This window comes from Diplotaxodon limnothrissa, linkage group LG7 (assembly GCF_057381915.1).
Source record: "Diplotaxodon limnothrissa isolate DT_005_m linkage group LG7, D_limnothrissa_male_GT1.1, whole genome shotgun sequence".
Taxonomy (NCBI): domain Eukaryota; kingdom Metazoa; phylum Chordata; class Actinopteri; order Cichliformes; family Cichlidae; genus Diplotaxodon; species Diplotaxodon limnothrissa.
Window position 1 is genome coordinate 58,466,919 of NC_140602.1, and position 55,083 is coordinate 58,522,001.

At 40.6% G+C, this 55,083-nt stretch overlaps 1 protein-coding gene across 3 annotated transcripts; it reads left to right on the forward strand.

Annotated features, from left to right (window-relative positions):
* The first annotated feature begins 6,567 nt into the window (after positions 1 to 6,567).
* Positions 6,568 to 54,722, forward strand: rasgrf2a (Ras protein-specific guanine nucleotide-releasing factor 2a). Of its 3 annotated transcripts, XM_085358549.1 has the most exons (30): positions 6,568 to 6,858; positions 15,299 to 15,405; positions 21,930 to 22,077; positions 22,323 to 22,412; positions 22,490 to 22,743; positions 23,104 to 23,183; positions 27,272 to 27,465; positions 28,150 to 28,259; positions 31,548 to 31,666; positions 31,756 to 31,919; positions 33,483 to 33,549; positions 33,654 to 33,781; positions 33,866 to 33,948; positions 35,866 to 36,114; positions 36,300 to 36,392; positions 36,476 to 36,984; positions 39,786 to 39,911; positions 40,582 to 40,671; positions 45,052 to 45,158; positions 47,073 to 47,087; positions 50,366 to 50,478; positions 51,420 to 51,480; positions 51,578 to 51,607; positions 51,831 to 51,934; positions 52,467 to 52,551; positions 53,109 to 53,306; positions 53,390 to 53,469; positions 53,548 to 53,665; positions 54,333 to 54,401; positions 54,627 to 54,722. In XM_085358549.1, exons 1-30 carry the CDS (start codon positions 6,568 to 6,570, stop codon positions 54,720 to 54,722), a joined length of 3,978 nt encoding a protein of 1,325 aa, XP_085214675.1. The 3 variants fall into 3 exon arrangements, with proteins under 3 accessions (XP_085214675.1, XP_085214672.1, XP_085214674.1); XM_085358546.1 differs by lacking the exon at positions 47,073 to 47,087 and having other exon boundaries at positions 6,568 to 6,846; positions 33,645 to 33,781; positions 51,420 to 51,489; positions 51,581 to 51,607; XM_085358548.1 differs by lacking the exon at positions 47,073 to 47,087 and having other exon boundaries at positions 6,568 to 6,846; positions 33,645 to 33,781.
* Positions 54,723 to 55,083: the final 361 nt, after the last annotated feature.

A 55,083-nucleotide genomic window follows, 5' to 3' on the forward strand; every position in this document is an offset into this window, starting at 1 on the left:
TATGGAGGTGTACATGTATCTTTTTACATTAGCGCAACTCGCTTGTTCATTTGTAATTAAAATGCATTACAAAATTACATATTACATATTCAGAGAGAAAAAAAGATGAGGATATCCAATTCATGTGGCTAACAAGGCTCAACACCAGAACTTCTCTTTCACCGATTCCCTTTGTTTGTGTTATGTAGTATAAGAATGAGCCATATAAATCATTGTCAGCTTGGTCAGAAACTGTTGATGGATCAGTCCCAGGCTATGGAGTTATTATATTACATAATATTACACTGGTGGAAGAATCTTATCTTAATATCTCTTTGGCTTATGATTGCCTTTGATGATAATGAGACTTGTTTTTCCAGAAAGGAGACGCTGCTCCACATCATCACACTGTCTAAACAAAAACCTTTTACCCTAATGGTCCAGCAGTCAGAATAGCCTTCTCACCTTCTTCTCCATCCATCGAACCTATGATCCAACTGCTATAGGCAGAACCTGGACTCATCGCTGAAAACAACCTTCAGATTCCAGTGCACAAGTTGTTGACACCAGTCCAAACATTCCTGATTGTGAAAGGCACTAATAGCAGGCCTACTAACTAGCAGTCCTGTGAGACTAGTTGTGTGCAGTCTGTTCTGGATTGCCTGGGTACACAGCTAGATTGGCGGTATCTGGGTGTCAGCAGCTCAAAACAAGAGTGAATAACAGAATAAGTTGTTTGGCATTGGCAGGGAACAGTTGGCAATTTTTTCATGGGTATAAACCACCCTTCTGCTGCTCAACACACAAATGCATTTTCATTACAAATGTGGCACCATTTAAGCGAAAGTAAACAGGCTTTCCAACAGTATACGATTTATTGCCAAGAAGCACTGTTACAACACTTAATACATTGATCAAGCATAAATTTCCTAACTTTTGTGTTAAGTTTAGCTATGAAATAAGAAAACAGTAATATATATTCTGCAAAACTGGAAGCTATTACACTTTTTCCCAATAACATATGGATACAGATTATGGTCAGTAATGTTTAGAGATGTATAGTATATGTTTCAGGCATAGTGGTAGGCATGTAGTAAATAGTAATCCTCCTTAATCCTTTGCCGGCTATATCTAAAGTTGTCAGATGGAGATCTACAGAGAGTATTAAAACTCTGTATGGCCCCACTAAGGACCACCCACCATGCAATGCTGCTTGCATGGTGTATTTTACTGCCTAAAATGTAAAAAACATTTTACTTTATTTTGACAGGCAGAAGGAAAGAAGGAACGGCACACAGAAAATTTATGGATATAGTGAAGGAGGTGCATGCAGAGAGTCTTCACAGTGCTCTTACAGTTTTGATGAAGGGAAAGCTGAAATTAAGAAATAATTTTGGCTGACAAATTTTTACCACAAATGAGCCTACACATGGCTCTGTATACATACTCAACAGTTTTCATAACTTCAAAAGAGAAATTAAAAAGAGAGTTACTTGTGGTGAAGACTATTTTAACAGCACTTTAACAGCTTTATTTTTTTCTGTTTGCCATCATCATTATTATCATCACTACAAAAACCCACCTCTGAACTCTAGACATCTGTTAGATGTGTAATAAAGTAACTCTTTTCTAACAATGAACAACTTCCATGCATAAACCCCCAAACAAAACAGCCATAATAAAAGTAAACAATTATTACTGTTTTATTATTTTAAGATAACGCTGTAAAACCTTGTCTTTATGAGTACATAAATGCCTCTGTTTACATTGTACATGAACACAAAGAGACATGCAATGGATTATACAGTCTTGCTACCTGTTTCACTCTCCTTTGCTGATGGAAGGTGTAAACAATGTACAATATGAATTATCCAACAGCAGATATTGTGTAAAGATAAAAGAACACTTTCAGTACATTTGTTAGTTATTAAGGTACCCACAGTGCATAAAAATAATTTGTTAGCTTGCCCACATAGTCTTTGCTGTATAATGTTTAGCTTTTTATTCTAAATGATACAGGTTCTTAGCCATTTAGTAGAGGAAAAGCTTCACTGATGTACATTCAAAATTGTACATTTATTACAGCATACTGCTACAGTGTATAACAAAGGTGTGTTCTGACAGTTGGTGTGATGATTATACTGCTTTTAAGCTTACAAATTCTCAGAATAAGCAGTATTCCCCTCCAAGCTAAATACAATTTAAACTGAGCACTATGTGTCTAACGGCAGGCGCTGATGCAACATGTCCTTGTCCACTCCTTTAACCTCACAGGGTTTGTTTGCCTATTTGCTCTTCCCCTTGTAGCTCTGCTCATGATATTAAGCTGCAAAGGGACTTTTTCCCCCCAATTGTCAGCATTGCCACTGTCTGCCTGTGGACACAGTAGTCAGATGTGGCCTTTTAATGCTCTGAAACTGATCAGACATGACAGGATGAGGTTAATCTACCTCAGGAGTTAATGGGCTAGCTCACCAGGACTTCATAGTCGGCTGTTTACAAAAGCGGGGATTATGTATGTGCAATATCAGTATTTTTTTTAGTATTTATTTATTTATTGTCATTGTCAAGAACAATGAAATTGCGTTTGGGGCTTCCATACAACCCAAAAAAAAGAAGAAAATAATAAATACCCCTTAAAACCCAATGCCTTACTTTCAGTCTTAACACATTCGTTAATTCTCACTTTTTACCTTTTTAGGGGGAAAAGAATGTGCTTACAAAGTGCTTACTAAAACACTTCAGCATTACCAGTTGATCATTATAAACTTAGATTTAAGGAAGAGTTAAAAGGCAATACAACTAGGAGAAATTACACAAACACATACACACACACAGGTGCAAATACATAGAAAATACTTTCTACAGTTTTTCCAGTTACATTTTTCCCTTATTAGCTTCTCATTATTGGCTTCATTCAGAACTGCATTTACAATCCATCTCCTCATATACTATATCTTGAATAATCAGGACCCATTATATCTTAAAGACCTTGTAGTATCTTACTATCCAAAAAGAGGACTTCATTCTCTCATTGTAGGTTTACTTGTGGTTACTAGAATTTTCAAAACCCTCACTCAGTTATGCTGCATTGTGCTTAGGCTGTTGGGAGGCCTCCCATGATACACTGTTTCTTTTTCATTCATTTCTTTTTGCTTCTATGTATTTATAAACCTCTACTATATTTAATCAAAAATACTTATTAAACATCATAAATACTTATTAAACTATTAAACTAAGCTATTTCTTCCATAGTGTGTCTTTTGTCCTGTTTCTTTCTGCTCTCTCTCTCTTTCCCCTCACCCCCGACTGGTTGTGGGGAATGGCCGCCCCTTCGTGAGGCTGCTTCTGCCTGAGATTTTTTCTTTGTTAAAAGGGAGTTTTTCATTCACTCTATTGCCAGTAGCTTGGTTGTGGGGTTCCATGTGCTTGAGGGAGTTTCTTTCTAATATTGTAAGATCTTAGATTTATAATATAAAGCACCTTGAACAGAGTCTTGCTGACAGTTTATGTGGGTTGTATGTAATTTTAATAGAACAAATATGGATTAAATTAGATTTTTAATAACAAAAAAAATCAAACAGTGGCAGTGTTTTTCTACTTTTCACACTCACATTCACACCTATGGACGATTTAGAATTATCAATTAACCTAACCTCACCTCCCCCCACTCCATGTCTTTGGACTGTGGGAGGAAGCTGAAGTACCCAGAGAGAACACGGGGACCACGGGAGAACATGCAAACTCCACATAGTAAGACCCTGATCTGATGGTAAAATTGAAGTCAGGACCTTGCTGTGAGGCAACAGTGCTAACCATAGCTGCTCCATGATGTTATTCAAATTTCTATTATTTTACAGTACTATTTTGACCCCTCTCAGAATATAACCTTTTTAACAGGTCAATGCAGAGTGGAGTGGAGTTAGACTTCATCATGGTAACTGATACTAAGCTGCCTAACAGATTACACAGGCATTGGCTCTGTTTCACTGTGCCTTTTGATAAAATAATCTGTAATAACTGAAAGTAGACATAGATGATTAAACTAAAACTAGGTATAAAAAATATATTATTTAACTTTAAACTAACAAACAAATCCAACAAGGGCGGAGGTGGTGCAGTGTTTGGCACTTTTCCCTTATAGCAACTATGTCTTGGGTCCAAATTTACAATCCGACTGGGGCCTTTCTTTCTTTCTTTCTTTTCTGGTGGGCCTTTCTGCATGGAGTTTGCATGTCCTTTTTATGTCTGTGTGGGTTCTCTACAGGTACTGTGACTGCTCCCACAGTCCTGAGATATGCAGATAGTGGAGTAAGGTAAATTTGTGATTTTAAATTGGGTTTAGATATGAATGTTAGTGCGAATGGTTGTCTGTCTCTCTGTGTTAGCCCTGTCCAGGGTGTACCCTGCCTCTTGCCCCATGGCACCAGCACCCCTGAAACCAGAAGAAGATGGATGAAATAAAAATAAAAAATAGACAAGAGCTAGCTGAAATTATACAGTGTGCTTACAAAACTATCCTAAATAAAAGAAATTAAAAAAAATAAAATACAGGAACTGCTTTTTACTTTTTGTCAGTCTGACATAAAGAAGAGGTTTCCTAAGAGGTTTTGAACAGAGATCTACGCACACAAGTGAAATGCAAAGTCTGTGGCACCTTAACTCCGTCAGTCATTTGTCTCTGCATGTGTGCGACACATACAAACACTGACTACTAAAGCATCACAACATCTGTTTCAGGCTGGATGGGACTTTCAACAGCCATCTTTTGATGCAAATAACCACTTTATAAAAATAGAAACTTCTGCTTTTGTCCACCTTACAAATGTGTGTTAGAAATGGACACACAGAGACACACACACACTTATTAGTGCTGAAGGCATATCTACTCTAAAGGGAACTTCCATAAGAGTGATAAATATTTATTTTGTTATATTTTAAGACTCCTTGAGAACACAAGTGCTCAAAGTGATATGTTGATTTTAAAGGTCAAATCTTGATACAAATACACTTATGCTTAGACATCACTTAGTATAACAACTTATTTTGTAAAAGAAATAATCTGAGAAATAAGTAAGTAGGTTTGCTTTTGATTTAGGTGATTTGGAGTCTGAAATGTATATCAGTCAGACTATCAGTCAGACCTTTGAAAAGTCACTGCAATACTTGCTATTTCATGGAACAAATTTCACCAAATGTTTTGGAGGACTGCAATTAACATTACTCATAGAGCCACATGACTAAGTTGAAATAAATCACCAGAGTTGTTTATCATGCTATTGTGATTTGCACATATCCATTTCTCTGGCCACTTTGTTAGGTATACCTGATCAACTGCTCCCTAACATAAACATCAATCAGCCACACATGGCACTAGTTTAGGTAGGAACCACAGACATGGTCAAAATGAACTGAAGTTCAAACTGACATGGGTTTTTAACGTGTGCTGTTTGTCTCAAAAACCCCAATACAGCCTGGTTTGAAACTGTTGGTCTGCTGGAATTTTTGTTACACAACCAACTCTAGGTTCCTTGCTGATTTCAGAGGTCAGGGAATAATGCTCATGTAAATGTAACAAAATTAGGCTGAAATAGCTGGTAACGGACCCCCACCTCCCCCCCAACACACACACACACACACACACACACACACACACACACACACACACACACACACACTTAATAGCAATACACCTTACATATACTTTGGTCTCTTGTTTTGACAAAATTGCTTGCTTTTGGTCATCAAAAACCAAAAAGAGGCATTTGGAGAAAAAAGTAGGCTACAAGATTTATCCGGTTTAATATGGGCACCAATATCCAAACTGCTGAGTAAAAAAAAATCCCCAAGTTTGATGTCAACAAACCTGCGAACAATTTTATACCAAACCTCTAAAGGAGGCAGATTTCATGAAAAATATCACTATCCACCTGAGAGAACCAACAAACTGGACCTGAGCAAAGCGGGAACCAGCCCTCCTCAGCAGGGACGTCTTTTTTTTGTTTTTTCACAGCGAAACGTGTGCTGTGTAAAACTGTGGGTGTGTAAACTTTGGTGCACTTTGGTTTGCGCTGCTTAAATGGAACTCCTGCGAGGCTCCGCGCTCAGAGAGCAGCGCGCGGGCTGCGGCGATCTAAGTTGATGTCAAAGCCGATTAGCGCTGATGTCCGTCGTGATTCTGTTTTCACCGTCTGTTCACTGAGTCTATTTCTGTGTGCTGTTGTTGGCGGTACTACACACTCCGTCGTTTTCCTCATTTTTTTAACCACCAGGACAGAAACACACTGGCTTTCTAGGTCATGTCCGAACTTTGCAGCATGGAGATGTGTTGAAGCGGTGCTGCTTTTCAACGGTTCAGCTGACACTGGAGCGTGTATTTGACAGTCTGGTAAGAGTGATGCACTCTCCAACTTTTTATGCCATGGTAAACCTGGATTACCTTTTTCTGCAGTTGAGATGTTAACCACTTTCTCTTCAGTATCCATCCGGTAGAGATAACGGTAGCGATATCGAGGATGCGTGATGTGATACATATGTTTGCTCTTTGAAGTTGGGACCAAAATAAGGACAGGACTCAGTGTAAACATAATGCAGAAGAGCGTGCGGTACAATGAGGGCCACGCTCTGTATCTGTCAGTGGTTGCGCGCAAAGAGGGGACCAAGCGCGGCTACCTGAGCAAGAAGACCACAGAGAACAGTCGCTGGGCTGAGAAGTACTTCGCCCTCTACCAGAATGTGCTCTTCTACTTCGAGAACGACCAGAGCGCACGGCCCTCAGGTATATACCTGCTGGAGGGATGCACATGCGAGAGGGCGCCGGCGTCCAAAGTGTCCGCCATCAGCAAGGATGCTATTGAGAAGCAGCAGGTGCGTCCCACGGTAAACGTGCTTTTAGCGTGAAAAACCGTCAATTTTCTTTGCTCTTTCATTTCTGTCTTTCTTGAGTCCCTTTAAAAAGTCCTCACCACACATACACGGTGTCATGAGTCTTGCTCAGCGTTTCTTTATTTTCCCTCCCAAAACTCTAGCTATCAGGAATTCAGAAGGTAATTAGATATCCTTCATGATACAACCTTTAACTTATGGTGGAATATCCCACCAGGTAATTTTGATGAATTTAGGTTTAAAGCTTTTGCGCTTAAAATGAAGTGTTATGTCCTAATTATACTTAAAAAGTATTTTCATTCGAAACTGTGTCCCTTTTGTACTCAATGCATACACGTTTACATTCAAATATACTTATAAAATAATTCGTTTCTGGTTTGTCTTAAAACTGGCAGTTGCTCAACTATACTTATGCAACACTATTAAATGGTGAGTATTTTTAGGTATGAAAAGTTACACCATCATTCACAAGAATTACTTAGTAAAAGTTGAGAAAGAACACCGTCATTAAAGTTAGTTATTAACTTTACTGACTGACTAACTAACTAACTAACTAAATAAATACAAACATTTACAGTGCTTATAAAAACATACGAACCATTAGTAAGAATTATGTATAGCAGTTTTAGTTAGTAAATAATTCTGTCACTATTTAAACAGCAGAAATTTCAAGAGAAACCTATTAAACAAGTCACACAAAGGGAGTTGTGTTCATTGTTGTATTCTTTTGTGATTTAAAGTCTATATGTCAGGCATATGTCAGGGACCAATTTTGGGGGCATCCTGTTTTGGGGTTTAAAAGCCACGGAGACGCGGTGTTTAGAAAAAATGTGTCTCAACTGTTCTGATACTCCTGCCACATACAGGATACACCGTGGAGAGGTGGCCAGTTGGTTGCAGGGCTAACACAGAGAGACCATGCGCACTCGTGGGCAATTTAGAATCACCAATATAAATCAGAACAATGAGCTGAAAGAGGCTAAAATGAACTGTCAAATAATATTAAAATAATTGCTAAAACCGTTTGTACTATAGTTAGTAGTAGGAAAATATAAAGCAACTAAAAGATCTTTTTTTTCTTCCCCCTTCTCACCATGCTTAATGCTAATGCTGCTGCCCATTATAGCCTCACCTATGTGCCACTTGACTGATGTGTTTCCATAGTGATGAAGTTGGTAGTTGGTGAAATGGGACATACAGTAAGTTTGACGTTACACAATCAGAGATATGAAAATATGGACGTTTTCTTGAAAGGATATTTAACTGAGGCTAAAGGCTAAATGTGATAAATCACACTAGTGTGCTTTTAAATAATGAAAATTGATTCTGCTGTGAATATGTAATACTTTCTGTTTGTGAGTTTGTATCCGACATGTGGTACTGCTCTAGGATGATGCTGTGCTAGACTAAGAATAGCATCCTTGCTCGTTGTTTTGCCTGCAGTCACTGTCTGAATACCAAGTCAACACAACTGCATCTCACACATGGATGCTGCTACGCACTAGTGCTACCTGTGCTATTGGGAGACTACCTTTTACTGTACTCTACTGCCTTTCTATGAGTATGGTACACGTGTAACCAAATAACAACAAAACCTAGTGTAATTTCTTCAAAATAAGTTAAGTGAAAAAGTCCAAAACAATGTACGTATTTTAAATATGGCACAGTCCTCCTTGGTATGTGTTTGCACAGTGAAGTTGTGATGTAAATCCTGTGTTTGATCATAATGCTTGATCTGTAATGCTTATTTCTACCTCAATATTTTTATTCTTGGATTCTAGTAAGGTAGCTTTGGATGATTCAGAGTACAAAATAACCAAAGCTTGGGTGCTGCCCCGCAACTCTTCTTTTCCTCTTGCCTTTTTTGATTGGCTCCTTCTTAGAAATGGAAGTGCACTGTGTGGACCATATTAGGGAGATCCACTCATACTGACAGACATTCGGGAATAGAGAAACTGTTTGTAACTGAGCTTTAATAGAAAATCTATTTGATCTATTTCAACAGTAATTTTTATAACCACAATGTAGGTTGATCATTTAATGAGTGTGCATTTTTGCTCATTTAATAGCATTAAAAAGTGCAATAACATGAGATCAAGTTTTTTAGTAGTCTTTTCTAATACAAATCATCAAATATTCCCATTTTCTAGTTTTCTGAGCATTCATAATTGTTGCATTACTGAGTTTAGCAATCATAACTCCTAACTCCTGTTCATGTCAGTTTAAGTTCAGAAACAAGCTAAATGTCACAAAAACACTGTGTTGTGTTTTATTTCTGTGAGTGTTTAAACACTGAGACCGGTTTCCAGTTTATAACCACTTTAGCTGACTTATTATTAGAATTAGTGCTTATGAATCACTTTTCTAACTAACGAAGGCCTCTCTTCACAAACAGCAGCTACTTATTACAACCTGGGACAGCTGAAATGTTAGCCAAAAAATGAGACAAGAAGTTACCTTAGCTCAGATCAACTAAATATTTACTTTAATCTTCCATGTGTGACACAAGCACACTGCTTCATCTTCATTTCAACACTTTTTAATGAATTGAGTGGGGTACATGTGAATTTCTCAGTCCCAAAGGTGTTTTTGTAATTACCTTGACATTTTATTGACATTTTATTTAATTACACATTAAATAAAATTATTTATACTCTTTATACACAGATGATATTATCTTTGAAAAACAGATTTTAATGACATCCTAATAATATAGTTAATGTCTATTATATTTTTTATATAATTTAAAGACAATGATTCATGAAAATAACTGTAGTGAAAACCACACAAATATGTATTGCATAGTATAAAAAGTAGCCCAGACCGCAGCTTATGTCCTCAGAGAGACGAAGGAAGTAACACAGCACCATTGTCCTGCAGGTCAGGTCATGTTGAAAGTGGTCCTGGCTGTAAGCGGGAGCTCTCATGTTTGCATCTGTGCATAGCAGACTGATGAAGTGTTTTTTTGTGAGTGAACGCGGTGATGCTCGATGCAGGGCAAGGCAGCTTACAGCTCCCTATTTCTCACTCTGTCTGTCCCTGTCCGTCTGTTCGTCTCACTTATTGTTATCCTTGTGCTTAAAGCAGGCTTGTGACCAGGGAAGCCGCATTAGCAATGCAAGGATGCTGCACAAGCCTTGATGGTTATGTAACCCCCACCCTACCCCCCAACGCACACAAACAAGCCCTTAAGCCTCTCTGGTCTGTAGCCGACACACGCTAGCAAGTGTCCCTCACCCGCTTTTTGTTACATCATTACTATACAGACCTGCTTTCTCTCTGTGGCACCCTTTTAGCAAACTATATTGTCAGACATAGGAAAGGAAAAAACTGATATTCAGCAAGTAATTTATATGTTTATTTGACCCATATCTCATGGATTAGAGGGTTGTGACTTTGTTAAGGACTTAATGTTTGGCAAATACAGACTATAATGACTTAAATACAACTCAGTTTAGTAACATACCCATGTATGGGCTGGAGGAGCCAGAGATTCATCTCCTACCTCCGGATTGGTAGATGATCTCTACTGCCTGACCTCAGAGAAAATCTATCGTATTTCTCTGAATTAATAAAATAGTAATTTTCCTGGAAAATTAGTGCATAACCATGTTCAAATTTCTGCAGTCGTATTGGGTTAAGTTGTCCTTGAGAAAAAACAGCAATTTATTTTGAATTCATATTAATTTATTAAATAAAAAACAGAGTTTGTCATGTGAATGCACCTCTGCAGTTTCTACTTTTAACATATTGCCTATTGAAAGTTTGTGTCACTCCTGGATAATTCTTTTTTTTAACGTTTTGTTGTATTTTTTTTCCTCCTGAGCCCGTAGGGTCCCTTATGTTTATGAGCTTACCAGTGTGGAACATTGGTAAGACCGTAAAATATAACGCAGGGGTGTGTGTTAAAGCTCAGTTTTAATTATTTTTTTATGACAAATGCAACAATACAAGTTATTTTATGTGAAATGTTGAAATACAGGGTTTAGCTAAGGTAGTTAGAGACATGCTAAAGTTTTCAGGTTACTGTAAGGTTATTTTTGTGTGTCTTTTGCTTTTAAATGAATAAGTACTCCTAAAACTGCCATGCAAAGGAGTTTGGTGTATTATGAAATCCAAGTCTTGATGAACTGCTGTTCCTTGTTACACGTGCTAACCTCATTAGTATGGTTTAGCAAACAGCTGAAGGGACAACGATATGACAAATGAAAAAAAAAGGACTGAAACATGCATTGAGTTACTGGTGACTGCTTTTTGAGTATTTGATGATGGGCTCATTCCTGTCAGACTTTACTTAGTGCATTTTTAAAAAACAAACAAACTTGTAAATGAAATATGAAATTTGAAAATGTGATATGGGATGGATTTTCACTATGATTTAAAGGGATTAGAATCTTGTATTCATGCATAAAGTGGAACAGGTGGAGTCAGGATTTGTATTTGTGTCTTTTCTAAATTATGTATACCCTTGTCAAATGCCCCAGTGAACTTAAACACGATAAGTACTTGTAAAAAATAGATTTAGCCTGCAATATATAGAAGTAGAAGTCCCTACTGAGCTTAAATATTACAGCATATTCATAAGCTTAGGAGTCAATGGTGGTATTGTTGTCTTCAGAAACGACACAAAAAGAGAACAAATTGGCTTTAAAATGAGAAGTTAGGCAGTCTTTTACCGCAGAGGCAGCAGCAATCTATATCAACTGGACGGCCAGCTAATGCTAATGTAAAGAAAAAATCAGCAAAAACCATGTGCATAATTATAATCATACATCCAGATTATACTCAGAAAAATGTGATCAGAGTTCTAAAACTGCAAAGATCTCAGCCTTAGATTGCAGAGGCAAAGTGGGAGAAAACCTGGAGACATTTTCTCTAAATGCAGAAGGGGCTCAGCGACCTCACAGGATAGTTGATTGTGAGCTCACAGAATCCTTAACAAATTTCTATTTATTTTTGAAATTTTCCATTAAGACCTTGCTGTAAAACTAGCTTCACAAACAAATGAATGACTGTGAACATGACCCAGTTGTGTACTGTACATTTTTATTGTTCTGTGCACATCAACACCACCAACCCAGTCAGGACCCAGTCCCATATTTAAGATGGCGAGGCATGATTGTGGAAGCCGCGCAGGTGCGTCCACCTTCCCTGCACAGCACCACAGGCCACGCCCCGCCACATACCCCCATCGCCAGGCCAGGGAGCCATCCGGCTGATCCTGCTCCCCTCCCCCCGCGAGGGGAGCAGGCATCCCTAGCCCCTCTTCCTGCCAACGGCGTGCTACCACCACCACCTGCTACTGCTGCGTGGCCGCCAGCTCGGCCACCATTCTGGCCAGCTCCTCATTCTGCTGGCCCAGTCCTGGGTCTGCCGTGCCTCCCGTCCTGGGTTTTGGCACCACTGTGAACATCCAACCCAGTTGTGTTCTGTATATTTTTATTGTTTTGTGCACATCCACATCAACACCACCAACCCCGAGTCAGGACGCAGTCCCATATGATGGCGGGGCATGATTGTGGATGCCGTGCAGGTGCGTCTGCCTTCCCTGCACCCAAGAGCACGGCACCACAGGCCACGCCCCGCTACAATGACCGTTTTTTTTTTTTTTAATTTTAAAGATACATGGCGCTCCCAAAGTTTTACATGCACAGGCTCATCTGCTGAGTGTCCTCGGCAGTCATGCTGGCTGCCACAATTGCTGCAGAAGCACTAAATAGCACTAAGTAAAATGACTAAAAACCAGAAGTTGAAGTGGGTTTATGATTACCTTGTTCAGTCTTGAAACGATTTAGCTTGATATAGTTTTGCTTTAACACAGCTGGCTTTGTTTTTATATTTGCATTTTTCTACTTCATATTTTATTTAACCTCCTAAGACCCGAACGCTTCCACAGCATGCATTTTGAATTTCTCTTTGATATTTGGGCTGATTGGGGCCCAATGAATGTAAAAACAAAGAATTACCAGATTTTTTCTTTTACCCACTTTTTGTTTCTAAGAAAAATGACATCCACATATGAGGATATTCGTTTAAAATTTTGATAGAACAGTGGCAGTATAATGTCCTCGTAAGTGGATATCAGGCCCTTGTAGAGCAAAATTGAGTATTCGGGTCTAAATAACCAAAAATGTGATGTCCGTATATGTGGACACCAGGTCCATTCATCCATCCGCTTATCCTTTTCAGGGTCACGGGGGGCATTGGAGCCTATCCCAGCTATCATAGGGCGAGAGGCGGGGTACACCCTGGACAGGTCGCCAGTCTGTCACAGGGCCAACACACAGGGACAGACAACCATTCACACGTAGTGACAATTTGGATTATCCAATCAACCTATCCCCACAAGCCGCATGTCTTTGGACGGTGGGAGAGTACCTGGAGGGAACCCACGCAAACACGGGGAGAACATGCAAACTCCACACAGAAAGACCTGATGGTGGAATTGAACTCAGGACCTTCTTGCTGTGCGGCAACGGTGCTAACCACCGTGCCACCGTGCTGCCAGTGAAAATTACGCCCATGTTCATGAAAAGTACTCATTGGTGTCATGGTTTAATTTTGCAACTTTATCTTTGCCTGTCTCTAGAAGTACAAGCCTTGTCAACGCCTTTGTGCAAATCACATAATTTGAACATAGGCATCTAGTAAATGGATAAGAAATACTTTTGAAGTGTAGTTTTCTGTTCTGTGCAGCCATTCCTGTGTAGGTTTCTAGGGATTGTCTTCTTTGAGAATACAATTCCCGACTTTCTCATTCATTTGCTCGAGTCTTGGGAGTTGTTCTAAGGGTCTTAAGACACATTTTTCTCTAGTTTTCTTTCCTGATTCTTTGCAATCTTTTACTCCAAACCTCTTCCAGGAGAGTTCTGTACTGTGTGGCTTTCTTAAGTGACAACTCTTGCTGAAGTTTTACACTGTGTGTGGAGATAACCAAACTAAAGAACATCATTGCACAGAAAAGATTTTCATGGGCTAAAAATGTTGACCCTAGTAATTTTTTTCTGAAATAATAATAATAACAATAATAACAATAATAAGAATACTTTAAAGAAAACTAGTATGTTTAGAATTGCCCTTGTTGAAAATTTTGACAAAACTAGGGGTAATACCCTCCTATTGGGATGTGGACATTTTGGAATGTCCAGACAAAAATACTTAGGGCCTGATATCCACTTACGAGGACATTATACTGCCACTGTTCTATCAAAATTTAAAACGAATGTCCTCATATGTAGATCTCATTTTTCTCAGAAAGAAAAATTAGGTTAAAAAAAAGAAGTGGTAATTCTTTGTTTTTACATTCATCAGGTGCCAATCAGCCCAAATAGCAAAGTAAAATTAAAAATGCATGCTGTGGAAGCGTTCAGGTCTTAGGAGGATACTAATCATTTTGTCCTCATCTTTACAGATGCATGTGTGTAAGTGCATCTGTATGTACTTCGTATTATTTGCACTAATTCTCATTTTGAAGTGGAGTCCTTGTACTCTTCCAATTATTACCTCCACTCATGAGGAAGCAGGTCTGTTTTCTGTGTGCTATTTTAGTGTTACTTGTGCTCTTTGTGCTGTTACTTGGGGCAAGAACTCTGACGAGGAAGCTGAATATGAAAATGTGAACCAAGTGTGGATGTTCCTTAGGGCTGCAGCCAACAGTTATTTTCATTAGTCCGTGTATACAAGGTGTATAACAATTGGCTTAAATTATGGAATTTATCACCGCAGCTGGAGGATGTTCATTCATCTTTTCTACTTTGTTGCCAATAAACAAATAACAGATTTGACACAAAAACTCTAATTTTTGAGACATACAAGGAAAGTGGCTTTTTGAGGCATTTACTTACTGATAAAAAATAATATTTAAGCTGGTTCTAGTTTTCTCTTTTGAGAGATCAGCTTTATAGGACTCTTGTCAAAGACAATTTCTTTCGATTTCCACCATAGAGTTTCAGCTGGATTGAAATCTGGACTGTTTCCTGGCCTTGTCACTGAATTATTTATGTGTCCAACACTAGACCTTTAACAAACAAAAGATAATAGCAACAAAAAATGACATCAAGCAAGAATTCACAAGACAAGTGAAATTAAAAAGGGAAATTAAAAAGGGAAATTAAAAGTGCGTCGGTGTCTCACTCCCATTTCTTCTTGTTGCATGTTGAAGCTCTACTTGGAACCTTGTTAAGATCCAATCACGCAAAATAGTATTTCTTTTTCCATTTTTCAAGTGGTCTTAATCTTTTGATTTGGACTGTATGTTGCACACATACATTAATGTAGTTTCATTAAACTTGAGTTAAAAACATATAATAATTCTGTCATTGTCTAGATTGTAAGCCTGAATAAACCTGTTGAAAAAAATACTCTGACCTAAGATTAGAGATCTTTTTTCCAAGCATGAAGTCACATTACTTTTTGTCTCTTTTCTTTCACATAGTACTACTTCATGGTCAATTTTGGCCACGATGGGCAGAAACCTCTAGAGATGCGAACAGAGGATGAGTTGGACTGCAATGAATGGGTGGGGGGCATCCAGCAGGCCAGGTATGAAGTGACAAGAGTTTTCACTCTTTTACAATGTTATAAAATATTGTAATTTATGTATTTTCATCTGTATACGACTTGATCTTTCTAATGGCTCCATACTGCAGTGGTTTAGATATTTCCTTGTAAGTGAAAGGTTTTTAGTTTAATTCCAGCCAGCGATTCAAATTTCCCTTGGTTGCATCAGGAAGGGCATGTAGCATAAAACTCTGAAAAATACCTGCTGTAGAGCAAGAGTGTGTTTATTTCCTGTTTTTATGCCTGTCTCATTTGTTCTGTATAGTGTCCTTGGGTATTTTAAAAGGCGCCTTTAAATAAAATGTATTATTATTAAGAGATGGGAAAGCCATGCAGCAAAGGGCTGCAGGTCAGACTCAATCCTGCATTGCTCCACTCAGGCCATGTAACATATGGTTACCAGCTCAACCACTGAGCTAAACCAGCACCAGACGGCTTTACCTGTCTAGCACTTAGAGTCCCCCGAGAGCAGCACTGCCCAGCCTTCTACCTTTCTACCTTTAAAACTCGCCTTCCAGCCAAATGGCTGGTAGGCTTTTAGCTAGGCTTTAGCTTCAGCCAAGTGGAAGCTAAATTGTCTAGTCATTCATATGTAAATTAGGTTGTTATCTGGGAATTCTGGAGGGGAGTGGGGGTGTGTGAATGAGGGGGTGGGGGAGCTGCTAAAAGCTGTGCACTTCCTTTTGTGTTTCATCTTGATGCATTCTCAATCATCCAGGGAAATAAATCTCTAAAAGTCACCAACTTGGAGTGTTTCAGTTTGCCATCTTAGGGAGAAATCAACACACATGGGTGTATGTCCTTCGTTGCTGAGATTTATTGATAAAAACAGTACAAAAAACCAACCATTTGTACACATATTTACAAATAATAATAAAAAGTGAGTGAGTACATTTCAACATTTTCAGCAATCACTCACAATCCTGGCACTGCCATGGTATCTGTAGTCTGCATTTACCACATGTGTATCTGTAGCAGTGAACACATCGCACAGTGGCATGATTGTTCTTGCATTTGTGTTTGACCTGACACATGGCTCTTTTTCCAGGGCTAGGTGTGGAGGGTTGTGCCCGAAGCAACTGTTCTTTTCTTGCCTTTTTCCCAGCTACATGAGAGTGAGCCAACTCTCTTGCAAGCTCCACCAGGAAGTCCACCCGTCTTTCCTTCGTCCCGGTGTATGCTTGATACAGCACATGTGCATTCAGTGCTGCCATGTCAATCATGTTGTAAAACACGGCAACTGGCCAGTGCCGTGTTCCTCTGCAGACAGTGTACTCCCGAACCATCTGGTCCATCACATCCACGCCACACTTTGTTTTGTTGTAAAGGGTGACAGTGTTTGGCTTCCTTTTGGTAGTGTTGGGAAGCTGGGAAGAAGGCAAGAAAAGAACAGTTGCTTTGGACACAACCCTCCACACCTAGCCCTGGAAAAAGAGCCATGTGTCAGGTCAAACACAAATGCAAGAACTATCATGCCACTGTGCGATGTGTTCACTGCTACAGATACACATGTGGTAAATGCAGACTACAGATACCATGGCAGTGCCAGGATTGTGAGTGATTGCTGAAAATGTTGAAATGTACTCACTCACTTTTTATTATTATTTGTAAATATGTGTACAAATGGTTGGTTTTTTGTACTGTTTTTATCAATAAATCTCAGCAACAAAGGACATACACCCATGTGTGTTGATTTCTCCCTAAGATGGCAAACTGAAACACTCCAAGTTGGTGACTTTTGGAGATTTATTTCCCTTGATGATTGAGAATGCATCAAGATGAAACACAAAAGGAAGTGCACAGCTTTTAGCAGCTCCCCCACACCCTCATTCACACACCCCCACTCCCCTCCAGAATTCTCATGTAACAACCTAATTTACATATGAATGACTAGCCAATTTAGCTTCCACTTGGCTGAAGCTAAAGCCTAGCTAAACACCTACCAGCCATTTGGCTGGAAGGCGAGTTTTAAAGGTAGAAAAGCCAAATGGCTGCTCTCGGGGGCTCTAAAGCCCTCTGATGCATGAATTATGAAAGCCTTGGTCAAGATTTTTTTCTTAAGTGCTTTTATTCTTCTCAGGACATGAAAAAAAATGTCCAACTCTTTTTTTCCCAAAAATAAGTTTTTTTTATAAAGTTATAAACTTGTCCACTCCAGTGGACTACATGCGCCCAAGCACTTAGCATGAAATACTGTGAATTTACTGTAAAAATTAATTACCTTGTGTTCTATTGTAAATATACAAACACTTGTTTGCTTGTATCCTTTGAAAAACATCTCAGCAATTTTTTTGGAACTTTCAACTCATAAGGCCCCAATGTTTAGACGTAAATAACAAAACCAATCAACAGTCCTAGCTGTGAATCCTACACCTGAATATGGCAAACTATCTCCAACAAGAGAAACATTTTTGAGTCTACACAGTTCTATAACGATGCAGGACAGTATTACCAAGCCCTTATTAGCATGCTGGAAGAAAACACAAACTGACACCTTAGTCTCTGCATCTCCGAACACTTCTATGTTCATCACAGCTAGGCTGTGTGAAAGTTTGCAAAGCATCCAGGGCACAATGGCACACAGCATTGCATGCAGATGTATTTGGTCTTCCGTGTGCACGCAACATCATGGCATCTGTTTGCATTTTTCACCTCGGTCAGTTGGGGCCAGTGATATCCTGTGGCAAACCTGACCTCACAGGCTACTTTGGTGACTGCTCTCCGCTTCACGGGTTGTGGGGTCCCACTGGGTCTTCCTCTTTTGCATTGCTGGAGGGTGAATCTCTTCTCCTGTTACTGACAGTTCTTTCCCATACAAGTTGGTGTTGTATGTTATATTATCAATTAGATCTGCTGGAAACAGATGTCTGAAGAAATCTATGAGATCCTTCCCCTCCACATTCAATTTCCACTCTCCTAGAAAAGGAGGCAAGTCTCCATCAAAGTCATTGTCTTGGACTTTCCAAATATTTTTGCGGGCTTGAGTATGGTCAGGTGCCATGTACCCATCTCCCACAGCTCCCTGATCATGCTGACCTTCCTCTTCATCATGCCCTTCATCGTTCTCACTTTCTGCATCCTGACTGTTTGTGTCTTCATCATCCGTAGCTCCTATGTCTCTGTTCTGCTCTGGCAGCCACTCATCATCACTGGACTTATCACTGAACTCATCATCACTGCACTCATCAATGAAATCATCATCACTGGAGCTGGATGGAATTTCCTGGACTATTCTGTACCCTGCCTTATTCTTTGCTGCATTTGAAGTCTACAAAATATGATAAAATAATTATTATAGTAACTCAAACTACAGCTGATCTGCACAAAAATATATATTTTAAATGAGTAGTTTATAAATGTAACAATTATATGCTTACTCATAACCAAAACAGTCCCAAAAAACAGTGAGACAATTTATGACTTATGTTAAAAAAAATATAGTGGGTAATGCATGATGTCCACTTCATTGGACACATGGTTCATCATAGTTTTCTACATATTAGACACAACAATTTCTTATTCCAAACAGATAATATCCTTCCCTAGATGTTACTGCATATCATCTTTTTTTTTTTTTTTACCTGTTGGGCTCTTTTAGCATAGAAGGATTGACAGGATATGCCAGCAGTGGTCGGCAGGGGTGACAGTTTGTCTGCCATCTTTGATTCAGAGGAAATTTACTTGCAGTTGCACTAACTGAACACTGAATTGACCTCAATGGAGCATGGCAGCAGAGAGCACTCTAGAGGCTAATATGCAGTTCCACCATAGAAACCAATGCATTAAAGAGATATGTACGTTTTAGTAGCTGTCCACTCCAGTGACCACTATGCATCAGAGGGCTAGGGTAGTTTTAGAGTCTCAACGTGAACCTTAAAGTAGATAACCCATAAGTAACGCGTAAAAAATTACATCTCACTAGTTTAGAAGATCTTTATTTTGTGGAAAAAAGCTTTTTTGCTCTATAAAAAAGCCAACTGTGAAGCTAAGAAGCCGTACTACTCCTCACTGATTGAAAAAAATAAGAAAAACCTTTCTCTCTAGCACTGAAGCCATGCTGGCCAAGAGTCAGAGCTCTGTTGGAACTTAACTAGTAATGACGTCATGAATTTCTTCAGAGGTTTTAACAGTTGCGAAAGAAATGACTCATAAACATCACACATACTATCTATACTATTGATACTAATTTTCTTTCCGCCTGATTGATACTGATTCTGATTCTGAGTTAACTTCAGTAATCATTTCCTCCAAACCATCAACGTGTCTGTTAGAGACCACTCCTTCATTACTGCTCAAAGTCTTACCATTGATTATTGTTTTAATCTTACATATGATATTATATCCATGACACAATATACTATAAGCCAAATGTAAGCACAAAAGTAGTCTAGGTATTAGTTTCCTTGAAAACTTGCACTAAAAGTATAAAATAACTGCTTAACACTTCAGTTTAACAACAACTAAAGTAACTTATCCTTGTAGTTCATCAGCAACCTGCATCCATCATGTAAGTACATAATTACTTTCTATCCACCATTTACTCGTCCAGTTATGGAGGGTAGCTTAATTCAATTCAATTCAAATTTATTTATGCAGCGCCAAATCACAACAACAGTCGCCTCAAGGCGCTTTATATTGTACAGTAGATCCTACAATAATAGATACAGAGAAAAACCCAACAATCATATGACCCCTATGAGCAAGCAGTTTCGCGACAGTGGGAAGGAAAAACTCCCTTTTAACAGGAAGAAACCTCCGGCAGAACCAGTCTCAGGGAGGGGCGGCCATCTGCTGCGACCGGTTGGGAGAGAGACAGAGATTAATAATAAGTACGATTCAATGCAGAGAGGTCTATTAACACATAGTGAGTGAGAAAGGTGACTGGAAAGGAAAAACTCAATGCATCATGGGAATCCCGAGCAGCCTACATCTATTGCAGCATAACTAAGGGAGGATTCAGGGTCACCTGATCCAGCCCTAACTATATGCTTTACCAAAAAGGAAAGTTTTAAGCCTAATCTTAAAAGTAGAGATAGTGTCTGTCTCCCGAATCCAAACTGGAAGCTGGTTCCACAGAAGAGGGGCCTGAAAACTGAAGGCTCTCCCTCCCATTCTACTTTTAAATACTCTAGGAACAACAAGTAGGCCTGCAGTGCGAGAGCAAAGTGCTCTAATAGGGTGATATGGTACTACAAGGTCATTAAGATAAGATGGGGCCTGATTATTTAAGACCTTGTATGTGAGGAGCAGGATTTTGAATTCAATTCTGGATTTAACAGGAAGCCAATGAAGGGAAGCCAAAACAGGAGAAATATGCTCTCTGTTTCTAGTCCCTGTCGGTACTCTTGCTGCAGCATTTTGGATTAGCTGAAGGCTTTTCAGGGAGTTTTTAGGACTTCCTGATAATAATGAATTACAGTCGTCCAGCCTGGAAGTAATAAATACATGAACTAGTTTTCCAGCATCACTCTGAGACAGGATATTTCTAATTTTAGAGATGTTGCGCAAATGGAAGAAAGCAGTCTTACATATTTGTTTAATATATGCATTGAAGGACATGTCCTGGTCAAAAATGACTCCAAGGTTCCTCACAGTTTTACAGCTTAGTCAGTGCGAGTGAGATTCGGAGAACCTCAAAAAGTAAAGTGTGCTGTTAGCACAATTCAGTGGAATTCTGAGGTGTGCAGAATAGAGAATAGAGACTGGACTGTCCCCCCTCTCTGTTCCTGAGAGAAATGTTGTCTTTCTTTCTAGGTATTATTGTTTTGTGTTTTGGATCAAATGAAGGCATTTCAGGGATGAAGACATTTCTTATAATGTTAGGTGTAACATAATACTGCAGAAGTTACTCTTGATACTTCTGGTACATTTTGATGGTAAAACTGACAACACAGGGCCTTTATTTGTAATGAAATATGTATGTACATGATAATGCTGTTTGTTTCACTACCTTCCACTACAATGAAAATCTTTTCTTTCTTATTATCTTGTAGTAAAAATGTTCCACAATTTCATCTTGTTGTTCCTACACTTTTTGTGAGAAAATGTGCTGTGCTGAAAAGTGCGACTCAAACTCTACCTTCTGCTCTTTTTGTGTGTTTATGCAGATTTGACACTACTACCTCATGTTGTTCCATATTTGTTTAACATGCCTGTGTGCATTTGTGTGCAAGTGTGTGTTCTTTCTGCTCGCAGCGGTTCACATTTAGGTCACACTGGTGCTGTAGTGCTGCATGGTTACATCACAGACTTGATCTCGTAACTCGACCTCTGTTTTTCTCTGGTCTCACTTTCTGTGTCTTTCCTATTTTTAGTGTAACATTCAGTAGAAAGTATGCCTCTACTTGCCCACAATGACATATTACTGCAGGTGTCAATAATATCAGGTTACTGCCTGATCATTCGTTTAAGTCTATAACTAAAACAAATTGGCACACAAAGCTCTCTGTACATGTTAAATTACCACACTAACCGACTTCAGTACTGTCCTCCTGTGCTCCTTTTAGCTACTCTGGTATCATCATTGAACGTGACATCCTGATGCAGAAGTACATCCATCTGGACCAGATCATGGAGACTGAGAAGGTTGCAGCCAATCAGCTTCGTACTCAGCTGGAGGACCAGGACACAGAGATTGAGAGGCTCAAAGCAGAAGTATGCATGAGTGCATCTGCATGGCTACATAAATGCACATACTGTCACACACAGGCACCCACATGCACTCTAAAATCAAAGCATGCAGATTCCTAAATTAAATCACAGCAGGACTCCACTGATTCTGGGGCCTATTATTTGGGATTTTTCTTTTTTTTACCTTTTAAAATGTTCCCATGAATGTTTTATATTTTGTTATATTTTGCACATTTTTTCATATGGACGCTGTTGTTGTGTTGTTGCAGATTACAGTATTGAACAAAGCCAAGGAAAGGATGCAGCCGCACCAGAACAACCAAGACGAGGAAGACCCCGATATTAAAAAAATTAAAATGGTAAAGAATTGTAACTGCATATTAAAATGTAGAGAGACAAGGTTGTGAGAGAAACTTAGTGTGCAATGGCTATACAGGTGCAGAGTTTCATGCGTGGCTGGCTGTGTCGGAGGAAGTGGAAAATCATTGTCCAGGACTATATCTGTTCCCCTCACGCTGAGAGCATGAGGAAGAGGAACCATATTGTGTTCAACATGGTGGAAGCAGAGACAGAATACGTGCAGCAGCTTTCCATCCTGGTGAATTGCTTCCTTAGGCCGCTCCGCATGGCTGCCAGTTCCAAGAAACCTCCCATTCGCCATGATGATGTTAGCAGCATCTTCCTCAACAGGTGCAACTCTCTTTTTTTTGTTTTGCGTAACTTTTCACACAAATCCTGTATTTCAGCTGTTTGTAATAGTTTATAATAAAGTTTGTAATAAACTATATACTAGATATAAAATACTGATGTCACACATCAATTTCTGAACAAATATGAGAATGTAGTAAGTCATCAGCTAACACTTGCCAGCCTGGTTAGCAAACGGCTTCTATAAACTGTCTAGGTGTAACGCACCAAACCTAGATCCTTCTTGCGGCCTTCCTGGCCTTATAGTTATACTACTAAACTTATTCTTGGTGAATTGAACTCACTCCTCTCTCTCTCTCTCTCTCTCTCTCTCTCTCCCTCTCCCTCTCTTTCGCTATGAAGTGAGACCATCATGTTTCTGCATGAAATCTTCCATCAAGGTCTGAAGGCCCGAATTGCCAACTGGCCTACTCTAGTTCTGGGTGAGTGTTTCCAAGCTTACACTTTTTTTAACATAAGCTGTGGTCAGAAGGTTCTACTACTACATGTATAGAGACAAAAAAAAAACAACAAAAAAAAAAAACCACACCTCTGATTTACATGTAGCTCATCTCCTTGTATATCAAAGCTTCCAGTGGAGCTTTCTGACTGCTTGCATAGAACAGGGTGGTCTGTGGAAGTAGACTAGAGTGGTACATGATAAATGAACTGGTTCTTTTCTGCACTTCCTGGGTAGTCAACAAGTTGCTTCATTCAGTCAAGCACTTTTTTAATGCAAGTGCTTTTTGTCTAACATTCACACAAACATTCATATGTCCAATGGATGCACTGAAGAGCAACTTAGGAATGGCATCTTGCCCAGGAATATTTGGCATGTAGACTGCAGCAGTGTCAGGGATTGAACCACCAACCTCCTAATTAGTAGATGACTTACTCAACCTCCTGAGCTACAGCCACCCCAAGTTGCTGTCTGAAATCTTGATTGGATAGAAGGCACGTGGGTAGAAAAAGCATGGAAAAAAGTGCCGGTGTTAATGGGTGAGTTAGACATGTTGTATATATTTGAGTGGTAGAGTAGAAAGTGCTGTACAAGAATCTCTCCATTTTTCATTTACGATGGTCAAGGCTAATGATGAGAACTGAGTTTCTGACAGCAAGACAGAAAACAAATAGAAGTTTTAAGTTTGGAAACATGAAGCCAGCAGGAGCTTTCACCGGGAGCGTGTTAATGGTTTCTTTGTTAGATTCACTGGGTTGTTCACCATTAATGGATGCAAACTTCTACTATTACATCCTAAGGCATCTGAGGAAGAGCTTTTGGTGCAAATGAACTAAAGTGCAGCATGTGTCATCAGGTGCCTGCTCATAGCATATCAAAGGAGCAGGATTATTTGCAAAGTTTTTTTTTTAGGTGAATGCAAAATTAGATTGTTTAATGGATTTTTGTTTTGGTCAGAATGGGACAAACAGGGATCGATCTGCAAATTAGCAGAAGACATGGGATTGATGCAGGAATGCTTGAACAGATAACTTGAAAGGGAGATCAACCAAACTGATCACTTTATCAGGTGTGCCTGTCTAGTTGTGGGTTGGACCTACGCTTGCCTTCAGAACTTCCTTAATTCTTCATGGCAGTGATTCAACAAAGTGCTGGAATTCCTCTGAGATTTTCACATTTACACAATAGCAGCATGCAGCTGGTTGCACGTTTCCCGTTTTCACCAAATCCCGAAGGTGGTCTATTGGACTGAGATCTGGTGATTGTGGAGGCCATTTCTAGTACATTGAACTAAACATGTAATGTGATGGGATGAACAGGGTTACCAAAAGTACTGAAGCAGGCTGTGGTCCTAAGGAGCCCACAGTGTGCCAAGAAACCATCCTGAACACCACCATCATCAGCCTGAACATGGCACATGATAGATGGCAGGACAGATGGCCTGTGTGAATTGTGGGCTCACTTTCTTGTTCTTCACTGACAAGACTAACACCCAGTATGGTTTTCTGCTGCTGTAGATCATCTGCTTCAAGGTTTGATGTGTTGTGTGTTCAGATTTCAGAAATACCTTGTTTGTAACAAGGTGAGTTACTGTCGCCTTACTATCAGTTTGAAGCTGTCTGGCCATTCTATTCTGAAGTCATCAACAAGATATTTTTGCATCGCGCCAGATATGTTCTCCACTGGCCATTTTCCATGAACCCTAGACATTGTTATGTAGAACAATATCAGTGCATCAGCAGTGTGTGAAATACTCAAAGCAGCCTGTTTGCAGACAATAATCATACCACGCATCAAGTCACTTAAATCTTGCTTATTCAATACATTGTTTGAATTTAGCAGGTCTTCTTGACCATGGTCACGTTGATAAATGCACTGAATTGCTGCATTATGATTTGTATGAAGTAGATTAGGGGTGCAATGATATTCGTATCGATATTGAACCGTTCGATACAGTGCTTTCGGTTCGGTACGCATATGTATCGAACAATACAACATTTGTAATTTATTTTATCAATTTTCCTTCTGACGATGCTGTCTGTGTTGAGCACTCAGTGAATCTGTGTTCGACTACTCCGCCTAGGCTGCACTGTCCAGCGCAGATCCAGTGAGCGCTCAACACAGACAGCATAGTCAGAAGGAAGAGCGCAGGGCACCTCCCCCACCCTCATTCAGATCTGGCGTTTGGAATTATTTTGGTTTTCATGTGACGTATGACCCTGAAGGTAAGCGAGTCATGGACTAAAGTAAAACAGTATGTTGGATGTGCCATGCAATGCTCAATTACATTGGTGTGAACTAGTGTGCTAGCGCAGTTAGCTCGTTAACGTGTTGGCCGTCTAGCCCCATGCACAGAGCGATCGGCGGTAGCTCGTTAACGGAGATTTGCCGTGTTGTGGCGTTAAGGTCATTTCAACGAGATTAACCTGAAAGCACTAGTGGGAACACAACGAATATGACTGCACATTTACGCCGACATCATCCTAGTGCAAAGACAAGTGGAAGCAGACAAAAAAAAGCAAGCATGCTACTAACTTTAGCCGAGTCATTTAGACAGCTGTTAGCACATGATTCTCCTTATGCTGCTGAGAATATAGCCCAGAAGAAGCGGATAGTATAGCTTTTATTTTGGAAAGAGCCATTTCTCTGTAATAAACTCTCTTTTCCAAAGATGAGTGATTCCTCAATCAGATACAGGGCTTGCAATATCGCTAGCCCGACGTCCCGGAGCTAGCGATTTTTTCAGTTGGGCTACCAAAATCTATCTCTGCCCTGCCCGTCGGGCTATTGTAGGAAAAATATATGTCAATGCTTTTGCATTCTTTCAGAAATGTAGCTGGGTAATTATGTCATTGGCATCGGTGAGCCACTGTCAATATGTGACATATTGAAGTCGCGTTTGAATTTGCGCTCGTTTTTTTGCTTTCACTTTGCAATCGTGCGAACTGTGTATAGAGAGCGACAGTACTGATCTGTGAGTGATGATAATTTGTGCACCAATTCCTCTGACATCGTCTTATTAATCGTTAGCTTACTATGCAAACATGACAAGTGAAATCTCCCGCAGCAAGCTTAAACATGTGAGAGGTTGATCGCACAGAGAATCGCTGAGCTTATGTGAGTGAGTGTGTAAAAGCATTTCAGTTCTGCTGAGCCAAATAAGACAGGTCAGGGTGAAGAAGTGACAGCCAAAGAAAAGCTTACCACAAAACGGAGAAGTTATGACAAATCAGACTATAAGGCAAAAAGAAAGTGCAGCTTTATGGTTTCATGGACAAAAGAATTTCTGTGGCTGCGATATGACGAGCTAAATAACCAGGGCTGCACATAAGTGGTCCGCAGGTGCGCATTCGCTGTCAAAATAAAAAACACGCACAAGGGTTAGGGTTAAATTTAAAAACTGTACTTTTGAGTTAAAATATATATTTATAATTTTAATAAATGACAAATTAAAAAGGCATGAACATTTTTTTGTATCGAAAAAATATCGAACCGTGACACCAAAGTATCGAACCGAACCGAACCGTGAATTTTGTGTATCGTTGCACCCCTAAAGTAGATATGTGTGGGCCACAAATAAAGTGGCCCATTATTATAAATCACTTGTTTTTTTGCTTTTTATAGTAGAACAACCTTTTGATAATACATTGTGTAGTATGCAGTATGCAAGACCTGAACTCTTCAATGGCATGCATTTTAAGTTCTCTTTGATATTTGGACATATTGGGACATGATGAATGTAAAAACAAAGAATTACAAGATTTTTTTTTCTACCCGATTTTTGTTTCTGAGAAAAATGAGATCCACAATTGAGGGCATTTGTTTTAAATTTCGATAGAACAGTGGCAGTATAATGTCCTCGTAAGTGGATAGCATGCCCTTGTAGAGCAAAATTTAGTATTTGGGTCTAGACAACCCAAAATGTGATGTCCACCACATGTGGACGCCAGGTCCTAGGAGGTTAAATATACATCTTGGATTTTTACATGTGATCTTCTTTTTTTTTTAAGCTTAATAAAATCTAGAAAACCTTCAATGATGTTGTCTTTTAAACTTCTTTTTGACACCCAGCGGACCTGTTTGACATTCTACTGCCGATGCTGAACATTTACCAGGAGTTTGTGCGTAACCACCAGTACAGTCTTCAGGTGCTGGCAAACTGTAAACAGAACAGAGACTTTGACAAGCTGCTGAAACAGTATGAATCCAACGCAGCCTGCGAGGGTCGGATGCTGGAGACATTCCTCACTTATCCAATGCTTCAGGTACTTTTTACATTAAACAATGTAATCCATTAGCTGCTGTTATAAAAACTATGTAATATGCTTAACTGTAAGGCTTAATAATTTGCAACAAACACTGATGATACAATAAATAAAGACAGCGTTATATAGTCAAAGTATAATATTTAGTCATATAACATGGTTACTTTTAAATGCCTTGACCTGATATATTTGCCCTCATATACTGATATACTGTGTATGAGCTCAAATGGCAGGATAGTAAATTTATTTGCATTAATCTAAATAACTTTGTTTTTTCGTCATTCAAAGATCTCTAATATCTTCGTTTCAGTCTGTGGTGGGGCGTGGTCTGCAGTGCCACTGCAGGGGAGGCAGACACCTGAGCGGCATCTGCAATCACGCCTCGTCGGCTTAAAGGCTGAACTAGGTCCTGCAGTGTTGGTGTTGTTGTGTGTGGCTGCAAAGCTGCAGCCGTCTGAAGTGTATTGCAACCGTATTAATAATAGATGCTGAAAAGCATGAGTACATGGTTTGGTCTGTGGTGGATCTTTCACACAGTCTCTTATTTAAAAAGTTAATTTCCCATTCGGAACTTTTTTGGAATAGCTTGGATGGGATTTCATCGTTTAACCATTTACAATTAATTCTTATAGAAGTGCTGTGTGTATTTCACAAATAGTCACATGGGGTTTTTTTACATTTTAGATTCCCCGTTACATCAGAACTCTCCACGAGCTGCTGGCGCACACACCTCATGAGCATGTGGAGCGCAAGAGTCTTGAGTTTGCCAAATCCAAACTGGAGGAACTGTCAAAGTGAGTGTGTGCTTATGAATACAGTTTAAGAAAATGATTGTATTGATTAAATACTCAGACTGTTGTTGAATAATAATAATAATAAAAAAAATATGGTTAGCTTGAATCAGTTATTTGGTTTCTGAGGTTTATATGAACCACATAAACATGAGTTACCAGTGTTCTGCTTAAAATTGGCTTCACCTGCAGCACATAACTGCCTCAATAGCCTCAGTACTGATGTAGTACATGAAAAGTGACAGTGCACTAGACTAGAGCGTGCAAAAAAAAAAGAAGAGATAAAAACAACAACAGTGTTTGAAAAGTAGTGAAAGTTCTTAAACTCTTCATTATATAGAAACAATTACCCCATATTAGATTTCATATCATATTAGAAACAAAGTGGCTATTGAAAGGAGAACGGTAAAGATTTTATGCTGGCAATAATTAGGTGGAAAATGAAATGAAAGACAAGTATCTACCAAGCTACTTAAGTGAAATGGCAACACGCCATCTAACAGAAGTTAAGCAATCTCTAGATGTTGTTTAAGTAGTAGGAGTACTGTGAGTCATGTTGTTGCTTTAAAAAGTTACATTTCTCAGAACAAGAATGCTATTTTAAGACATTGTTTTAATCCTGAGAGCAGTGTATTGAAAGGTAATGGTTTGCAATTATTCTTTAAAAACTGCAAAATGGGAATCTGCAGGTTTAAATTTTGTGAGAGAAACCCATATATTTCTGATTTATCAGACACCTCCAAAGAAGCAGCGTGTGAAGTGCATGCTGATGATGTAGCCAGTAATATAACAGCAAAACCTTCTAGGAAAAAAAAATAAACCCACAAACTGTATCAGTGTGTTCCTCGTAAGTAAACTATGGAATAATTATTCAATACTTATAGATCAGAAATAAATTAATTTAAAAGTTTGGGAGTAATACTTGGGCCAGGCAACCAAATCAACAATGTCAAGCTACAAACAAGCTTTAAAAACATTTTGGATTAGAAACCAGTCATTTTTAATTTTGGAGGTTTATATGTTAAGCTTTGATGGATGTCTGGCTGTGTAATCTTTGGACTTCTATGAAATTGCTGTAGGCAAACCTGAGTTCGTGGATCGAATTAGGTTGATGTCTACTCTTCGTTATAGTCAGCTTTCAACAGGCTTTAGGTGTAATGGTCTGTGTGCAGCAGGCAGGAGTAGAGGACCCAAAATGCAGATTTCTGGAGGCAAACATGGAGGCACAGCAAAAAAACCCAAAACGCTGACTAAACTGAGAAAACAAATAACTAGCAGCCAGGCTGGCAGACACAACACACGGCAGAGAATGATGGCAATCATAGATAAATCAAGGAAAACAGAGGGCTTAAATACAGAGAGTGATAACGAGGGAAATTAGACACAGGAGGAGAGCACAGCTGGGAGTAATCGAACATGACAAGACCAAGGGGAAGCAAAACTGAAAATATTAACATGGGACGTAGAATGGCGATGCAGACCTGACACTGAGATAGAGACATGAAAAAGGCATAACACTGAATAAAGGAAAGGCATATTAAACAGAACCTAAGACTGGAAATCAGGAGATACTAAAGAACTTAGGGCGCTAGAAATATAAACAAACAAAATAAAAACTAGACCTAGGCACACTAACATTAGCCATGAAGGAAAATATTTTTAAAGAGCATGACTAGCAGACCAGGGCCCTGTGCTTCGTACGTCGCTTACTACATCCAAGATCAAATGAAACATCCAAGACCAAATCATCGCGCTAACTCTGAGCTCGCTATTCCGGTTCCCCGAACACACCTGTTGTTGACGATTAGTATAGCTGGATGAAGTAATGTGAGATCACTGGGTGGCCCAACAGGGGCTACGCATCGATAGTAGAAACATTGATCGGCAACCCTTTGATTGGTCGGCGAAAATGTCGAAGGAGCGCGCTCGGTATTTTTCGGCAGCAGAGCAAGAACTCTTGAGTGAGGGATTTCAGGAGTTTCAGAGTTTAATTAAAACGCAAGGGAACACTGCAAAGGCTGCAAAAGCAAGGAGAGAGGGCTGGCAGAAAGTTGCTGACAAATCAAACTCGTAAGTAATTCAATAATAACAATAATAATGGAGTGGATTTATATAGCGCTTTTCAAGGCACCCAAAGCGCTTTACAATGCCACTATTCATTCACTCTCACATTCACACACTGGTGGAGGCAGCTACGGTTGTAGCCACAGCTGCCCTGGGGCAGACTGACAGAAGCCAGGCTGCCATATTGCGCCATCGGCCCCTCTGGCCAACACCAGTAGGCGGTAGGGTAGATTTATAATATCACACCATATTATCCAATATTATATTACATTATATTATATTATAATATGTTATATTATATCCCCTTTCACATTAGAGCCACAACAGGACCCACTAGAACATGGGAACAAGTAAAAGTGAAATATAAGAATATTCTACAGAATGGTAATATTTATCACTTATATTGCTTGTCGTCTCTTGGAAAGAGACCCTGGAATACTCTGTTTGTTGTTCATAACAGCAACCAAGAAAAGGGCAGAGCAAAAAAAAAAGACAGGTGGTGGTCCTGCACCCCCTCGTCAACAAGTTGGTTAAGTAAATAATACCCTCACGGGAAAATCGATATCTCTCTATGAGCACACTGTCGCGCTGAGCTAAAGGATCCTGTCTGTCCCGCAATATACGCTGAATTCTGAGGACTCTCCTTATCAATCTTGCACCTTCCGCAATGGGTTGCTCGCGTAAACGGACAGGATATGACTGCGACAGACTTCCCAAATCCACCTTCGCTTTTATAGCCGTGGTCTCTCATCTTGATTACACGAAGTAATTTACAATTACTACTCTGAAATATGAATTACATCTGTAATAATCACATACATGTAATAGAATGTTAATAGTACATTTCCCTTTTTTAGGGAATGACCTGTATGTATCTGTGTGAAATCAATAAAAGGATCAAGTGCTGCATTATCTTTAGTTACATTGATGTTATTTATTTATGGTGAAACAGTGGTGGAATATCGCTGTTGCTTTCGTATGAATGACGCGGATATACCTGCGTGGCCGCGATCTAATCCTGTTTACATAAAGTAAACCTGCTCCCCAGCAGGTTTACGCTTACGGCTCTGTTGCTATGACAGCAAGTCCCGGATGGGCTTCGGGGAACCGAACGATCCAGGATCACGCGAAATCGTCAACAATCTCATCCAGCTAACTCACTTAGCGCGGTACGAAGAACAGGCCCCAGAACATCCATTGTCCATCCATCATTGTTTGTTTTGGCAGGATGATACATGATGAAGTCAGCGACACAGAGAACATCAGGAAGAATTTGGCCATTGAAAGGATGATTGTAGAGGGCTGTGACATCCTTTTAGACACAAGTCAAACTTTCGTCAGACAAGGTGAGCTTCTGTCTTTGTATTTCATGCTTTACCAAGTCATGTTATTCCAGTTCTTAATCAGTTTACTCATTCTCATTGTTTGTGGGCAGGTTCTCTCATCCATTTACCATCCAGCAGTGAACGGGGTGTTCTCAGTAAGGTGCGCCTGGGCTCTCTCTCACTGAGGAAGGAAGGAGAGCGACAATGTTTTCTCTTTACCAAACACTTCCTCATCTGTACCCGAACATCGGGAGGGAAGCTTCACTTGCTCAAGGTCAGCTTCACCTGTTCACAACTTTGCATTTTATTTATTCAGTGGGCAGTGCCCTTTGGTTTGAAAACTCTTTGCTAAGGTAGACCTAACCAGCACTGATGCATTAAAAGTTTTAAACCACTAAGCATAATATCAAAAATAAAACAATAGTAAAAGCCAACTGGTGGTCTTTAAAGGTTCAACAATTATACCATTTTTCAAGGTTAAAATGAGCAAAATCAAAATGAAAACTAAAAGGAACCATCTTGGTTCCATTGTGGTTAGCATGTTCATGAATATTATTTCCCATCAAAGCAGAAAACTTGAATGCCTTCCTTGCTCTGTTTTTGCATCAGCACACACAAAAGATAACGGTCTTGTGATTTAAGATAATAGGGAAAAATATTAAAGGAAACATATGCTAATTCCCATCTCAACATTTTTATTATTGGAATCTTCCATGATTCATACTTCAAAATATTTTTAACTCACACCAGGCTTTGGTGTAGCCCCTCAGTTTGCTATCTGTCTGATACAAACCATATCTATATGATCCAAGCCACAGACTTCTAGTAAATGGTCGGTATTTATATAGCGCTTTACTAGTCCCTGAGGAAAGTGCTTTACACTGTCCAAGTCGGGGCTCGAACCGGCAACCTTCCGATTACAAGGCGAACTCCCAAATCTTGAGCCACGATCGCCTTCTCTGTTAGTTGCAGAGAACACAAGGATGTCTCTAAGTGCACATTGTACCAGGACATGTTAGTTCGCAGGTTGATGATTAATATTGTAATTGCATCATCAGATTTGCAGCTGCATGTTCTGGACACTTGGGTGAAGAGAGGAGCTGTGGTGGTGAGTTGGATCAGGTGATGGGGGAGGATGCTGGACAGACCTGGCACACCCAAACATATTGTGAGGGTGTGTTGGGAACGCCTGGCAGAGGCCCTGATCTGTGAGATCTATAACTCCCACCTCCTGCTGAACTTCAAAAGCATTCCAAGGGAGGCTGGGGACATTGAGTCCAAATGGACATTGTTCAGCACCTCCATTGCTGAGGCTGTAGCAAGGAGCTGTGGCTGCAAGGTGGTTGGTCCCTGCCATGGTGATTTTGGCCAAACCAGTGGGGTTCTGGAAATACTGTCTGGAGCTATGGGGCAGCGTCTCTGATTTGGCAGACTGGGGTGGTGGTTCCTCTCTTTAAGAAGGGAGACCAGAGGATCTGCTCCAACTATAGGGGTTCACACTACTCAGCCTCTCTTGGAAGGTCTATGCCACCGTACTAGAGAAGAGAGGATGTAGATTAGTTGAACTTTGAATACAGGAGGAACAATCCAGTTTTTGTCCTGGATGCAGTACACTGGACCAGCTCTTTATCCTTTCAAGGATATTTGAGGAATATTTGAGGAAATGTTAAAAACAGCAATCAGCTGCTTCCTAATTTTTTATTTAGAAATGTTCATATTATAATATTAACGATTATTTTGAATTTTTACTTTGCTTTTCCCTCTTCCTTTGGGAAATATTCTTCTAAATAAAAAATGACATAACTAACTTAAGCTGTGTTTTCTCTTCCAATAACAGCAGGGAGGAATGTTGTCCCTGATCGAGTGTACTCTGATTGAGGAACTGGATGCCACTGATGAAGACTGTGAGTGTCTTTCTTCAGTCATTATTTCCTTTTTCCATGCATAATAGCTCAACTGAGGTGCGACTAATGTTTTGGTTTGTTGTTTGTTATTTCCGACAATGCAGCAAGTCAAGGATTTAACCATCTGGAGTTTAAAATTGTGGTTGAGCCTCCTGATGGTCAGTCCTTCTCCATTGTTCTCCTGGCTCCTTCCCGCCAGGAGAAAGCTGCCTGGACAAGTGATATCAGCCAGGTAAGAAGTCAATGGTACAAAGATGGAATTGAATTTACCTACCTGTGGCAAGGTTTCATGCTTTTTTTCTGCTTTGTGTTTTAGTGCATTGATAATATCCGATGCAACGGCCTGATGACAAGCGTGTTTGAGGAAAACTCCAAAGTTTCTGTGCCACACATGATCAAGTAAGAAAAAATGAGTGAAAAAGTGCAGTATAAATAACTACAGTCGTAGTTGGAAGTTTATATATTTGTCATGGTCATAAAAAGAAGAATTGGTTGTACAACTCTGAATTTATTTTGGGAGTTTAACAATGTTAGAACTACTTCAAAGAAAGTTTCACTAACGCTGGCTAACAGCAAAAACAGAAGCACTTGTCCGATAGAAAAGTTCAGTATATGCTCAACAATTCACCTCAGTATTGCTACCACTGAATGGAAGTGAACTTAACTGAGTCATTGACTCATATTGGACTTCTTTCACAAAGATTTACCAGAGCCAGTTTTATAGGGGGAAAAGCCTATACTTTGTTGACTGCAGTTTGCAATCTTACAGAATCTAGCAGTGAGATGTTGTATCTTTAAATTAACAGTACTGTGCTAAAGTTTTGAACCATTCCTGATTTCTTAAGATTTGCAATGACAATTGAAATAGAATATGGGATGAACCAGACTTTCACGTCATCATGTAGTATATTCTTAACATCCTCAAGAGGACATCCTGGGCTTTCTATTGATGCCACATTTGTGGGGGTTGGGGTACCAACGCATATGAACTCTGTTTTAACAATAACAGGAATTGCAGTTTTTTTTTTTTAAGTGATCATCGTTTTCAGATATTGTGATTCTATTGCTAAAAATCTGATTGTTTCTTCAATTTGAGAGCCTAAACTTTGTTTTGGTAGGATTTCAGAAATAGGGTAATAGAGGAAAGGGTGAAATTGTGGTAGGAGACCCAGACCCAGAGCTGTCAAGAGATGTTGTGAAGGAAGGCCAGACATTAGAACTGGAAGGTGAAACACTCTGGAGAAGACCAGTTTTTGAGGCACCCAGGTTGCAGTCTAGGGCTCTGAAGGTTTTAGACATGTTTAGAAAGGGAAATAAGAACTTGTTAATTCCAATTCACACACTCTTATCTTCCAGAGCTGTCCTTGTCCATATCAACCTAGGAGGTTTTCATTTTGCCCAAGCTCACTGTCCTCAAAATCTGGCATGTCTTCCTCTGAACTTTCACCTCTGCTGTAATGTCTGGCCTTCCTTCACCTCACCTCCTGATAGCACTAAGTATGACTCCCTTCGACTGTTCTACATAAAATCCTATGTGCCTGACTTAGTCCTCTGTTATACCATCCGTGGTCATTGTCAGTGCCGTGGGTGACATGACCTAACAACCCAGGTTAAGATGAATATTAGGTATGGACATTAATAAAAAAGTTATTCGTTAAAATATATGTTTTAGTGTTCCGTTTTGTTTTCATCATCTAACTGTTTTAATATTCAGTGAATGGAAATTTTACCAGAAATGCTGGAGAACAGCCTGCAGCATCTGTTGTAGTTTTCAAGAAGTCTCACACGTCTCCTGAGCAATCCCAGCTTATTCTTCTTTGACAAATCTGCCAAGCAGATACAGATTTGATGGTCTCTCCTCTCCCTTCCTGTGCAGGGTTCTAGAGATAGTCTTCTTCAAAACTACAATTCCCAACTTGGCTAAATTACTCACTAGTGTCTTGGCAGTTGTTATGGGGTCTTTAGGCACATCTAAGTTTTCTTTCGCTTCCAACTTCTGAACAAACAGAACAGCTTGTCATCTCTCAAAAGCAGCACATATATTATCAACTACAGATCCTATGAAAGATAATATATGGTTTAAGCTGCTGCTACATGCTGGGTGTTTTTCTGGTGGAAAAAGTCAGTCTGTGCAGCTGCATATGGGAGAACACCAGGGCTGCACAACACTATGGCTGATTAACCCCCCTAAACATCCATCCATCCATCCATCTTCATCCGCTTTATCCGGGGCCGGGTCGCGGGGGCAGCAGCCTAAGCAAAGACACTCCCCTAAACATTCTGATTTAACCTGACTGTGGTATTTTCTTTCTGAAGGTCTGATGCTCGACTGCATAAAGACGATGTTGACATTTGCTTCTCAAAAACGCTCAACTCCTGCAAAGTCCCGCAGATCCGATACGCCAGTGTGGAGCGCTTGCTAGAGCGTCTGACAGACCTGCGCTTCCTCTCCATAGATTTCCTCAACACATTCCTCCACACTTACAGGATCTTCACCACAGCTACTGTGGTCATCGACAAGCTGGCTGACATCTATAAGAAGCCGTTCACCTCCATACCTGTAAGGTACATGTCATCATTTGTAACAGGCATCCAAATATTCATGAATCCTCTATGTATTTCCCCCCCTTCATGTTTAGCACGTATAGCTGCCTGCAGCACGTCTTTCCATTTCCACATTTTGTGTTGCTCCTTTCATCCTCCTCATTCCTTCCTTTTTCCATGCTCTTTTTGTTCTGTCACTGCCCCAGAATTGAGCAACATTCATGTGACCGTCTGTCCATCATGTCACTCTGTCCTGACTACAGTCTGAAGATCACACAACTTGCACTGGACCAGTCCAAGTAAAGACCCTCAGTAGGACTGATGAATCATTTGAGTGTGTTCTTGTCAAGCACTGCACATCAGCTAGTTTCCTTTCTCTTAGATCCCTGGAGCTCTTCTTTGCAACCAACCAGGGCGTGTGGGGAACTGACCCTTTGAACAACAAATCGCCAAGGCTGTGCCGCAAGTTTTCCTCTCCTCCTCCTCTGTCCATCCCCTCTCGTACCGCTTCCCCTGTGCATTGCCGAAAGCTCTCCCTGAACTCCCCTATCAGTGTGAAAACAGGAGCCCTAGACCTGTCCACCACTCGTTCCTCTTCTGCAGCCAACTCCCCAACCTCTAGTCACAGCCCATCCATTGCCTCTCCTCCACCTGGCTCTACCAGAGCGCCCTCTGGCTTTTCCTCCCCTCCACCCACCGCCACAAGGTCTCCTAGCCTCCCCCAGGCCTCTGGGGTATCCTCACCACCCCCTGTCTCCACCAAGGCACCGCTGGATCTCAGCCGTGGTCCTAGTTCCCCAGAGCTGAGTCCAGCTGCAGGGGAGGATGCCAGTGGAGAGCCGCCTCGCATTGATGCCTTCTGTGGGAAGCTGAGGCGCAGCTTCCGCAGGGGTGGGTATCTGCAATACAAAGACATATGAGTCACACTCTGTGAGACCCCTATATCAACACATTTGTAAGCACATGCCTGAGAGTCAACTAGTATAAAATAATACATTAAAAACAAGTATGTTTAAAAATTTGTATCATCTGTTTCAGAAGTAGTCTTACATTTTTCTCCTCTAATGAACTTTTTCTCCTCTAATCATTCATTTATTCCTGATAAGGCTTGCCCACCTAAACAGACTCAGTGAAAGACATAAATGGGTCACCATTACCCAACACAGGAATAATCGTGCTCTTACATCACCATCTGGCCACAGCTGACAGCCTGCTCACTATAAAAACAGCACTGAAGCATTAGATCAGAAACTCTCTAACAAACAACAAGGAAGAGAATGACAATAAGGAGATAAAGAGAGCTTTCTACTTTGCTATTGACCCTCTCCAAAGTCCAATAGCAGTCAGAAGAGCAGCTTGTAATCCACAAGTTCAATCATTCACATGAACACTCTGTCTGGTGTTCATTTGAAGGTTGCTTTCTTTTTTGAATACATAGCTTAGTTATCTGTGGAGCCTTTTAGATTAAAAATAATAACAATTATAATTTTCTAACTGTTGGTACGATTTCTTTAAACTGTCACAAAAGATATGTAGAGCTGTACAATTAATGCAGACATGTTTTTTTTTCCTACCATCAAAGTGTTTTCCATGTAGACTTTTCTTGGGTGGGTGGGTGGAAGGGGGGGGGGGGTGTATATTAATGGTTTAGCATTTTAGGGTTGTCTGAGACCATGATCAATTTACTAGTAGACAGTCCTCACACTTTTATTTTGTAAACCTTCACTTTTATTTTTACAGCAAACCAGTAAGCCACTGGCCTTGTTATATCTAGTTTTTCCCTACCAGCAGGCAGGTTGCTTTTTTTTTGTCACAGCCAGGCGGAAGCTGACTGTGTGTTGAGGGAATAATGGACCCAAATGCAGACAAAACGGAATGTGGAACGTCACTTGAATTAACAAAAGGCAAGCCGTTTATTGAGGCTAATAAAAAGGTGCAAACGAAGGGGCAAGCTAAACTGATGCAAAACTAAACTTAGTAGAAACACATGGAGCTGATTAGAATAATGACACCACAGGGGAAGTGAAACTAAACAGAATGAACATGGGACACCACAACTCTTCAAACTAAAACAGGAACATAACCCGTTATATTCCTGTTTTATGACATGACATGACATGACATGACATGAGCTTGACAACATAGGACACGCAGACATGAAACGCATGACAGGCTAAGACGCGGACTTAACATGGTGCACAGACAAGGAACATGAACACTGTAAAAACATACAGAGGGAAAAAGGGGCTGGAGATGACACAGGGACATAAGCACAAACAGAACAAGATGACTGGGGGGGAAACAAATGACAGAAGGAATGGGTCACAAGGGGAAAACGTGTAAACAAGAGGAGGAGATGGGAGACAAAGACTGAAACACATGAACGGTTAGGGAGACTTAAACACAGGGGGTGAAGATACAAGGGGAACCTAATAAACAAAGAACTAACATGGCAACCTAAGCAAAATAGAATGAGCTTTAGCTAACTAAATGAGACTAAAACATAAACAACGAATATCAAAATACAAGGAAACTCAAAACACTGGGTCACACAGCAATTTTTTTTGGTGGTCTTTGATGTCACTTAACTGCCTCTACAGTCTCTTGACCCATGTTCCAGTGTCTTGGATTATAGGTGGCCATGACTGTCCTTGTTCTGCTCTGGGGTTTCACTGCAAACTGGAGGACCATTCTATCCTGAACCTGCAGCAGGCAGAGAACAGGTTTATATGCTGCCTTGAAAAGATTACTAACACTGCAGAGCAGAACAAGGGGGGAAGAGGGGGGGGGGGGGGTGGTCTTAGGGACTAGGAAACGTTTTGTATCAGAGACAACACAAACTTCAGTACTGTCATGACTAGGTTCAAGCTGTTAATCCCCTCATTATCCCTGTTAATCAGAATATCATTTTTGGTTTTTCTTACATTGTTTTCCCCAGTCTTAGGAGTCAGGCAGCAAAGAAAGAAATCATTCTGATGCACATCATAAAGTACACACATTTCTTTTTCAAAAAAGTTTCTCCTAAATGTATGTTTAGAGTACAGTTAGGGCCTTTGAAATCTGTCATCATAGATAAATGGCCTGCATTTGTATAGTGCTTTTCTAGTCCCTAAGGACCCCAAAGCGCTTCACACTACATTCAGTCATTCACCCATTCACACACACATTCACACACTGGCGATGGCAAGCTACATTGTAGCCACAGCTGCCCTGGGGCGCACTGACAGAGGCGAGGCTGCCGGACACTGGCGCCACCGGGCCCTCTGACCACCACCAGTAGGCAAACATGGGGTTAGTATCTTGCCCAAGGATATTTGGCATGCAGCTAGGAGGCAGCCTGGGATCGAACCACCGACTTTCTGATTAGTGGCTGACCTGCTCTGCCACCTGAGCTACAGCCACCCGATCTCAAAGGGTTAAGAGACTAGGTTACCAGTGTAACAGTAATTGGGGTTGTGTTTGGTCCATGTCACTTGGGATTGCTTGGCGGCTCAGTTAACTTGTTAATCTTAGATAGGAGATGGCTTATTTTCAGCATGTGCTCGATAGTCCCTAATAATATTTTAAGTTACTTTTGTTCTCTGTGTGTTTTACACTCCCACGTGATTGTTTTCTACCCTCAGTACTGTATACTCATTAAAAAATGCTCCAATACTTGTTTCAGATGTTACATGCAGTATATTCCTTAACAGCTGTCCTGGAGTCAGTATCCCTGGACAAATTCATTCCTGAGTCACCAGCTACCAGTGAGCCAGGTGACACATCCCCCTGCCGCTCACCTTCAACACCGAGGCATCTCCGTTACCGTCAATCGGGAGGTACCAAATACACACACACACACACACACACACACACACACACACACACACACACACAATTTTCTAAATCTCTAGAGGCATGGAAAACAATGAGTACACTAAACATGGTTTTATTTTTTCATGGTGCAGCATAGAAAATATATTTGTTGAAACTGATTCATTTCATTATTTCATGAAAAATATTAGCTTATCTTAAATTTTATGGCAGCAAGATGTTTCAAAAATGTTGGGATCTGAGTATGGCAGCATGGCAGCTGAGGCAGACCCTTTTTAATGGTCAAGGTGGCTGACAATAGAGGTGTAACCCCTACCAGTTACACTTCTATTGTAATTTTATAGCTATAGTAATTTTTTTCCTGATTTGAGGTTTGATTGCTCATTACACTGGTTGCTGGTGTATGCTGGTACTGTGTGTGAAGAGCTGTGGAAACCCCACAGGTACCTTCACAACACCACTTATATTTGTTTAATAATTTTATTTTTGGTGACTTTCTTTTTTGTCCCCATGCCAAACAACTTTCACATGAGATGACTATGTAAACAGATTTGTCCTCATAATATGATGATTACCAATAACACAAACATATTTACACATTATTTATAACAGACTGTGTAAAGCGAGCAGGCTCTCTTTTTCTTGCTGTTTTTTAATGTTTTTGACTCCTTGCAGTTACATCAGGGGAGACCTCTCGCTGCTCTATGTCACCAGCTTCAGCTTTTGCAATCGCCACTGCTGCTGCTGGACATAGCAGCTCCCAGGGTGAGCATGTCAACTCATCAAGATCCAAAGATGCACACCAGAGGAAGGGAACTGTTGCTTTGGTGTCATTTAAATTAATATTAAGAGGTTGCTAGATGTAATGATGGGCTCAAATCATCTGCTGCAAAAATGTTAGTGCTTAGAAATTCACAGCTTCTACTCTTGTACTCAAGAATGTTATACAGAAGGTAAAAAAAAAACTTTGATTCAGAGGATATTGAAATTGTTGACCCTATTTATTTGTCTCGGGACTCCATCAGGATTTTAAAAACAGTAGCTAAAAGCCTATATTTACAAACTTTTATTAGTTAAAATGTATGTGCAGTCGCCTTGTTGTGATGATGTATTTGATTGTAAAAGTCTCAAAGTTCTAATACTCTTCCATTTTTAATAGTACTATGCCTTTGTTTGTTTTTTGACATTTATATACTGTTACACTGGTGAATGCTCATATTCCATTCCCAGGGTTCCAAATTATGAGATAAATATGATTGTAAAGAAACTCTGTGAGCCCAAAGCTCAGGAAACAAACTCAGGCATTTTGAGGGAGTTTTTTTTCCTACTCTGGCTCTTTATGATGTCACGGAAAGTAGAAACACTATCCTGCCAAAAATATTCACTGGTCTGACTTCACACCCTCATGAACTTCAGTGATATCCCATTCTGAATCCATAGGATTTCATATGATGTCGACCCATGTTTTGCAGCTATAGTAGCCTCAGCAATTTTGGGATGGCTTCCCACAAGGTTAAAGAGAGTGTTTATGGGGATTTTTGACGATTTTTCCAGAAGTGCATTTGTGAAGTCAGACACTGATATGGCTACCTAGTTTTCAAAACCTAATTTTTTGGAGGCAGAAAATCGAAATAAACTGTTTCCTTTAGACCAAGGGTCTCAAACTCATGGCCCACATCACCTCTGCTCATGGCCCGTACATTGACATGAAGAAAAATAATGCAATTTAGCCCGTTACTTTTTGTTAGGGAGGATTTGTTTGTTGTTTGTTGAAATATTTGTGGGTGTTTTCTTGTTTGTTTGTTTGCTTTTTGTACTACTTGAGCAATAAAGATGACAGTGTCAGCAGTGGCCCACAGCTCATTTAAGTTTGAGACCCCTGCTTTAGAAAGTTGAGGAGCTTCACCAAGGCCCAGTATAAGACAAATATGCATCAATAAATGAATCATGCAAAGCTACTCTATTAGAGTCCAAGAAAAAATATATATAACTGGAAATGTTGTTGTTGTTTTAGTGGCTTATTATTAATTTCTTTTTTTCTTTTTTTGTTGTCCCGTTTGGATCTTTAGCCATCAGAATTGTTGTCTTAAGGCCAAGAAAGATGCCAAGCGGATTTATTTTACCAAGTGGATCATCATGGCCTTGCCATATTGGTCCATTTTATTGACCTTTATTATAATTATGTATTTATTTTATTTTATTTTCGGTTGCTACAAACGGGACAGAAATGACAGGGAGATAGGACAGGGAGAAAGAATGAAAGAAAGAGAGGGAGAGAAAGAAAACCAAAGGGGAGAAGAGACAGTGAGAAAGGGGGGAAGAAAGAAAGAAAAACAAACAAAACACCTGGATCACCTGTATGGAGAAAAAAAAACAGAAGCGAAAACAAACAAAAAAGAGCAACATAATAAATACAGCACCATCACAATAAACTAGCTAGCAGTAGATAACAGTTTAATACTAAATATTAAACGCTATTGTGCAGCACGCAAGATAGACAGCGCACAATGTGCTTTGAGGCAGCAGCCAAGAAAGGTGTAGTCCACGTCTGTGAACACCCGTGGGTACACCTGTGTGCACACCTGTGTGGATCAGCATGCTTGTATTCCAAAGGTTTCTCCATGTAACGATCTGCTAGGGAGTGTGGGGAGCCATAGCCCCGTCCCCCAGGGCATGAAGCAGGTATGGAGGAGATCCAGGCCCCAGACATCCAGAGGCCCCAGAGTACGAGGACCCGAGGAGGACCACCAAAGGGGGGGAACCGTGCCACCCTCCTGGGAAGAGCTGAGTAGAGCCCCAAACGAGAGGTCACCCAGCAGCTACGGAGCAGAGGCCAGAGGGGGTTGCAGTGGCGTGCCCGCGGGCTCTGCCGGCAGCCAGCTGTGCCAGAGAGGACCAAGCTTCCGGCCCAGAGGCCCGAGGGCACCCCACCCCCCGGAAAGGGTCCAGCCGGGCCACAGGCGCCAGGCCCCGCCAGTCGGCCACCAGGAGTGAGCCGGTACATACATGAGCGCCCAGCCCCAGTCAACAAGAACCACCAACACACCAACGTCTGAGGGCATCAGCCACCGGCAGGGAGTGTGGTGAGGGGAGATAGGCCTCCATACTTTGGAGGGCCTGAGATGTACCCATAGAGGTTGAGTCTAAGACCCAACCTGACATATAGACACAGACGAACAGGTGCACGCGGACACAAACGTGCATTGCCACCCCCATATACACAACCAAATACTCGGCACTCACCCAACGTGTAGACAGACACAAATAGACACTGCACAGACAGTCACACTCCCCAAACATACTCTATATCCCAGGTCCAGGTACCCCCGCCCTCAGAGGTGCAAGCTGCACCTAGACCCAGGAGATGTAACCCTTCTCTCTGGGGTGGAGGCAAGCGGACCACCTCCTTATCTGCAGTAGCAGGGAGGCCCCACATCCCAGACCCCAGTCTGAGGCCAGCACCTCCTCCCAGCCCCCCAGCCCTGACGGCTAACAGAACCGGGGTGAGTGAAGACCCCAAACCTCCCTCCGCCCGCTCATATGTAGTGCTGCTGTGTGCTGTTCTAAAGTGCATTTAAAACACAGGAGAGCATGGTACTAGCTTCCTATCAGAGAGCAGCACGGCTCCTCCCGAAAACCCTCAGTGTCTATATGCATTTAAAATTGAGGGTAGGGCACCAGCGCCAGAGGTGGGTTGGAGTACACCGACCATCCTCTGGATGCTATAAAACGTGCCCACCCCTAAGGCCCTATATGTATGTGTTATGTGAGAGTGTGAGTAATGTGGATGTCTAGGTTGCAGAATAAAATTGAGGCACAGGCGGACAGAAGGGGACAGAGGGGGAGTACCTCCCCTGCACCCTGGTGACATACCTGCACCCCAAGCCCTGCGTGTGTGTGTGGGTGTGGTAGAGCGGGAAGAGGGAGGCAGCTGAGGATGGGGAGGGAAGAAAGGGAGGGGCAAGCGGCCTACTGGGGCCAGCTCCCCTGCTGACCCCAGTAGGCACCCCCACACTCTGGAACCCACCAGGGCAAGGGGGCCCAGGCCCATCCGGACCGGGGCCTGCAGCAGCAGCACCGCCCAGCCCCACAGAGTCCGGGGCAGCCCACCCGACTCCACCCCAGAGAAAACTGCACCCACCCCATCATCCAATCATCTCCCAAACTACACAAGACAATAGACACCCAGGTTGAGTTCATTCTCTACCTCTCCTATATATCTCCCCCACCTGCAGAGTGAGCTCCTGTAGAGAGGAGACCACCTGCAAAGATATAACAGCCTCCCCACCAGTTAGAGAGCCCCGTAGTTGGGCCGATGCACCAGAGGTCCCCTGCACTGGGGCTGAACCCCCTGCACCCACCCGCCCACAGCTCCGGCAACACAACAGCCAGGACCCAAGCCCCCAAGGCCCAGCCAGAGCCCCAGACCAGGGGCGGAGCACCCCCAGACCCCCAAGCCTCCCCGCCCATCCCGGACCCACCCAGGGGCAGCCAGGCTACCAGGCCAGTAACCAACGTCCGCCAGCACAGACGCAGCCACAAGGAAAGCACCATCTAAGAGCCACCAGAGCCCCTAACTAGGTCATGGCCACATCCCCCGGGTTAGGCCCTCCAGGGAAAACGTCCCTAGGGAATCCCCAGACGCCCTAAGGCTTATTATTAATTTCTTACAAGTGGCACCAGTATTAACCTTTGCACCTTGTAAACTTTAGCAACACTTTATGATTTATTGTCTTCTCCATTTTTTGTAAATAATTCTGCTGTTTTGGTGCGGATATAGCTCATTTAGTTGAATGGACCACTTATATGTTATAAGGCTACCTACTGGACAGGTGCAGGTTCAACTCTGCCCTGGGAAATTTACTGCATGTCATTCCCTCTGCTTTATTGTCAGTAAAAGCTAAGAGCCAAAAATAAATATGTATTAAAAAAAATACACACACCACACACACACACACACACACACACACACACACACACATATACATATACACATTTATGAGTAGGTTGAGTAGTGCTAGTAACTTAACATTAAAATGAAAGCCAAACCCTGAAAGGACCATGAAAATTCTCTTGATACCAAAATAATAAATGTTGCCTGACATAACATCTTTAATGGCCATGATCTCTGTTTTGTCCTTCTAGGTTTTAACAATTCTGAGAAAGCCTGTGACAAAGAATTCATCATCCGCAGAGCTGCTACTAACAGAGTTCTCAATGTGCTGCGCCACTGGGTTTCTAAGCATTCCCAGGTAAGTCTTCCAGTTAAGTTATAAATTCACCTATTTAAGGACTCTGGTGATTTTCTGTTTCAGTATAAATAGTTGTTCCTGTGTAATGTCACTGTAGCTGTATAGTTGAGAACTCTGGGTAGTAGAGACAGGAGTCCCCAGACAGCAGTCTTCTTGTCTTGCGTATATATTTAATATTTATACAAAAATATTTATACATGGGTAGTCTTTGATGGTGTCATTAGAACAAGCAAAAGCTAAATAACAAAAACTTGCATGTAAGTGACTAATGAAAACCTTTTTGTTTTTAATTAAGAGTAATGTGGTATTTTAAAATGTGTTTTCATTAGCTGGAAACATAGTTGCAAAACTCCTTGCATGCTTCACACTAGTTGAGAACATATGGTCCAACACACATTAAAGTTAAGCTAATTGCCAAACTAATTTTTAGGGAAAGGCGTTATGGACCTTTGATCTTCTGGAGATAGCTCTTTATCAGGAGCAGTGTATGTTTTGGGTCGTTAGCAATTTGGTAGATTAAGCAACAACTCAGACCCAGTTTTCCTGCTGACTGCTGGAAGTTTTCATTCAAAATCTTTGCATATCCTTCTGTCTTCATGATTTCTTCCACACTGACAAGATTCCCATTTCCAGATGCACTGAAGCATCCCTACAGCATAATACTAGTGTGTTTCACTATGGGAGTGAAACCTCTCTCTTCTTTCTATAAACATGGCAGCATCTGTATAGGCAAAAAACGCAATAATTTCTTCTCATCTCACCTAAGAATGCACTTCCAGTATGCAAAATCGGTCTCCAGGTTGTCCTTCGCGTACTGGCTTGAAGCTGTGTCTTCTGCAGACGTCTGCACCCTTATAGTTCACTCTCGTCCAGGGCTCTAGTGATTGTCTTCTTTGAAACTACAGTTGCTGAAGTTTATTTATATATATATATACACACACACCCAGCACGCCCCTGCGGGCGGTTTATCCTTCAAGCTCGGGTCCTCTACCAGAGGCCTGGGAGCTTGAGGGTCCTGCGCAGTATCTTAGCTGTTCCCAGGACTGCGCTCTTCTGGACAGAGATCTCCGATGTTTTTCCCGGGATCTGCTGGAGCCACTCGCCTAGCTTGGGAGTCACCGCACCTAGTGCTCCGATTACCACGGGGACCACCGTTACCTTCACCCTCCACATCCTCTCGAGCTCTTCTCTGAGCCCTTGGTATTTCTCCAGCTTCTCGTATATATATATATATATATATATATATTCTATAACATATAACAGCAAGCCCTAGTGCATGGTGCAATAAACCACTTTAGCTTCATTTGTGAGGGGTGAAAGTGGTATTAGTCAGTTTCGTCCATTCTATTAAAGCTTCTTTGGAGGAAGAGACCTGCTGAATAAAGACGTTTTATTGCCACTGCAGAGAGAAGTGACACGGTAGATCTGTTGCCATTGAATCATCAAGCATTTTGGACCCATCACGACAGAAAGATTTTACTACATTAACAGAATGAAGAGCTGGACTTTAGGTGTTCTCTATAAAGCTAAGGTAGTAGAAATTGGTAGCAATTATACTGAAGATAAATGTTGCCTTCATGGCTCTTGTCATCTCCATGAAGAAGTTTTTAAAACACTGTTGTCTGTGGGAGGAGGAACTTCATGCTGAGCATCTAACCAAGAATAATACTGTGCTGCTGCCTTGTGTGTATATAGCTGACAATAAAAAAGTCAGCCATGTAAGTAAATGTGACCTAAGTAATGACTCATTTGCTCTAGAAAGTTTATAAGAAACCTAGAGCTGGCTAACTGGACCATTGCTCAGCCCACCTGAAAGAGTTTGTTGTTGTGTTTGTTTTGATTGTTTCTTTTCTCCCGTCACTTTTTTCCCTCATGGAGGTACTTTTTGCTCTTCATGTCTTGTCTCCCACCCAGGAAGCATGGAAAAAGGTCAGCATCTTCCCCAGGGTAGCGAAAAGATTATAATTTTCATTTTACATTATATAAGATGCTATTTTTGCAACTGAATATTTAGCTTGGAAAGTAAACTTCTGTTGGTTGGTCCTAGGTTAAGTGTTATGTGGCCATGACCTTTAATTTTTTTTAAATATCATCCTACAAAAGTCAGTTCAGTTTGTGGCTTTTTACACGCTACTACTGCTGGTCTTATAGTTTTGATGTAATTTTCTAGACAGTTTTATTAATTTTTTATGATGCTTTGCCACATCTAACTTATTATAACAACATTGTAAACAGTGTAAAACTGCTACTTCTTCCTAAAAACATGGTCTTAATTGTTAACACTTATCTGCAAATTGCAGCTCTAACAGATAAAAAGGAGCCTAAAAAGTGACAAGTACTTTTGGGATTGTTTTGTTGTTGCATTTCCAGGACATCAGCAGTCACTATCATTTTCAAAGCGGGTGAAATTGATTCACATTGACCTATGCTTCATAACTGGAAAGATTATTACCCCTGAAGTTGGCTTTGTGTTATACTGTAATGATCAAGTGTTGTCATTTATTTATTTATTTATTTATTTATTTTTGAGAAATGTACTTTAGAGCCTCATGCTAACCATCCAGTAAGGTCTAAGGAATCTTCCAAGAATGGTGAGACAGAGAATTAATGGATCATAATTTCATTGCTCTAGAGGAAGTTAGGCCTGCAGTCTATGTTATCATGGCAATGTACCCCAATGGGATGTAAAAGATGCTGGGAAATTTAAAAACAAATGAACACAGAAAAATTAAAAACCATTGGTAAAGTTTTCAAAAGTGCATGTTAGAGTTATAATGTGTCTAATTAGTAGGTATATCTGATATCCCTGTGTTGGTGTTGTTCCTGTGTCGTCATTATAGGAGCAAGGTAGTTGTATTCACCTGTTTACCATACCTGGCATTGACAACTATAAAGAGGTGAGCACGGGTCAGATCAAAGTACCAACAGCTGACTTGGACCTGTTATTTCTCTGGTGGCCCTGTGGCTCTCCCATGCAGATGTTAAGATGCTGACTCAGTCAGAACCCAACATTTTAGCCTTAAATCTGATCCATGTTCACTCTACCTTAATGTTCATCAACACCAGGTCAGTTAGAATGCAGAATGGCAGTACAGATTTGCAGGCACCTCATTTCCAAACTGTGTAAGTTTTGTTTTGGAGAAATGCACAGAGGATAACAGGCAGCAATTCAGACTAGAGGTTGTAGTCACTCTTCTATGTGGTTTTTATGTAGATGATTGTCTTGTCACTATTGGTTCTGAAGAGGAGGCAGCTTCAAGCATTTGGTCCTCTCTGTGCTTAAGGAGGCTTTAAGTTTACCAACAAGCAACAGATTAGTAACAGACGAGTTATGCTTGCTACCATACCTCAGCAGGAGAGATCAAAGGTTAAGGACTTGGATTTGGACAGTGAAAACTTGCCAGTAGAGAGAGCATTGAGTGTTTAAATAACATTTAAGAGCAAACCTCTCACAAGGAGAAGGATATTATCCACTGTAAGTCCTCTCTATGACCCATTTAAGTTTTCGGGACCTGTTATGTTGTGTTATGGTATCTACTAACATCTGGGCTGGGATGACATGTTGCCACCCACTCTTGCACAAGCATGGACAATCTAGATGGATGACAGCTTGTACATTATAATACTGAGAGGCCCTTTAAATCTTATAACTTTGGAGATGTTGCTTCTGCTTCTGCTCAGTGTAATTCCACTGAAACAAACTAGCATTCCTCACATGCCCTTGGACATGTACAGCTCATTTAGCTGCGAGTAGAATGGACAAGGTGTTTAGAAAGGAGTCAAGGCAGTGATGTAAATTAATATTTGGACAAACTTTTGGATTTCATCATTTAATTTTCTTTCTAGATTGATCCGGGGGAGGGTTGCATGGTTAATTAGGTTCATTTGGAGCTTAGGAAGGAGACAGCTAAAAACAGCTTTGAATCTAGCCTAGGTCAGCTTGCCTGGCTTGAGGCAAGGCTTCAGAGTTAGTTGCTATTTGCTAATTCAGAAGAAGAAATATTCAGATGAGATCAGTGGTTTGCAGAAAGGTGAAATATGAAGAAGAGCAGTCACCTCAGTAGGCTTATTTTCAAGCTTATGGATGGCATTTTGAGAGTTGGGTTAGGCTTAGTAGAGCGCTATACCAGAGGAGGCAAGGCATCAGGTTTTATTGGCTTGGGATCTTCACACTTCTGACCTTGTGCTTCAACATGTACATCCAAAAACATGGCAGAGTGGACATTATCACATGCTTTCTCAGTTTCAGCAAAGCTTTTTGTTTCCAGGTGCAACTACTGCTACAATATAAGGAGGATTTTAGCTAAATATAGACTTCAAGCAGCAATGGAACGTCAGCTGATGATCTTTCCAGATGAATCTCCATTTACTCAGATTAGAGAGGATTGCTTTGGGCCTTCTTAGGTTAAGTGTGAAAGGCGTCTTACAGCGAGAGCTGTGCGACTGGAGGTGCTGTCATCTTTGAACACAGACGCCTTTATTAATGGTCTTGGGGCAATTTATTTCAAGACATGAGAATTTGAGGTATGATAGGATAATGTCAGTAATGAATGAGAACTGGAGTAACTGGAGGATGGAATCGGGCACAAATACATCAAATTTTTGCTAAGGTAAAGGTGTAGATAGGTTTTCAGTCCCCCCACTGGTTCACATCATAGTGAACTGCTAATAGGGTTTGTTCTGTCTCGAAAATACAAAATCTGGATGTGTCTGTCTCGCAGACCTGCATCTCTTCACCTGCTTCCTGCTCTCACTATAGATCACAATGTCATCTGCAAACATCATATTCCACAAAGACTATGTCCTTGCATTTTTCAGCCTTTCAGATTCCACCTTCTGTGTAAGATGTAGTCCAGCTGTGTTCACTTTCCTCCATTCTTATGCTTCACCCCATGTTCCTCCCTATCTTAAAGCACATGCTCACTAAAGTCATTTCCATCTCCTTGGCAAATTCTGGTTACTATTTGTTCCCCTGTATTTCTCTTCTTAACACCATACCTATCCAACACCTCTCATCACCTCTGTTCCCTTCACGTACAACCTCACCCTTTCCCCTTCCCACTGTCATATATGAGTGCAAGCTTAATTAGATGTTAAATACACAATAAACCACTGAAATGAATCTTTCTGTGAGTGCCCACTACTCTAATCTTAACTTCAAGTCTAAGCTTCCCTATAAATATATATGCATGTGTTGTTTCAATCAGGACTTTGAAATGAACAGTGAGCTGAAGGTGGGGGTGATCAGTCTACTAGAAGAGGTGTTGCGAGATCCAGATCTGCTGCCGCAAGAGAGGAAAGCTACAACAAACATATTAAGGTACAAAGGGATTGCTGTAAATATCATTGTGTACTTCTTTTTATCTACACACTGTCCTAGAATTTTTTTTCTGCAATAGGCAAGGTGAAGCCATAGACTGTGCATGCAAAATAGACTTAGTTAACATGTTGTCACCCATTAGTTTGCAGGCGGAAACTTCAGTGTAAGTGTTTAAGACCCTACCTTGCTTTTTCTGTAGTAAAAGTTTCCATATTTGGAAAAGAAGCTGGAGTGCTAAGATAGCACATTCTAGTGGGTTTGGTTATAGCTGTTATTGATAAACTGTAAGGGGGCAATGTGCAGACAAAGTGCAATTAGTAAATATCTGTAATTAGTAAAAGACTTATCCAAGACAAGAATTTCAATCGTCAAAACTGAAGCACAAATTTCTTGTGATGGTCTATCCAGAACAGCTGCCTGTGTCTGTGCACCTGTCAGTCCAATCAGTTTAAGTCATACAAGTGTAAATCTAGGATGAGTGAGTTAAACAGGGTTTTGAGTGCCGTTAACCTAGGCATTTTAACACTAGAATTTATGCAGACAAAGTCACATTTATAGCAGATTGCCTCTAGGGTGAAGTAGGTAAACAGCAGATTACATATAAAAAGAACTGATACTGCTAATTCAGCTCCCTGTGTTGTTAGCCTCATGACCCTGCTTTTGCAGGTCCCTTTCAATAAAATAAACTTTATCTGAAAGATAGGCATAGCTACTGTGCTGTCACCCATTAGTTAGTGAAGACCCTTGTTGTTGTCACGTAACTATGGATGAATTACTTTTTCAAAAATTCATGCAAATTTTAGATCATGATTTTGAATGTTTAGTTGAGTTATTTTCATTGCAACACAAAGTGTTGTAGAGGTTTACATAATGTTCATGAGATCAGCTTTCATATGACTGGCACTGCATGTATGTAATGCTATGTCATTTTTGGTTTTCAGTGCACTTTCTCAAGAAGAACAAGATGATGCTCAGCTCGGGATGGAAGGCATATTACAAATGGTCAGTACTGTCATTTAGCAGAACGAGTTTCATAAAAGATTTTCCTGACAAGTTTATAACTTGTTTGTCGAAATCCTTTATCTCATGAATGACACAGAAGAGCTGCCCGCTTCTACACTTCATTGTGGTAAGAATAATGTCAGTAATGTCATGTCCTTGCCTTGTGAAAAATAGCCGCTGTGGTTACTCTGTATTGAGGAGAATTATGTTACCTCCCTCCTCAAATATCCACAGGTCGTTTCCTTATATGTGGACTTAATTTGTGTTTGTGTGGTACTGTAGTCCCCTGAAGAGCTTTGCAGTTTAGTACTGTTTTTTACACATGCAGTTTGTTTGTCTGTGTTTTCAAGGCGGAGAGTCCTAAATCAGAGTGTTTTGAGTCACTCTCAGCCCTAGAACTAGCAGAACAGATCACCTTGCTGGATCATATTGTGTTCAGGAGTATTCCTTATGAGTAAGTATGTTATACAAGACATTCAAGCTCTCCTTGCATCACCCTGGAGTTATTTAATATGATCATCTCTTTAAAATGTCTTTGTACAGCGCATTTGCCTATATTGAGTCTAGTTGGGTATCTCAACGTGCCTTAAGAATACAGCTGCCCAGTTTATAGTAAGTTAGCAAGTTAACAAATTATACAGTAATTTAACTAGGATTTATTGGCCTGCTAAAACACCTTAAATTAGATGTGTAGAGGACTATAAGCCTGGATCCCAGCAGAATAGCTGATATCATTGGCAGCCTACATCTAGTTGATGTAGGCTGTTTGATTTTATGGTCTACCTGAACTAACAATATCCTTGATTAATATGATTAGCATAAAACAAAATTACACTTAAAGAAATATAGTATTTGACTCAAAGATAACTTCCCATAGGGGGCTAAAGATTTGGAGGAGTAAAGCTCAGAGATTGTAGGGAACAGATTATGACATGTGGACATACAGTATGTGTAACCTATGATTTTGGATATTTTCTGTCCTGCAGGGAGTTCCTAGGTCAGGGCTTTATGAAGCTGGATAAAACGGAAAGGACTCCATACATCATGAAGACCACCCAGCACTTTAATGATGTAAGACGGTGACTTTTTATCCTGAGCAGTGATGTAGTGGTGGGGCTTATAGGGAGTTTTATAAAAAGTCTGTGGTACAACAGTTGTCTCTCTTGTTCAGTCAGGGGCAAAAGCCAGACAGTTTCTTAAAAAGTGGCCAGTCACCACTACTTAGAGTCCAGTACACATGACATCCCTCTGTAAGCTAGAGGGAGACAGAACTGAAAAAGAGGATTTAACAGACTTAATAATACAAAAGCATTCAGTAATCAAAAAGTGGAAATGGAAAAATACAAGTAAGAGCAGTGCCTTTAATTAAAATATATTTCTACATTTTAAATACTGGATTCTCAATGCTGAAGAATCAAAGGACGAGCTGCATTTAATAGCTGTCTTTCCTAAAATTTCAGTCTATAAAGAAGAAAGCTTTCACAATCAAACTAAATATATATGATTATCCACATTAGATTGGTGGTGTATTCTTTTGCCCACTAATATCAGTGACATAATTTGGCATATCACTGAAGGCAGACAGATTATTGGACACATCTCTCATCTCTCTATACCTTGCTTCACAGATGAGCAACCTGGTAGCGTCTCAGATAATGACCCATACTGATGTGGCCTCCAGAGCCAGCTCCATTGAGAAGTGGCTGGCAGTGGCTGACATCTGTCGCTGCCTCAATAACTACAACGGAGTACTGGAGATCATTGCTGCACTCGAAGGCAGTGCCATCTACAGGCTTAAAAAGACCTGGGCAAAAGTCTGCAAACAGGTTGATTCTCCTTTCAGAGAGCTGCTGAAAATAATACCACATCTGTGTACTGAAAAAATTACTCTTTTTTTCATTATTTTCAGACAAAGGGACTGAGGGACAGACTTCAGAAGATTGTGTCATCAGAGGGACGGTTCAAGAACCTCAGAGAGACACTGAAAAAGTAAATATAGCCAGTGAGCAGAGGAAAATGTCTCAAATCAGTTCATAAACACTGTACATTTCTGCTTTGTCTGCACAGCTGTAATCCTCCATGTGTCCCTTACCTGGGCATGTACCTCACTGACCTGGCCTGCATTGAGGAGGGGACACCCAACTTTACAGAGGAAGGCCTTGTTAACTTCTCTAAGATGAGGATGGTAAGGATTACACTTTCCTAAAACTGGAATTTGGCACAAAACTCACAATTCACTGTGCCTTAATGGTCTATATAGCAGAAAAAACTTTAAAAACATAAAATTTGAATCTGGATGTCAGTTATTGAGCTGCTTAAATCCGTTTGAGGCACATATGCCATACTCTATTGAATACTGACTAACGGTCATCTAGGACTTGATTATGATGATCTATTTAGACATTGAACATCTATGCACACAGCCCCTGTTTTTGTCCATCTTTGTGATATGATACTACAATACCTAAAGTCACGGTTTCCAGAATTTTGTCTTAAATAATTTAATACTTGCACTGAATATCTACCTTTACTACTGCTGGAGGCCTAAACAATACTATTGAACTGGCTCTCCAAAAGGCCTGTACTCTGTGCATCTTTTTTAATGAGCTTGTTTCAGATATTTCCTTCGAAATACAAGCATGTAGCAGGGAGTAATTTCAGGTTATTGGTTAGAGACTAACAAGTCTCTTACCAGGACAGCGAGTGAACCCCCCACCCCCCTCACACACACACACACACACACACACACACACACACACACACACACACACACACACACACACACACACACACTCTCTAGAAAAAAACATCATGTCTGAAGCATTCCAGTAACTTTGTCCTTGGTATCTCAGATTTCTCATATCATCCGGGAGATCCGTCAGTTCCAGCAAACACCGTACAGGATAGAGCACCAACCAAAGGTGTGTCTAATTAGATATTTGTAACGTGTAATTATTGTTAATGATTTTTTTTAAGCAGATTTATATGAGCTGTTTACATAATTAAAAAAATATACTGAAGCCAGTTTAGCAGGAAAATGTGTTTAATAACAAACAATCAATATCAGAGTAAGTGTATAATTTTTCACTGCTTAACCTTCAAAAAATCCAAAATCTTTAAATTTAACTTATCTCATTCCATTCCAGGTGACTCAGTTCCTGCTGGATAAAAGCCTAGTGATTGATGAAGATACCCTTTATGAACTCTCACTCAAGATTGAACCCCGACTACCACCTGGCTAACTGCATCTTCTAAACAGACATATAGTTGATATATATACAATTTCTAGCTCAGAGCAACACATTCATTCATTCATTACACAGCAGGGGTTGTTACATAGAATGCCATCAATCACTGCGCTTGGGAAACTCAGGAGAAAATGTGCCTTACTGAAGTGTATATTTAGTGAGCAGACTATAAAACAGTGGTACAGTTCTGTTACCTATTCAAAGTTGTCCTTACAACATATCAGTTTTCTGTAACACAAATCAAATGAACACAAACTAGTTGCACTAGTTTACACAGTAAGTTTGGGGTTGTTGGGGTTGTTGGGGACCCTGTAGCAAGTAATCAAGTAATTGCATAATTGAGTAACTGAGAAAG

Excerpts from the sequence above, each read along its gene's own strand:
- rasgrf2a (XM_085358549.1), top strand. The coding sequence starts at position 6,568 with ATGCAGAAGAGCGTGCGGTACAATGAGGGCCACGCTCTGTATCTGTCA. Across the intron at positions 27,466-28,149 it reads TCACTTATCCAATGCTTCAG|ATTCCCCGTTACATCAGAAC; the intron begins GTACTTTTTACA and ends TTTACATTTTAG. Across the intron at positions 33,949-35,865 it reads TCTGTGCCACACATGATCAA|GTCTGATGCTCGACTGCATA; the intron begins GTAAGAAAAAAT and ends TTCTTTCTGAAG.